This window comes from Martes martes (assembly GCF_963455335.1).
Source record: "Martes martes genome assembly, chromosome: 10".
Classification (NCBI taxonomy): domain Eukaryota; kingdom Metazoa; phylum Chordata; class Mammalia; order Carnivora; family Mustelidae; genus Martes; species Martes martes.
Window position 1 is genome coordinate 15695849 of NC_137898.1, and position 72089 is coordinate 15767937.

At 35.9% G+C, this 72089-nt stretch overlaps 3 protein-coding genes across 3 annotated transcripts; all 3 read right to left on the reverse strand.

Moving 5' to 3' along the window:
- Positions 1-5577: 5577 nt before the first annotated feature.
- LOC308350735 (olfactory receptor 4S2-like) lies at positions 5578-43325 on the reverse strand (the record flags this gene model as incomplete). The annotated part of the gene is made up of 2 exons (XM_080816242.1): positions 5578-6520; positions 42400-43325. 2 exons carry the CDS (start codon positions 43323-43325, stop codon positions 5578-5580), a joined length of 1869 nt encoding a protein of 622 aa, XP_080672368.1.
- Positions 43326-51966: 8641 nt separating this feature from the next.
- On the reverse strand, positions 51967-52893 carry LOC308350736 (olfactory receptor 4P4-like; the record flags this gene model as incomplete). The annotated part of the gene is made up of 1 exon (XM_080816243.1): positions 51967-52893. One exon carries the CDS (start codon positions 52891-52893, stop codon positions 51967-51969), a length of 927 nt encoding a protein of 308 aa, XP_080672369.1.
- A 12177-nt stretch (positions 52894-65070) lies between these two features.
- On the reverse strand, positions 65071-66006 carry LOC308351122 (olfactory receptor 4P4-like; the record flags this gene model as incomplete). Its single annotated transcript, XM_080816601.1, has 1 exon — positions 65071-66006. One exon carries the CDS (start codon positions 66004-66006, stop codon positions 65071-65073), a length of 936 nt encoding a protein of 311 aa, XP_080672727.1.
- Positions 66007-72089: the final 6083 nt, after the last annotated feature.

Sequence of the window (72089 nt, forward strand, 5' to 3'; positions counted from 1 at the left end):
TCTTTCACCTCCACTTCTTAAGAGTGCACATGTTGTATTAAACACATACATCACATAAATTTTAAGTGAAAGAATCACAGGATGTCTTAATGACCTAGAAGAGTTCAAGGTCACTTACAATGAATGTGAGACTTCTTCACCCATTCCACAATCAAGGTCAGGCTCACATTGTATATTTGTTAGTTCACAAAGTATATAGGTACAAAAATGCATAAACAAGATAATAATTGTTGAGATAATGTTATGGCCATTATTATTATTATTATTTTTAGATTTTATTTATTTATTTGACAGACAGAGATCACAAGTAGGCAGAGAGGCAGGCAGAGAGAGGGGAAAGCAGGCTCCCAACGAGCAGAGAGCCCGATGTGGGGCTCGATCCCAGGACCCTGGGATCATGACCTGAGCTGAAGGGAGAGGCTTTAACCCACTGAGCCACCCAGGTGCCCCTATGGCCATGATTTTATCAAAGCAGTCTGGGTATTGTTTCTAAGTAACTTAGCTTGGTATCTGAGAGTATGATTGGTGTTGAATAAAAAAACTATATCCTTGTTCACAGCACAAAAAAGGGAAAATAAAATATCCCACTTACCTTTTTTTTTTTTTTTTTTTGAGAGAGAGAGAGAGCAGGAGCTGGGGTAGGGGCAGAGGCAGAAGGAGAAGCAGGCTCCCCGCTGAGCAGGGAGGTGGACACAGGGCTCTATCCCAGGACCCTGGATCATGACCTGAGATAAAGGCAGTCACCCAACTGACGGATCCAGGCAGGCGTCTCCTACTTACCATTTCTTATCAGAAACTTTTCTTACAAAACTCTACTACCCACCTTTTTTGTTCTCCTCATTCAGAAGGAGTTAATTTGAATGAGTGGAGAAAAGGCAGTCCCATTAGTTCAGATTCAGCCTATGTCACGTATCAGACAAGCAACTTTAGCAAATTGTCTAATTTTATGAGCCTCAATTCTATCATGTATAAAATGATATTATACATGATATATAATGATATTATGTTAGTTCATTTAGTGTTTAGTGCGAATGCCTTAACTGAGGTCTGACTTTAAAGTATCTGGGAACAAATCCTGCACTTGGTTAAGGCATCCACAAAAACCAGCTTCTTTCCATCTTAATTGTCTAATGCTGTTAATTAATCTCCCTGAAAATAGTATGAATTTTGAGTTCTTAAATGCTTCTGCAGTGCATATTTGGAAAATAATTGTATGTCCTGGGCTCCTTTTAATTTTAGATTTTTCAGTGAATCTGGGATTCCCAATTGTGTCTATTGGTAACCCAGCAACATATAATCTTAATTTGCCTTTGCTTTCCTAATGCTGCCTGCTCTTTCTGACTCTTCTGCCGTCTATATCTGTGACCGTGGGAAAGGCAATCAAGGAAAGATGGAAAGAGAGAAATAGTCAAAGCGTACCTCCCTCTTCATTTCCACTATATTCACTATCTATTCCTCTGCATATAAGATTTCTAACTGTGCTGTCAAACTACAGTCCAATCTGTAAGATTAATTTTTGGTGACCCTCACTTAGCCTGGAATGCAACACTGTAAATATTTTCGGGGGCATTTTATACTAAATGAATCAAATTGAAACACAGCTGCCCGGATTTATTTAATATCTCCAGGCACTGTATAACTACATCCTTCTCCCACTATAATGCCACTTCATTCATTGTAAGGTTGTAAATCTTTATTGTACAAAACAAGCATTTGTGTCATCTAATCTTCCACCATTCATCCCTCTGAAATGGCGTCTTTACCCTCATTTTATATTGTGTCACCATTTCATGAGGTACCACGGAGCTCTTCCAAGAAAACTGCTAGTTAATCTGAATATTTTTCTCTTATTCTATGTTCTTTCCAATTACATCACAACAATATTTGTGCAATGCTACACACTTGCACATTTGCTACATATGTGTGTGTGTGTGTGTGTGTGTGCATCAGCTTTTTCCCTAGAGAATATCACTACTTTAGGATGACACTTATATTTAACATTTCTTCTATGATCCCCTAACATGGTTAGTTTAGCAATTGGAGACACATTTTCAAGTTTAGGACAATGGTCCTGGGGATAATGCAAGCAGAATGCAGCCAGCTGAATAGAAACATAAACCAAGTAGACATTGCTGTTACTCAGCTCACGTAGGTTGTTCTTGCCCACAATGTGCTGGATTCCAGTGTCCCTCACATCAGAATGATGTTGGTGTAAGTTGAATCAACTCACCAAAAGCCAGATTTTCCTGATGCATTTTTATTGAAGGCTTCCTTGCTTGTATGAATAAGCTGCATATACTTTATGTCTCAAAATTGAAATTTCTTTTTGAATGTTTCAGTTCTTTGATCAGAGGATTGATGATTCTTACAAAATATCATTCAATAAAGATATCAAGAAATTTCATTTTTGCTATGGTCAAGAAATTTTAGAGGGAGTATAGAGATATCCTTCAGGACTAGACAGACCTGGAAACTATACTCCATGATGGTGTTTGTTTTATTCTAAGTACTGAGCCTTGGGGACACAGACCCCAGAGAATCCTGATGACATGTGTTGTCATGAGCTACGAGTAAAATAATCAGAGGGGACTTTTCTGCAACTTGGATTATAATTTCTTCTAAATCATTGACATATTGATCTTCATATCTTAAAAAATAATTTGTGCTGGGGCCACCTGGGTGGCTCAGTCAGTTCTGTGTCCAGCTCTGGATTTCCACTCAGGGTCATGATCTCAGGATTCTAAGGTAGACCCCTAATTGGGCTCTGTGCTTTGCACAGAGCATGCTTAAGATTGTCTCTCTCCCTCTCCCTCTGCCCCTCCCTGCTTGCACTCTCTCTCAAAAGTAAAATATAATAATAATAATAATAATAATAATAATTCACCCCATAGATGTTATACTTATTAGAATCATGAAAAAATTATAGTCCTATCTATCCCAATGACCCCAGAATAATTATAGTTGCTATGATACAGTTTTTTAGTCTCTTAGTTCTGCTTATGTTCTCCTACATGGGTTTATATAGAAGCACACAGCATTATACTATGCATGTTTTTACATTCAACCATTAGGACTTATTGTTTCTGATATGCTGATATGCTTGCCTTCAGCAGAAGATTGGGAGAGTGGGGATATGTTAGTTATCCTGATCTTGGCTATTGGTCCAGCTGTATTCTTTAGTTCATCACAGAGGTCATAAGTGCTGACATTCTAAGTCCATCTATGTCATTCCTGTAGTTCCTTTTCTAAGCCACATATTAAGAAAGGAGGGAACTAGCATTGAATATTAACCTGTTCTGCTACAGACATTGGAGAAGAGAAAGTCACACTTATGCCTCCTACTGCATCCAAAATTTTAAAGAAGAATAACATATAAATCCACTGGAAGAAAAAAAAAATAGCCCATAGCCATCACTTAACACAACCATTAGTGAACTAGCATATTACCTAACATACCTTTAGCTTCATGGTTAGAATGTCAACTTTCGGGCTCAAAGTACAACCTGAGGCTTTTTGAAAAGGATTTTGCATTATATTTATGTAAATAAACTGCATACGCAAGATCGTTTACAAAATAAAAGAACATCCTGTTCTAAAAGGATTTTGCAACTCTTCCCTTTTTCTTGTTTTTGTTTTGTTTTCTACTAAAAGACAGAAAACTAATTAAAATACCAAACTCCAAGTTACAGAACCTCAAAATCAGCATTTTAAAATAATATATTCTAATTTTTAATCTTAGAGATCTTGCTGAATATACCAAATATTCCATGATACACCCTTAAGCTTCCTAACTTATTTTTGTATTCTTAAAAAGATCTTTCTTAAATCACACACACAGACACACACACAGACACACACAGGCACACACATTTTAAAAGTACCAGATGGGATTATTTACTTATGATTCCAGATTGACAGTTAAAAAGTAAAGTAAATCCTTTTTTACTGTTGTGCTAAACCATGAGTATTGATAATTTTGTTATATATCTTTGATTACATAAGATACCTGATTCAGCATAAAACATTATGGTAAAGAGCATATAATCTCCAAGTGAAAATAAAACTCTAAAAAATGGAGAGAAACAAGTAATGTTTAAATGGTTGAATGAGACCAACCGCACATGGTCATCTCCCTTCTCTTTGCTTGTAAACCTTAATCACGATTAATAAGACACAAAAGAAAAGGGAAGTTCTTTTATTTATTCTCCATCAGTTATTTGCTTAAAATAATCTAGTGACTCAACTTCTCAACTGTTAGAAAACTTGGGTGAAACATAACCCAGTCATGGGTTATCTGTTATAAGCCATCAAGTTACTGGCATTATCAAGGAAGATTGTGTCCACTGAGGTAAATGTTTTAATCAATCTTTGTAGATTTTGAGCCAGATTCTTCACTTTTCCCCATACCCTGACTGTTGACTTATCACCTAATCGTCTCACAAGAGGCAGATACGGTTCTCTCACCTTGACTTTGGGCTTAGCCATGTGATTTGTTTACCTCATAAAATTTTAACAGGTGAGACTCAAATAGGTACTTAAAATATGCTTTTCTTTTTGCATACTTTATTGTGACTCTACTTACAACATTGACCATTAGCCATATAGTCCAACAAGACTCAAGTTTGGCTGATCTGGTTAGCTCAATGTTGGTGCTCTAGTGACCCTCACTTAGTATCACTGGTCTTAGCAGAGTTACTTTACTCAAGTCACTGCTTCTAAAGGATTGCTATTGTTACAACCCTCTGGAATTTATGATTGTTTCTTTTGATCAATAACTAATTGATGCCTGGGTAGGATCTATATGTTATATCATTACTCATAACCTGGTTGTTGTTGTATATGATCATAGGGGAAGCTGGGTAAAAAAAATCTTGGGATCTCTCTATATCATTTCTTACAACTTAAAATGAATCTAAAACTATTCCATCATAATTTTGAAAAAATGAGTAAGTACAACCACAATGACATAACTAGAAAAACTAGCATGATGGGCATACATTTCCAAAATGTATATTATTTTCTTGTGCTGGTACATAGAAAATATTTTCTAACTGGTTATATTACCAGTATAATTTACATTGCATTATGTATATTTTAAGGGAGCTATAGCTCCTATTTATGTTTGTTTTCCTTGGAATCTTCCAATACCAAGATAGTTCTTGTGGAATTAAATATAACTTTTGTTTTCAGAAATTTAGATTTTTATGTTGAACAGCTTTTAATGTTCTACTTTTATAAGAAGAATTAAGTTCCATTGTGATAAGCCATAACTCTTCAAACCATCTCAAAAATTTAGACTTCACATGACTTAAACTGAACTGAAATTTGGCCTGAGCAATCATGTGGTCATGTACATTGACACAGAAACCTTTGTATTCCAATTTATGAATCAAAAGCTTGGTTTAAATAGTTTGATTTTTATCCCAAATATATGTAATTTTAAAGTTATTTTATTAACCATTAGAGTGAACAGATCGTGGACTGTCAATTGAAAGATTATCATAGACTTATATGTGATACTAGTATTGAACAACTCTTATCAGTACTCTAAAAAAGAACTAATGAACATTTCTGGCTTTACATTGTATCACAGAACAATTTAACATTGATTAACTTCTTGACTGTCTCCTTCACATCTTTGTTCCTGAGGCTGTAGATCAGTGGGTTCAGCATGGGGATGACCACAGTGTAAAACACAGAAGCCACCTTGACCATGAGCCATGAACTTTTGGAATCAGGAACACAATAGAGGAAGAGGATGGTCCCATGGAAGATTGTAATAGCAGTCAGGTGGGAGGCACAGGTGGAGAAGGCTTTGTGGCGTCCCCCTGTTGAAGTCATCTTCATGACAGTGACAAAAATGAAGACATAGGAAGTAAGAATGATCATCAAGCTGCTTATTTCATTGAATGTGGCAGAGACTAAAATGATCTTCTGGCTCATGTAGGGGTCAGAGCAGGACACAGAGACGATTGCAGCATGTTCACAGACAAAGTTATTTATGAAGTTAGTCCCACAAAAGGATAAGGTCAACAAAAAATATGTGTATGTTAAGGAGCAGGCAATACCCCAGAAGTATGATGTGCCCACCAACAAGGAACAAAGCTTCTGAGACATGACAATCATGTAGAGAAGAGGGTTACAAATGGCCACAAATCGGTCATAGGCCATCACAGCCAACATGAATGTTTCTGTCACCACAAATATGCATGCAAAGAAGAATTGCATGATGCATCCTGTGAAAGAGATGGTTCTGTCTTCCACAACCAAGTTTTCTAATAGTTTGGGTGTAACTACTGTAGAGTAACAGAAATCAACAAAGGACAAATGGCTGAGGAAGTAGTACATGGGGGTGTGAAGTTTGGGATTGATCTGGATAATCATGATCATGCCCAGATTTCCCAGCACAGTGACTGTGTAGATTGTCAGGAATATCAGGAAAAGTGGCATCTGGAGTTCTGGATATTCTGAGAAGCCCAAGAGAATGAAAGTGAGTTCAGCACTCTCATTTTCTTGGCTCCTGTGGACAAAACAAGAAACCTGATTCAGAGAAATGAGAAGTAATATCTGGATAAGACAGATTAAAATGAGGAAATGATGAGAAACTTAGTGATTATACATAAATAGTATTGTAGAAAATATTTGATTTCAACCTTTATTTTTAAAGTTAGAAATGGCATATTGGATAAAAGGTTAGTATCCAAAAAACATAAAGAACTGATAAAACTCACCACCCCCCCAAAAAAAACAAACAATCTAATTTTAAAAAAGGTAGAAGACATGGACATTTCTCCAAGGAAGACATACAGATGACCAACAGACATATGAAAATATCCTCAACATCACTCAACATCAGGGAAATACAAATCAAAACTACAGTAATATATACCAATCAGAATGGCTAAAATTAACAATGCAGGAAACAACAGAGAAAGGGGAAGCCTCTTGCATCGTTGATGGGAATGCCAACCAGGGTAGCCACTCTGGAAAACAATATGAAGGTTCCTCAAAGATTCAAAAAATAAAACTAACCTCTGATCCAGTGATTGTACTACTAGGTATTTACCTAAGGGTTTCATAAATACTAATTTGAAGGGATTCATGCCCCCTGATGTTTATATCAGTATTATTAAGAATAGCCAAATTATGAGAGAAGCCCAGAAGTCCATTGACTGATGAATGGTTAAAGAAAATGTGATCTATATACAATTAAATATTAGTTGGCTAAGGAAAGAATGAAATCTTGCCATTTACAACAACATGGATGGAGCTAAAGAGTATTATGCTAAGTGACATAAGTCAGTCAGAGAAAGACAAATGATTTCACTCATACGTGGGATTTAAGGAACAGAACAAATGATCACAGGGGAAAAAAGGAGAGGGGCAAACCAAGAAATAGACTCCCAACTATAGAGAACAAACTGATGGTTAGCAGAGGGGAGGTGGGTGGGAGGATGGGTTAGATAAACGAAGGAGATTAAGGAGAGTTGTGACGAGAACCGGTGTGGTAAGTAAGTGTTGAATCCCCTGTCTTGGAGGAAATACATATCCTAAGTTTCTATGAGCTCTTCCCTCCCTAACCTGTAAAACTGTGAAAACTTAGAACTCAAAAGAAAATTAATGACCTGGAGAAATGATAATTTTTTTTTTTTTTTACTATTGTTGCTATAATTATTTTTGAATTCCCTTTCCAGTGAATTTCTACTCAGTCACACATTTCTCTCCCCATATTTTAGCTATATCCTGCAGAGGAATAACATACTTGATCAGTCACATTTACCTAGTTATGGAAAATTGTAAAAAATCTTTTACTCTGGAAAACAATCTGAGGGTTTAGGAGGGGTGAGGGGTGGGGGGTTGGGTGACCCTGGTGGTGGGTATTATGTAGGGTACGTATTGCATGGAACACTGGGTGTGGTGCATAAACAATGAATTCTGGAACCCTGAAAAGAAATTAAAAAAAAAAAAAATGTATTACCCTTTCTTGGTGTATTACAATATCAGGTATTTAGCAAAATGTGTGAAGAAACAAACTTACTTATAATAGGTACAGACTATTTTTATTATGCTGGAGATCTTTCTATCACATTATCATCAAAGTCTACCATAAAACCTCCAAAGATGGGCCACTGTTTCCTGAAGTATACAGTGTGATTGTTATTTGGCTAGGGATTTTTTTTTTTTTCTTTTTGGCTTTGAGATGGTTTCATAAACATAAAGATAATCCTTCTAATGCCCTATTCTCTTAATTTATTGATCTTTTACAATAATTTTACCTCCATGTGATCCTTTAGCCATAGCCATAGTCATACTCTTCATGCCATTATCAAAAAGTGTAAGTCCTCCAAAATACAAATTTCATCTTCATCTGAAGCATACTTGTATTTTGCTTATTTTTAAATCATTTACCATTTTATCATTGTCTGTTTCACAGCAAAATAAATTTGTGAAAGCAAATTTGGGACATTAAAACAAAACTAAGTATTCAATAACATTTACTGAATAAATAAATTATCATGTGAATGAGTGAACTCTAGGCATATAATATACATGTATTGAGATGAAAGCTTATAATAATGCTAAATAACTTAGGCTTGCCTATTAAATCAGCATCATACACAATACACTGGGACACATCTTGAGTCCTACAAAACAAGTACAAACAGTGAAACCCCAAGGGACTGAAACTTCCTTAATTAGCATAAAATGGGGACATGGGGGAAGGAAGTGCTGAATTCTTTTCTTAAATTGTCCCATATTACTCCAAAATGACTGAACTGCCTTTTTCTGCCAATGCAATTATTCTCAAAGCCACTTTCTGACCACTTCCTGAAATCTGAAATAGCGCACGGCGTAGAAGGGTAGATCATTCCACATAGAATTCTGTGAAAATTCTACATCTTATTATGAGCTGAAATTAAAGTCTCTGTAGTTTTCACTCAGTTGTTATGATTTTATCCTCCTCTGCACTTAAAAATGTGTGGGAAAGCATATATAAAGATACCATTCCCACACCCCTGCACTTTTTTCTCCAATTGCTCTTTTAAGAGTCCTTTGATACTCGTGTCTCAATCTTCCACCACATTAAGCATCACTTCCTGGAAATATTTTTCAATTTAATATAAAACTTGTTAAGTGCAAATTCCATAACCGAACATACCTCTTCCAAAATCTGTATTAGTTCCATATGGCTGTGGCAAGAAAGTCTGAGCACTTCAGGATGGAAGGGGAAATCATCACCATCAAAGATAAGTATTAGCGGAAGTCTGTATCTCCCACTCCCCTCACCCATTCTGTCTATACCCCCAGCCTTTCACTCCAGCAACCAGCAGTGTGTTCTCTGCATTTATAGGTCTGATTCTGCTTTTTGTTTGTTTACTCATTTGCTTTGTTTTTTGGATTCCACATATGAGTGACATCATGTGGCATTTATCTTTCTCAGTCTGACTTCTTCCACTGAGCGTAATACACTTGAGCACCATTCGTGTGTGATATTCTGATATGCTCCTGGTGAGTGCAGCATAGCACAGAGGTGTTGACTGTATTATACACCTGAAACTAAGTCGATGCAACATTGTAGGTCAACTGTACTCAAATTAAAAAACATTAAAAGAGAAAGATAAATATAATTTCTGATCTATATTTAGCTAATTCTTTTTTAATTAATTAATTAATTAATTAATTAATTTTTGGCGCATCTCTTTCCTGCACATATGGCTTTCCACTCCACTTCCTCACTCTGTATTTATGCTAATAGACTTGGGGTCAAAGTTCACAGTCCCCCATTTAGCTCTAAGAAGTGTGCACCATGTTCAGCTGACTGACAGCACAACATGCTGTGCATACTCGCTCCCTCCTTTCCAGGGACATCTGTCATGCTTTCTCATGGCAAGAGAAAGCATCCACTATGTACTTAGCACCATAAGGGACAATTTAAAAACTATAAAATTACAAAATAAGGGCCTTAGCTTCAAAATTGTTTTTCTTCTGAGAATTATTCTGAGGAATGATACATATTACAAATGATATATTACAACATATGATTCTTATTGTTATTAAAATTTAACTTGTGTTTATAAAGACAGATAATATAATGATCCAGAAAAAGTGAAAAGTACTTTTTAGTGATAACAATTTGGTGAATAAAAATAAAGGTGGTTAAAGATAAAGAACTGAGTATTTCTACTTAGCTGAACTAAGTCTCAGGGATATAGTTGAATTTACACATGTGTTTGTCTCCTGCAAAGATTATTAGAACACATTATTTTCTTTCTAAAGTAAAATAAAATAAGAATGAATCAACTCACCTGAATGCAGAATAATTTGGCTTATTCATTTACTGATGCTTATTTCGCTGTGATTAAAGGACTTCCTGCTGAGAATTCAACTTAAAAATAGATAGCACCAAACATGAAAAAAATAGTAAAAAAAGTCTACAGTATATTGTAATTAATATTTCACAGAAATGTTTTTTTCCCTCTAATCTATTAAAAATAAACTCAGAAGACAGAGAGAAAGAGAGACCAAAAAGCTGAATCCTAAGACCAAACTTATCCTACATATATGCCACTAGGACCTTAGGGGTGTCAACCCTTGAGAATATCACTGATATAGCCCTGGAGGGCACAAACACAGCAATTAGATGAGGTAATGTCCCATGTGACATTTTGGTGATATATATTTGTTATGAAGACTGGAGAGTCATTTCATCGTGAACTTTTATCCATTGATCATATGGCCATGTTGATCATTTTATCCATTGATCATATGGTTGTGTTTCTTTGTTTGTTCTTGTTTTTGTTTTTTTAAGTATGTTCCCACACTCAGCATGGAACCCAACACAGGGCTTGAACTCACAATGGAGATCAAGATCCTTAATCGACTGAGTCACCCAGATGCCCCTCCATTGGTCTTTTAAAAATGTTGAACCAGGGGCACCTGGATGGCTCAGTGGGTTAAAGCCTCTGCCTTTGGCTTAGGTCATGATCCCAGGACAGTGGGATCAAGCCCCGCATCCGGCTGTCTGCTCAGCAGAGAGCCTGCTTCCTCCTCTCTCTGCCTGCCTCTCTGCCTACTTGTGATCTCTGTCTGTCAAATAAATAAATAAAATCTTAAAAAAAAAAAATTGAACCAAACAATTTATCCTGAAATATCTGTAAAATACAGAAATGTACAAAGGAAAAGTCAGCTGTTGTGCAACAATCCAGAGATAAATACTCTTAATCTTTGTTGTATTTGTGGATTTCCCTCTCCATAAGGTTATGTATATATTTATCAGTGTGTATCTGGATATAACATTTATACAGTAAGTACCATATTATATAATTATATTATTTATTATCTTTTTAAAATTTAACATTATATTTATAACATTCATTATAAAATTAATATTTCATTTTCTATGAAAACCATTGATTTTCTTTTTTTTAATTTTTTTTTTAAGATTTTATTTATTTATTTGACAGACAGAGATCACAAGTAGACAGAGAGGCAAGCAGAGAGAGTGAGGAAGGGAAGCAGGCTCCCTGCTGAGCAGAGAGCCCCATGTGGGGCTTGATCCTAGGACCCTGGGATCCTGACCTGAGCTGAAGGCAGAGGCTTTAACCCACTGAGCCACCCAGGTGCCCCAAAACCATTGATTTTCTTAAGCTAATAACAGTTTGCATCATTCTTACAGATGGGACCACGGTACTTTTCGATGTTTACATTTATTATTGAAACTGAAAAAAAGCTATTATTCTATTTTTCATTTTATAATCTGGGTTTATGGAGAGAATAATATATTATTAAGGTGTTGCCTTGTCTTAGCATATCAACATCTCAATCTCCTATGGTGAAAAAAAGTGTTTCTTTTCCTTACAAGTGAAACAAAGAGAATGTCCACTAGATGGCAGGGTGATACCATAATTTAAATCAAGACATTAATGAATTTGAGAAACAAGACCAGGATCATAGGGGAAAGGAGGGAAAAGTGAAACAAGAGGAAATGAGGGAGGGAGACAAACGGTAAGAGACTCTTAATCTCAGGAAACAAACTGAGGGCTGCTGGAGGGGACAAGGGTATGAGGGATGGGGTGGCTGGTTGATAGACATTGGGGAGGGTCTGTGCTATGGTGGGCACTGTTAACTGTGTAAGACTGATGAATCACAGACCTGTACCCCAAAACAAACAATACATTACATGTTAATTTAAAAAATAAGCAAATAAAGACAATAAAACCTCTGTATTTGCTCTAAAGACAGTAAGAGAAACAAATAGAAAACATGTTCACAGCTTGAATATACCTTGAAGATTGTTCATTCCACATACCTCACCTTAGGAGATAAGGGAACAAATGTTCAAAGATGATAAATCACTTGACCATATTCAAGTTCTGACTCACCTTTATCCTTGTTTTTACATTTATTAATTTTGAGCTAGAGGTATTGTGTGTTGGCTTTTGATCACTTACACAATCACAGAGTTTGGGGAATAAAGAATGTTATCAGTCAATTGCAATTTACTTGTAATAAGTAAATACACAAATCAAAGAAGTATTAATAATATTTAAGGATTTTAGCATAAGAGTAAAAATCCTTACAAAAATACAAACCTTCCTAAAAACAAAAAGCAAACAAAACAAACTAAATGGTGAAATAAACATTTATCTATTAATATATACACATGAGTTCATATCCACATACATATATATGCATGTATATGATGTAAAATATCAAGTCTGATGTAATACATTATGAAATGGAAACAGAACATATTGATTATATTAATAGATTTAATGACAAAGTTAAATCCAACACTGTTCTATATACCAGAGAAACTCATAAGCAGAAAGATTCAGCAAAGTTAAAATTAAGAAATAAATTAGTGATTTCTAAATTAGTTTCTTTGTTCTCACAGAAAACATTTGGACTGATTTGAGGCCTTTGAAATTTGTTGTGGTTTGCTTTATAATCCAGCAAACAATCAATTGTGATAAATTCTATATGAGCACTGAGAAATGCGTGTGTGTTTTATTTTTATTGGGAGTCATATTCTGTAAAAGTTAACTGAGTCAAATATGCAAATTATGTCATTTAGAACTTCTATATTCTTAGACATCATATTTTCTTGTTTATTCCCTAATTGAAAAAATATGTTAAAATCCCACACAATGATGAAGGGCTTTTCTATTTCTTCTTCTAGCTCTGGATTTTTTTTTCTTTACTTACTCTGAAGACCTATTCTTGAGTGCATGGACACTCAATTGTAATCTCTTCTTACTAGGTAAATCCCTATATCATTGTGAAATAATCCTCTATCTTTAGGAATTTTATTTTACTTAAAACCAATAATGTCTTATATTATTATAATTGCATGAGCTTTCCTTAGGTAGTTTACTTTGTATACATTTCTAAAACATTTAAAATATATGAACACATGCAAAATTTACCAGAAAATTTATCAAAGTATATAACCCATGGAAAAATATTTATGTTCACCAAACAATATGGCAAGATTCTTCATAATGTCATTATTAATATTACTTATAAAACTTAGCCCTCAATATTTTTACTAATAAAATTTGGGATATATTTATTCAGTGAGTATTATACAACAAAGAGAATAAAGGAATTTGCAAACAACAAGATGAATAAATGTTATATACAATGCTGAATGAAGGAAGCCAGATACAAAAAGTTAAAAAAAAAAATTAAAAAGACATGTTCTATATAGTTTCATTTATAGAAAGTTTAAAAAAGTGAAACTTGAACTCAATCACAAGAGGAAATTTGGAAGAAACTCAAACACTTGAAGGTTAAAGAGCATCCTACTGAAGAATGAATGAGTCAACCAGAAAATTAAAGAAGAATTTAAAAAATTATGGAAACAAATGAAAATGAAAACACACTATTCGAAACATTTGGGATGCATCAAAGGCAGTCCTAAGAGGGAAATACATAGCAATACAAGCCTTTCTTAAAAAATTAGAAAAGTCTCAAATATATGAGCTAAACTAACACCTAAAGGAGCTGGAGAAAGAATAGCAAATAAAGCCTAAACCAAGGAGAAGACAAGAAATAATAAAGATTACAGAAGAAATCAATGAAATAGAAACCAGAAGATCAGTAGAATAGATCAGTGAAACTAGAAGCTGGTTCTTTGAAATAATTGATAAGATCGATAAACCCCTAGCCGGACTTATCAAAGAGAAAGGAACCAAATTAATAAAATCATGAATGAAAGGGGAGAAATCATTACCAACGTAAGGAAATACAAGCAATCTTAAGAACATATTATGAACAACTATACGCCAACAAATTAGGCAATCCGAAAGAAATGGGTGAATTCCTGGAAACTTATAAACTACCAAAATGGAAACAGGAAGAAATAAAAAACCTGAACAGACATAAGATAACAGCAAAGAAATTGAAGCAGTAATCAAATATCTCCCAACAAATAAGAGTTCCGAGCCAGATGGCTTCTGAGGGGAATTCTACTGGTCATTTAAAGAAAAGCTAATATCTGTTCTTCTTTTGAAGAAGAACTAATACCTGTTCTTCTACAAAAAATATAAGTGGAATGAAAACTTCCAAACTCATCCTATGAGGCCAGCATTACCCTGAACCCCAAACCAGAAAAATATCCTATCAAAAAGGAGAATTACATGGATGAACATGGATGCCAAAATTATCACCGAGATACAATCCAATAGGATCCAACAGTATATTAAAAGGATCATTCACCATGACCAAGTGGAATTTATTCCTGGGCTGCAAGGGTGGTTCAACATTTGCAAATCAATCAATGTGATATCTCACATTAATAAAAGAAAGTACAAGAACCATATGATCCTTTCAATTAATGCAGAAAAAGCATTTGACAAAGTACAGCATCCTTTCTTGATTAAAATTGTCCACAGTATAGGGGTAGAAGTAACATACATCAATATCGTAAATGTCATTTGTGAAAAGCCCACAGTGAATATCTTTTTCAATGATATCTCAATGATATCAGTGAATATCTTTCTCAATGAATATCTTTCTCAACTGAGAGCTTTTCCCTTAATGTCAGGAACATGACAGGGATGCCTACTCTCACCATTATTGTTCAACATAGTACTAGAATTCCTAGCCTCAGCAGACAGACAACAAAGAGAATAAAAGACATACAAATTGTAAAAGAATAAGTAAAACTCTCACTCTTTGAAGATGATATGGTACTCTATGTGGAAAACCCAAAACATTCCACCCAAAAATTGCTAGAACTCATACAGAAACTCAGCAACATGGCAGGATACAAAATCAATGCACAGAAATCAGTTGCATTTCTATACACTAATATGTAGACAGAACAAAGAGAAATGAAGGAATTGTCCCCATTTTCAAGTGTACTCAAAACTGTAATATACCTAGGAATAAACCTAACCAAAGAGGTAAAGGATATGTACACTACAAACTACAGAACACTTACAGAAGAAATTGAAAAAGACACAAAAGAGTTAGGAAAGCATTCCATGCTCATGGATTGGAGGAATAAATATTGTTAAAATGTCTATGAATTTAATCCCAAGCCCTATGAAAACACCATTGACATTTTTCACAGAGCTGGGAAAAATAATCCTAAAGTTTGTATAGAAAAGAAAAGACCCCAAATAGCCAGAGGAACATTGAAAAAGAAAACCAAAGCTGGTGTCATCTCAATGTCAGACTTCAAATTATATCACAAAGCTGTAATAATCAGGACAGTATGACACTGGCACAAAAACAGACACATTGATCAATGCAACAGAATAGAGAATCTAGTAATAGACCCTCAACTCTATGGTCAACTAATCTTAGACAAAGCAGGAAAGAATATCCAATGGAAAAAGGATCGTCTCTTTAATAAATGGTGCTGGGAAAATTGGACAGCCTTATGTGGAAGAAGGGACCTAGACCATTTTCTTACACCATACACAGAGATAAACTCAAAATAGATGAAAGATCTACATGTGAGACAGGAATCTATCAAAATCCTAGAGGATAATACAGACAGCAACCCCTATGACCTTGGCCACCAAAACTTCTTGCTAGACATGTCTCCAAGGCAACAAAACAAAAGGAAAAATGAATTATTGGGACTTCATCAAAATAAGAAGATCTGGAATGCCAGGGTGGCTCAGTCGGTTAAGCAGCTGCCTTCAGCCCAGGGTCCTGGGATCGAGACCCACATCAGGCTCCTTCCTCCGCAGGAAGCCTGCTTCTCCCTCTGCCTCTGCCTGTCACTCTGCCTGCCTGTATTCTATCTCTCTGACAAATAAATAAATAAATAAATAAATCCTGCACAGCAAAGGAAAGAGTCAACAAAACTAAAAGTCAAACTATGGAATGGGAAAATATATTTGAAAATAACATATCAGATAAAGAATTAGTATCCAAATCTGTAAAGAACTTCTCAAACTCAACACCCCAAAAAAAAACAAACAATGCAGTCAAGAAATGGGCCAAAGACATAAACAGATATTTCTCCAAAGAAGACATACAAATGGCCAACAGACCCATGAAAAAATGCTCCATATCACTTGGCAACAAGGAAATACAAATCAAAACCACAATGAGATACCACCTCACATCAGTCAGAATATCAAAAATTAACAAGACAGGAAATAACAAATGTTGGCAAGGATGTAGAGAAAGGGGGACTTTGTTTCACTGTTGGTGGGAATGCAAGCTGGTACAGCCACTCTGGAAAACAGTATGAAAGTTCAAGACTTTAAAAATAGGACTACCCAGGGAGCCTGGGTGGCTCAGTGGGTTAAGCCTCTGCCTTTGGCTCAGGTCATGATCCCAGGGTCCTGGGATCGAGCTCCGCATCGAGCTCCCCATCAGGCTCTCTGCTCAGCAGGGAGCCTGCTTCCCCTCTCTCTCTGGTTGCCTCTCTGCCTACTTGTGATCTCTGTCAAATAAATAAATAAAATCTTAAAAAAAAAAAAATAGAACTACCCTATGACCCAACAATTGCACTACTAGGTATTTACCCCAAAGTTACAGATGTAGTGATCTGAAGTATCAGCGTTCATAGCAGTAATATGCACAATAGTCAAACTGTGGAAAAAGCCAAGATGTTCATTGACAGATGAATGCATAAAGAGGATGTGGTATATATAAACAATGGGATATTACTCAGTCAACAGAAAGGATGAATACTTACCATTTACACGGACATGGATGGAATAGGAGGGTGTTATGCTAAGTGAAATAAGTCAGTCAGAGAAAGATAATTATCACATGGTTTCCCTCACATGTGGACTATAAGAAAGAAAGAGGATCATAGGAGAAAAGAAGGAAAATTGATTGGGAAGTCATCAGAGAGGGAGAAAAACCATGAGAGACTTAACTATAGGAAACAAACAGGGTTCATGGAGCGGCAGTAGGTGGAGGGATGGGGTAATAGGATGATGGGCATTAAAGAGGGTATGTGATGTGATTATCACTGAGTGTTATACACAACTGATAAATTATTGAATGTTACACCTGAAACTAGTGATGTACTACATGTTGGTTCATTGAATTTAAACAAACAAATAAACGGTAGAGAAAGGTCTTGAATATTTCTCAAAAAAAAAGATGTATAAATGGGGAAAAAAAAAAACACATGAATAGGTTCACCATCATTATTCCCTAGAGCAGTGCAGATCAAAACCAAAAAAAAAAAAAAAAACATTTCACACTAAGATGGCAATAATAATAGTAATAATAATAATATAGGAGTGGACGAAGATGTCTAGAATTTTGAACACTTGCACAGTGCTAGTGGGAATTTAACTGGTGCAGCCACCATAGAGTAGGGTCTGTTGGTTTCTCAAAATGCTATAAGTAAAATTACCATATAACACTACTAGTTATATGCCTAAAATAATTAAAATTAGGGACTCAACTAGATATCTGTATATCAATGTTCATGGCAGCATTATTCACAATAGGCCAAAGGTGGAGACAATCCAAGCGTCCACCTACAGGTGATGGATAACAAAATGTGTAATATGCATACAATGGATTACTATTATTCCATAAAAAGAATGAAATTCTGACACATATGTCAACATAGATAAACCTTGAAACTATCATGTTACATGAAATAAGCCCTATGCAAATGGACAAATATTATATGGGTGCTCTTACATGAACTATCTTGATGAGGCAAATTCATGGAAACAAGGAGATCAGAGGATACCAGGACAGAGAAAAGGAGGATGGGTACATAGTGTCTGTTTGAGATGATGAAAAAGTTTTGGAAATACACTGTGAGGATCATTGCCTAACACTGTAAATGTAATCAATGCCCCTGAATTATGCACTGAAAGTCGCTGAACTGCCAGATTTCATCTGTAAACAAATTTGAGGAATATATCCTATGCCTCTTGAGAAAAATTATATCAGAGAAGATACGGTTACTGAGAAATCAATTCTAAGACAAAAATAAAGCACCAAAAAAAAAAAAAAAAAAAGAAAGAAAGAAAGAAAAGAAAAGACTTGGGAATTATCTCCCATTCCAGGGATGAGGTGTATAAGGGGATTACTTGAATGATTTTTTTTTTTTTTTGCAATTTTTATTGTGTTATGTCAGTCACCATAAAATACATCATTAGTCTTGGTGCAGTGTTCCAAGATTCATTGTTTATGTACAACACCCAGTGCTCCATGCAATACGTGCCCTCCTTAATACCCACCACCATGCTCGCCCATCCCTCTACTCCCTCCCCCCTAAAACCCTCAGTTTGTTTCTCAGAGTCCACAGTCTCTCATGGTTCATCTCCCTCTGCAATTTCCCCCAATTCACTTTTCCTTTCCTTCTCCTAATGTTCTCCATGTTATTCCTTATGTTCCAAAAGTAAGTGAAATCATATGGTAATTGACTTTCTCTGCTTGACTTATTTCACTCAGCGTAATTTCCTCCAGTCCCATCCATGTTGAACCAAAAGTTGGGTATTTATCCTTTCTGATGGCTGAGTAATATTGCATTGTATGTATGGACCACATCTTCTCTACCCATTCATCTGTTGAAGGGCATCTCAGCTCTTTCCAGTTTGGCTTTTGTGGATGTTGCTGTTGCTATGAACATTAGGGTACAGATGGTCCTTCTTTTCACTACATCTGTATCTTTCGGGTAAAGGCTCAGTAGTGCAATTGCTGAGTCATAGGGTAGCTCTACTTTTAATTTTTTGAGGAATCTCCACACTGTTTTCCAAAGTGTCTGTATCAACTTGCATTCCCACCAGCAGTGTAAGAGGGTTTCCCCTTTCTCCACATCCTCTCCAACATTTGTTGTTTCCTGCCTTGTTAATCTTTGCCATTCTAACTGGTGTAAGGTGGTATCTCAATGTGGTTTTGATTTGAATCACTTGGATGAATTTTTGACAGAAAGAGCAACAGCCACGTAAGAACCTTGAAAAGGAAAATAAAAAAAGAAAACTTTTTATCAAAAAGTTTTTTTAGGGGAGTGTGTGTGTGGCTTGGGTGGTTAAGCACCTGACTTTTGCTCAGGTCATAATCTCAGGGCCCTGGTATGGAGCTCTGCATTGGGCTCCCTGCTCAGTGGTGAGTCTTCTCCCTCTCCCTCTGACCCTCCTCCCACATGTGCTGGCTTGCTCTCTCTTTCTTTCTCTCAAGCAAATAATAATATCTTAAAAAAAAGAATAAAAAGTTTTTATTAGACAACAGGAGATGCCCACTGGAATATTCAGCCTCCTCTGCAAACTGTAAAATGAGGCAACATTAATGTTTCCTTCTACCTACAACCCAGAGTTTTCTTCTCTTTATAATTATTTCTGAAGTGCCAGGCCTTTCAGGTCACTGGAGTTTCTGTATAACTATTCCCATATTAAATGGAATATGAGCTGGTCTTAGTTTCCATATACACACAGAAAAAAATTGACTTAAGATAATTATTTTTAGGTATTGGAATAAAGTTAAAACATTATTCAACATTAAAAAAAAAAAAAAAAAAAGTTCAGCTTTACAGTGGTCAAATTATCCCAGTGGGAATTTCTAACCTCACAGATAGACTGCAATAAATTTCAGCAGGTTAGATATCTCCCAGGTAAAGCTGTTTGGGAATTAGACAAGAACCATGTATATTGTCTTTCTTTTCATTTCCCCCAGAGAATGCCATAAAATTGCTATTCAAGGATCAATAAAGAATAGCTGCCAACATAAATGCTGAAGATACCAGTTTCTTCGTCTACTGAGTATTAAAACATAACTGGGAAGACTCTTGAATTTGCTTTAGGAGAAAACTAGACATTTTATCTTGGAGAGCAGGTAAGCTGTAGCTTTAGGATTCTTTGGAATGGTCTACAAAATGAAACTGATTAAGAGATTCATTGACTTTATTGGTTGATTCTGAGTGTGGTAAATTTGAATCATTGCAAGTACCCTAGATGTAAGCCAAACACCTGGTGACTCGGACACAAGTTAAGTTTTATTTAACCAACCCATAATGATTCACTGGCCTTAGATCAGTACAAAATATTATTTTAGAATTTATTGTTAAAATATCAATTTAATGATTATTTATGTCTTGACTGATGTTTATTAGAAAACTTTGGCCATAATTTGTATATTCAAAGCTATTGAAAGTATTGCTTCCTCTACCTGGTAACATAGAACATCTCTTGGGGTTACATGTTTTTGATACACTCCATATGTGGTCATTTACCCTTTCTGTGTCAATTGCATAAAGGAATTCAAAACATCATGGCACTATTTTTTTTTTTTTTTCACGACGAGATAATTTCAGGCAAAATAAATAAAACAAAAAGTTAGTGGTTTGTATTTTGGTGAAGGTTACAGAGAAAATCTGAAAAGGAAAACTCAAGAAACAGAGTGTGTCAAATGACCATTCCTACTTCTTGTTGATCGTCTAGGTCATATTTGCAGTTTGTGTTTTTCAGTTTTGTATTTAAATACCTAGTCTGATGCTGTCAAATCTGGGCTATCTGTTAAAATAGGAAATGAATAAAAGATGATCTTCATATGCCTCCAGCATTGTCAAAAGAATGGAGAATAAAGTGCAGCCAGGTTTATATCTGTGCATTTTGGGGACCACCAAGGGAGGAGACCACCCCTTTTGGGGAAGGTGACATGAGTATTAACATATATTAACATATAAGACTCAGGAGTGTCATCTCCGCAGTAAGCCAATGGACTAAGTAAGGAATGAGGGACTATTGCCAGGAGATTTATGTGAATACCGAACAATTTTTACAACAAACAGGTACTGGTAGAATCAAAATCTAAATGGCTACCTCTCTATATCTATCATTTGGAAGTAAATTTGATTACAAACATTCTGTATTTTTATAACTTCTCAATATAAGAAAAATGATAATGATAATGATATATAATTAAAATGAGCTTCCATTTCATTCTTTTAAACATTGAAAGTAAATTTATTCATTAATTTTGTAAATGCAAACTAATTACTTAAAATGAGCAAACTATAATATACGGCTACAGAGAGGAATGAAATGGAATAAATATTTTAATACATGCTGGAATCTAGTTGATTAAATTATAAATGTATTATCTTATTCATTGAATTCGTGAGTTAATTATCCAGTCACAGTCTTAAACTATGGAAGAATCCAATAACTATCTTACTAAATAAGAACTGGAGTGAAGTAGAGATGACTTCAGGCTTTTGCCCATCAAGCACAATACCTGGCACATAGCAAGCATGAATTCATTCATTCATTCATTCATTCATTAGACTTTTTCCAAATTGACAGGAGATAAAATTTATCCAGGGAAGAATACTTACGTTTAAGCCTATAGGCACAACTGGAGATTTCTGCTTGCCACAATATGTAAAGGAAACTGTGTATTGAGAGTTTAAGAGTAACAAGTTACGAAGTATCCACAGAAAAAGATCTTGCTCCTTTCCGGGAGAAAGGCCATTTTGTTGACTATGCAATTAACTCACTTGACCTGAAGAGAGATAAGAGGGACAAAAACGTGAAGCTATACCAGTAAATTTATTCTGGTGTGTTTGGAAGAAAGGCAATGAGCCATCCACAGCCAGCTGCTAACTCCTTCTAACAGGTCAGAATCATGGGCAGGTCAGTCCCAGAAGTTTCCTTAAAGACCCTGTTTAACACCCACAGTTCACTTAGGGTTAAACTGAATCCATAAAAGGAATGCAGCATATTAATATCATCCAGTTAAGAAGTAATAGAGCCGGATGAAGGAGATAATGTTTTGTTCTATTTTATAAACAGCCCAGTGTTTTAAGGGAGATCTACTGACACAGTGATATTATTATCTATGTTTTAAAAATATGAAATGAATCTTGTCTTACATAGGAGTCATGCCTTCTTAGCTTTCTATAGAAATACTTGAAAATAGGGGAAATGATATTTTCAAGTGATTCAGGAACATAGATTATAATTTTTGAGTCATGTACTACATATACTTTGCATTTTGAAAAATAATTTAAATAGTAAGTCTTTTTCACATCTTTTTTCCCCACCTTTCTACCAAAGTGGACTGGGTGAATTCACATGATTATACTTTTTAAAAGTATAGTGTATTTTGTCTGAACTATCTGAGTATTTGCTAAAACAAAATAATCTGCATTTTAAAAAGTCTTACTTATTTTTCCTGACAATTCCTAATCATTCTATGTATTTTCCACTTTGGGTCTGAAAGCATACTTTCAACAAAATTGCACTTGCATCATATTTTTCAAATGTGATTTAATCTGTTCCCTGACAAAAAGTCCCCTGCAGATTAGAAATAGCAGAATTTTAGACTGCCATTAAGGGAAAGAATATCGAGGGAAACTTGCTATATGATCAGCTCATATAACAAATTAATCATGAATTAAAGACTAGACTGTAATTAAAACTTTAACTTGCACTTCCTTTCTCTAAATCACAAGAATAGAATTTTTGAGAGAAGTTATACTAGAGCACTGAATTCTTTTAAATTACTGGGAATATTTTTAAAAGCCCAAAATGTAATTGTTAATTGAATGAGATGGTTTATTTGACCACTATCAATATTCCTTCTTCATTTTATGGCATAAAGGATACCAAAATATCAATTTGTGGTAATTGATGTTAACTCTTACACACTGGATAGATTTATTTTTTTTCTTTTCAAAACCCTACTTTAGGAGTTGAATGGTAACTCTACTGAAAGGCAAAAGGGGAAGGGAAGTGTTATAGTTTTGAAAATCAATTGTAAATATATTGGTATTGAAGTTATGAATAATTAACACAAAATGTTTTAAATACTAAGTTTCAATGTTCTATACAGCTGAAGCAGAGAATTGATGGTGTAATTTAGTGGGAAGTTGAAAGCTTATTTCTCAAAAATTCTTCCTTAGTCTCTCAATGACGTTTGAAAGTCTACCAGTAGAAAGGTAATTCTCTGTCCTGAGAGTTAAAAGTTGTTACCAAAGAGACATTAATAGAACTGGTTGTACATTATTAGTGAGAGGGAAGTAAATTCAATGGGAGTGAAAGAAGAAAGGAAGAAAGAGATGTTAAGACTAGCAGTGTGCTAAGTGAAGGGAGCACACACTTTCAGGATGGGTGGTTAGGAAAAAGTGAACAATTTATGTAAAACAATTAAAAAGAAGTCAGTTTGTACAAGTGAGTAGGGCACTACAAAGAGACTCTAAAATCCAAACTATACCTACTACCATTATCCTCAAATTCCTTGATTAATGTCAAAGGCATTTGAGATGATAGTGTTTTGAAAAATAGAGATATTCATAATTCTTTTGTTATCCATTTATTGACTATGAAATATAATCAATCCTGCATTTGTAAATTAGGTATATTTTCAAAGTAAGCACAAGAGAAATATAACTGATTATACCCATATATAAATACCTCACAGTTGTGAATACATAGGTTGGTTTTTCTATTTATTCCCTTTCCACATGGGACATAAGGCAGGAAATTTCTCCCATATAATATTATTTACCTACTATACTAATTAAATTTGCATTTTTGTGTGTTTTTTTCTCAATGTTTCATTTGTGTCTATTTTCTCAGTAATAATGAGAACAGCAAAGATATTTTTTCTTTCTTTAAAAATACCATTTTTGTAATTTTATTGAGACATAATATCTGGTGATGTTTTATAGTACATGTTAAGAATTATTACATAATACATGATATTTTACTATGTTAGTCTTCACCTTGGGCACCTAAGATGTTTATCACTAATTAATATTTTCAAGAAAGGGACAAAAAGACCTGCAGAAAAGCCTTCATTGATAAAATTTAGACTTCTATTTTCTTCAACCTTTGAACGCTTTCCATCACAATCTGCTCCTTACCAAAGAACAATATGTCTCTTCATATTTAAATACATATCATAAGCATTCATAATTTATCTAATTTCAGGTAGCTACAAACTGGTCTGGATCATGGAAAATAGGAATAACATCACAGAATTTATTCTTTTAGGACTTTCTCCGAAAAAGGAAATAGAAGTCCTCTGCTTTTTACTGTTCTTGCTTTGTTACATTGCAATTTTGATTGGAAACCTGCTTGTCATGATTTCTATCACCTGCAGTCACCTTATTAATCACCCAATGTATTTCTTCCTGAGTTTCCTATCCCTGGCAGACCTTTGCTACACTTCCACTGTGACCCCCAAGTTAATCATTGACTTGCTGGCCCAAAAGAAGGTCATTTCCTACAATGGGTGCATGACACAGCTCTTTACCATGCACTTCTTTGGGGGCATTGAGGTCTTCATCCTCACGGGGATGGCCTATGACCGCTATGTGGCCATCTGCAAGCCCCTGCACTACACCCTGATCATGAGCAGGTGGAAGTGCGATGCCATGATTGCAGCTTCCTGTTTTGGCGGATTCCTGCATTCCTTTGGGCAGTTTCTCCTCGCTATTGTTTTACCCTACTGTGGCCCCAATGAAATAGATCACTTCTTCTGTGATGTGTATCCTTTGCTGAAGCTGGCCTGCATGGATACAAGCAGGATCGGTCTCCTAGTCGTGGCCAATTCGGGACTGATGGGTCTGGTGACTTTTGTGGTCTTGCTGGTATCGTATGCTGTGATCCTATATACCGTCCGGTCCTACTCTGCGGAGAATCGTCACAAAGCTCTTTCCACCTGCAGTTCCCACATCACCGTGGTGGTTCTCTTTTTTGCTCCTTTACTCTTTATTTATATTCGACCAGCAACTACGTTACCAGAAGACAAAGTGTTTGCGCTTTTCTATACTGTCATTGCGCCCATGCTCAACCCTCTCATATACACACTAAGAAACATGGAGATGAAGAATGCCATAAGGAGACTTTGGAGCCGTGTCACGGGGAGTAAGGACATAAATTGAAAGGCATCCCTGATTTTTGCCACCGAGTTTGTTGAATACATGATTTCTCAACTCTGAAACCTTTAAAATGCATAATGCTTGCCTCTGTGTCTTGTGTGTAGCAAGGTGTGTACTGCCAAATATGACCAAAAGATTAGAATTCCCCAGATTTACCGAGGCTCCTCTATGCTGTGCTTTCTTTTCTAGTTTTCTTATTTATATCCTCTCTGCCCCATTGCTTCTTCGTGCAACTAACTTAGATATTTATCAGCAGGCTGCCCAAAGCAGAGTGCTCCACATATTAACCCTGCAAGTCCACATAGCTCATTTTTGGGTACGGCTGCATTCAATGAAGCCAATTCTAGTCACTAAACAATGCTAAAAAACAAAAACAAAAACCTGAACTTTTTACTTGCATCTGTTAAAGAATATCCTAACATATCTAATTCAAGGGCCACAACAATATTTCTCAAAAAGTCTCCTTCTGATCCTTTTTTTTAAGAGTTTATTTATTTGACAGACAGAGAGCACAAGTAGGCAGAGAAGCAGGCAGAGAGAGAGGGGAGGAAGCAGGCTCCCTGCTGAGCTGAGAGCCCGATGTGGGGTTTGATCCCAGGACCCTGAGATCATGACCTGAGCAGAAGGCAGAGGCTTAACCCACTGAGCCACCCAGGCACCCCTCCTTCTGATCATTTTGTAGACAGTGGCATTCGGGAGCATCTCAAGTGCACAACACCAGCAGTTAATCCCAAGCCCCATATCAAAACTTTTTATTTTGCTTTAAGGCGCGTGTTCTCCTAGCTCGATCATATATAAACTAACTGCACCTCTCTCGTTAACTCTAGCACCTTTCTCTGCAGATGTGCGATGTAAGGATGGAAAAAATTGAGGAACTCTTACATGTTCATGTCACATTCTTGTTACTGGTGAACTTATATTTTTCTCAGAACTTACATTTTCTCAGCATTTCTCAGAATGCTTAAAGCATTGTAGAAGTTAAAGGCAGGTTTTTTGTTTTGTTTTGTTTTGTTTTGTTTTTGGTTTTGGTTTTAGTTTCAGAGGTAGTTGAAAGTCATCCTGAAGAAAATTAAAATTTGCACCAAATCAGAAAGGGTTAAGATTAAAATGAGGCCATTGGATAATTAATTAGAATAGAGGAGACACTCAAAAGTTGTTTAGAAAATCTTTCAGATATGAAATGCTTGCAGAAGTATTTGTTTCAGGCTGTGATGGGTTATTATTTATTGTTGAGGTTTTCCTACAATGGGTGGAGAACATGAGAAAAATAGCAGAATGCTGTGACTCAGTTTAAAATACCCAACGAATGGAAGTGAAAATACCACAAGCTAAAAATTCTTGGAAAATGCACCGACATACTTTCTTAGTTGTTCTTCACCTAATTCTTGACAGCTATACCAGAGCTCCTAAGAAGTGATGTGGAATACAAAGGCAGAAGAAAAATGATTAAATTTCCTTACTACCTACAGCCCATTGACAAGTCCTTGAAATATGCAGAGTGAAATTCCTTGAGAAACTCAGCTACTTTTATGCTAATTATCTTGCTAAGTGCAAAAGGCAATCTTAACCCAACCCTAGAACCCTGTAAGTCTACCTTAGCATGTAAGAATTCCTTTGGAAACTTCCTTTATCTCTACCCACCAAGATACATGTTGGCAATCATCCTCAGAGCATGAGACCCATTGATAAAGATCTGAAGAGTCTCCTGAATGAGGCTTTACTGAACAGTAACAAATGACCTTTCCTAACAATAGCCAGCCCCTCAGCATCCAGGAAACCTTGTTTCCAAAATACCTGGAGGGCTTATGCTATCCTTAACCCCTCCCCAACTTGAAAGTATATAATGAGCCCCTCCTCATGACCCCAGTGCAGCTCTTTCTGCTCCTGGGCCCTGTTCCTATGCTTTAATAAAACCAACTTGTTTTGGACCAAAAGGCGTCTCAAGAATTATTTTCTGCCTATTGGCTTCAGACATCACCTAAGTTCATAAACGACATCAGAAGGACTTGAACAGGTGCATGTCAGAGAATAGCAGCAGAGCTGAAATGTGAAAGATCACTTTCTGGTATAATAAGCAGAATCTCTGGCAAGAAGACCAGCAAAAACGTGAACTTTGATGTTGTTTCAGAAGCTCTGTCTTCCAGGCCAGCCAGATTGTAGTATTGAAAAGTAAATTTTCTCACCTTCTCAAGACTATGTCTTTCTCATCACTTCATTGGTTCACCTGCCCTTCTCTGCAAGAGCAATTATTCTTTCTCTAATAGGATCTCTATTAGGATCTCTAATAGGATTATTGATATCCACATAAAACTGTGGGGAAAATGCTGAGATTCTTTGAAATTTAGTGAATGTCCTTTCTAGCTCTTTCCATTCAGATTATCTACCTTTCATTGCCTCTGACTAGGATATTTTACAACGCTATAGATACAGAAATTACCTCACAGAAAATAGCACTAATGCCAATAATGCCTATTCATAGGAATGCAAATTATGTCCAATGAAATGCAGTTGATTGGAGTCTTGTGGGTATTTTGCTAGCTTTGCATCCACATGTAAATTCATCTCAGCATTCTTTACCAGACAATAAATGTGTGGAAAATATTGTTGTCTGAAGCAGTGGTAACATCTTACTGGTTTCTGCATTCAGTACAGAGCTAAATGAAACCTTTGATGTGTTTGTCCATTATTTGTATAAAAATCATGATTATATTCTCTTTTAAAATTTATTCTTTATCATATGGTTTCACTTATATGTGAAACATAATGAATAGCATGGAAGATATTAGGAGAAGGAAGGAAAAAATGAAGTGGGTTGGGGGGCAGTCAGAGGGGGTGATGAACCACGAGAGACCATGAACTCCAGGAAACAAACTGAGGGTTTCAGAGGGCAGGGCGGGTGGAGGAATGGGTTAGCCCGGTGATGTGTATTAAGGAGGGCATGTATTGCAATGAGCACTGAGTGTTATATGCAAACAAGGAATCACCGAACACTACATCAAAAACAAATGAAGTACTGTATTGTGACTAATGTAACATAATAAAAAAAAATAAAAAATAAAATTTATTCTTTAACAAAATGAGCTTTCTTTCATCTAAAATAAAACAGGGACACCTGGGTGACTCAGTCGGTTAAGCATCTGCCTTCAGCTCCGGTCATGATCTCAGGGTCCAGGAATGGAGCCCCATGTTTGGCTCCCTGCTCAGAGTGGAGTCTGTTTCTCTCTCCCTCTGTACCTAACTCCATTCTTGCTCTCTCTTTCTCAAATAAATGAAAAAAATCTTCATCAAAAAAAGAAAATTACATTTGTATGTTAATTCAAGAAATTGCTGGTTTTTGCTCCTGATCCAAATATTTGAGATATGATTCTGTCAGTGTTTATTTTATGGCTTTAATTAAGGTTATATGATTTTTTTCCTATTCACCCACAACTTCTCTTAGTAAAATGTGTTTGTAAATAAGTTATTTTTTTTTTCACTATTGTAAATAGAACCTCTTATTTCCTTTTCTATGTATGTTCATAGGTTAAATACAATCTATTTATTTAGTGTATACATATCTTAGATCTATGTTACCAATTTTCTTATCAATTCTAGATATTTTTACCATTTTTTTCCATTTCATAGAATTACAATCTACCCCATTTTGTAGATGAATAAAGCTATCTCACAGAATATTCGTGTCTTTCTCACTAAATTAATAGCAAAAAAAATATCTTTAATTCTCTGTTCAGGGGATGCTTCACCAAATCATAGCAGCCATTGGTTGATTTAAAAAAAAAAAGTCACATAGAGATAAACTTGTTTCTAGCTGGAAAGCATAATATTGTAATTTTATAAGATACATTATTTACTTCTGGAGCATACAAACATATGTAAAAAGCTCACCAGGAAAATATCAGCCTGAAGGGAAGAGACCACATGCTAAGTTGGGAAACAATGAAGGAGTTTTAACATTACAACACCTGGTAGGTAAGGCATTGAGATAAATTTAAGAGAAGGGAGAATTTAATGCTATGGTCAAGGAAATGAGGAAATTGGGTCTGGAATAATATAATTGTAAGTTTACCAGGCTCTGAATCAGATCTCTCCAACACTATTTTGAAAACAGAAAAAGATGAAAAGTGAAAACAAATGTTACTTAAAAAAGAACAAATTGTACTCATTTCTCTTTCATAAAGGATAAGGTATTGAAATTCAAAGCTTTCCCAATTATTTTGTATTCAGAATACAGTGAGCTAGAATTGATGAAACTTAATTTAGTGAGCAAAAGTAGACACAGAGGAGAGTAGGGAGTAAAAAGTTTATTGAACGAAGTAGATACTGGCATAGAGTACTGGGAGTTACACACAAACAGTGAATCATGGAAAACGACATCAAAAACTAATGAAAAAAAAAAAAACAACAACTAATGATGTACTGTATGGTGACTAACATAATAAAAAAAATTAAAAAGATGAAAATAGAACAAAATGGTAAAGGTAAGGTACTTGTAAGAGAACCTCAATATTGAAGAGTTTTAAAATACTTTACTATAATTAAAATAACTTTATTACTTTGGGCCATAGGAAAGTCTCCTAGAAACAGTAGAAGAGTTGGTGCTTGAAACCAGACATTCTGGGTTTAGAGTGTTAGGTCCCCCAATAATGGGTTCGTGATTAAAAGAGCGAGACTGATACAAAGTGAAGGTCAAGCAAAGCTTTATTTTGTGCCAAGCATTGAGAATCAAACCAACCATCAAACGGACAGGTCAGGGCTGCCTTCTACAGAGAGGGCAACCCCTCCCTGCCTTACAGACTAACTTTTATAGAGCAAAGGCCATGCGGTTGGGCCTGGCCACACACAGGTGGCCAATGAGATTGTAACACACAGAGAAAGCTGTACAGTCATGCTAGGTCACACACAGGTGGCCAATTGAATTACAATTTACCCAATAGTGGCTATTTGAACTAGCCTATCACCTTGGTCAGAATTGGCGCCCAAAAGGCGGGGCCCCCTTGGTAGCTAGGGAGACAGTATGCCCTGTCTACTGATTGGATGTCTCCACCTGACCTAACTCATCCCTGCATTAGGGCTGTTATCTCCACCTGACCTGACCCACCCTTGTATTGGGGCTTTGTTACCTGGGATCGGTTTCCCGGACTTGCTTTTATGTAAGTTCCCCCCTGGGGGGGGAAGGGGGGCGGGGGGGTGTCAGTTTAAGTTTTATTGCATAAACAACATAATGGCTGTTCAACCGAGATGGGGCCGCTCTGGCTAAACAGGCCCTTACAAGAGACCCCCACACCTCCCAACACACCTATTGCCTAGGTAGCGTACATAATAATTAATATTTCTAATAAAGAAATTGAGATATACTATAAGAATTATAAGTCTTCCAGTTATTACATTCAGAAAACAAAGGACATTTCCACTAAAGACAACTTAAGTTGAAATGAGGAATAATACCTGAAAATTAAAAATCTGAGCATGCAGATGTCTTAAAATATTGCTGAAATTTGGAAAAAAAACTATAAAAATAGATGCATTCATAGACATTTGCTATTTAAATCAATTTCAATAATAAGTAAAAAGATCTAACAAGACTGCAGGCAGACAATAAAGACAAAGTACACTTTTTAAAAGTTCCTTAAATCATGTAATTGCAGTTGTTTTTTTTTTTTAAGATTTTATTTATTTGACAGAGTTCACAAGCAGGCAGAGAGGCAAGCAGGCAGAGAGAGGGGGATGCAGGCTCCTGCTGAGCAGAGAGCCTGATGTGGGGCTCGATCCCAGGACCCTGAGATCATGACCCAAGCCGAAGGCAGAGGCTTTAACCCACTGAGCCACCCAGGCACCCCGTAATTGCAGTTTTAAAATGAATCTAAAGACAAGATTTTTTAGGTATAGAAATGGTTAGAAAATACAAGTATCTTGTAGAATTACTTAAACATTAATTTCAAGAGATAAACAAGTAACATTATCTGTATAATATAAAATAGTCAGAGACTTATTTAATAAAGTTTCCATAAATTAAAAGAAAAAATACTAACTGTACCCTGTTCTTTGTTTTTGAATATGCTGTTTATAATCATACATTTGTTTTTTTTGTCATTTATTATATGCCCCCTCCTTTAGTCTCTAGCCTCACTGAAGGCAAAGACTGTCTTTTCACCACCATATGCATCCTCTACACTAAATTTTTCCAACTAACAATTTTTGTTTTATTTTTTTAAAGATTTATTAATTGGGTGCTGGGTGGCTCAGTTGGTTAAGCTCAGGTCATGATTCCAGGGTCCTGGGATGATTCTGCTTCAGGCTCCCTACTCAGTGGGGAGTCTGCCTCTCCCTCCACCTCTCCCCTTGCTCATGATCTCTCTCTCTCTCATGTTCTCTCTCTTTCTTTCAAATAAATTAATTAAATCTTCAAACATTTATTTATTTATTTGAGAGAAAGAGAGATGGAGAGTAGGGGAGGAACAGAGGAAGACAGAAAGTCCCAAGCAGACTCCACACAGATCAGGAAGCCCCAGTCAGGGCTCAATCCGATAACCCTGAGACCACAACCTTAGCAGAAACCTAGAACTAATGGAGGCTCAACTGACTGCACCACCCAAGAACTGCAACTGACCCTTTTCAGAAAGTGAAAGTAAATACTTTTTAAATGAAGGAATTGACACCATTTTATTTATTGCAATATTTTTCTGTGTGAACATTACACACAATGTTTCCTTATAGTCCTCTCTCCCATGTCGAATCTCAATGCTTTAGATACTGATGCATTAGGGAAATATAATTATAGACTTTGGCATTGCTGTTATGGAGAGATTTAAGTGATAGCTCATATCTGTGGCAAAAAGTATACTGATGGGGAATTTCTAAACCCTCAGAGATATGAGATCTATTCTATATAACATGTTTTCTCAGAATTTGCTCTAAATACCAATTTGATATCAGAAAGTATGTATATACAATATATATAAATACATCAATATATATAAACATCAAAAATAAATATATAAATACAAAAGTATATATAATTTTTCAAAAGAAATGAATGTCAGAGAGACAATTCTTTTTTTGAAATGGAAAAATAATATGCTAAAAATCTCAAATTTGGTTCAGTTTACCAAATATATTTCCATTAATGGAATATCACACAGTTCCTTCATAATACTTTATACAATTGTTATTTATTATTGTATTGTACAGCAATGCTAATTTTTCTTTTATTCTGATTTTATCTTATGTGTGAAGCCTCAACTTACAAGAAATCTGTTTGCTGAGTTCAGCAGCTGGTAAGTTAAATCTAGTTCATAAATATACCAGTTATTTAACTTCAAAAGAATACTTGAATCTTTCTGATTATGATTGTTATATAATGTTTTTAAAAGACCTTCGGAAGTAAAAGCTTCTGCTTTTCTTCCATCTATAACAAACTGTAGCTATGGTGGACCTAAGATTTTTGTGTTGGATGTTCGAGTCATCAATACCATTTTCTCAAGTGTTATCAAAATATTAGTAGATTTATTTGTTTTGTCTTATTTAGAATGTCATAAATGTAGCCATAGCATTAGCCCTCCATATTCCATGATCGAAGACAGTTGAATATGAAGGACTTACTGGCTCAGTAGGTCACTGGACAGTTTCAGTGAAGGGGGTGAATATAAAATGATTGAACAGCAAAATACCAGTATGATCCTAAGACTGAAGAAACAAACTATTTGGAAAAATTTTCAGTCAACCTACTCAAATGTATCTATGGGTTATGTTTCTTTCTTTCTAGGTTCAATATAGATAACTTTTTTTTTTTTTTTTTAGGTGAAAGAGGGATATGAACAACCAGCTAATGTAGAGAGGGTTAATGAATCCAAAGCACAGAAAACAATATCATTAAATGACTGTCATAAGCAACACATTGACCTTCAGTTTTGTGGGTTGAAGCTCAGCTGACAAGGAGTGAAATATTTTGTTTAAATGAGAGAATGTAAATCCTGATGTGAGAGACCCAGCCCTCAGGTAAGAAAGAACCGATTGTTCATGGCAGGGAAACTATGCGGTCTCACCTACCTACCTGGATTTATTCATATTGAAATACTATGTGTTTTTAATAAGCTATTCAAAATTTGTAAAAGAATAATGATATGGCATATTATTCTTAATTTATATTTATGTCCACTGATATGGCAAAATGTATAGTATTAATGCTAAAAATATTTATTGAGTATCTAATTTTTAGATAACACGTTCTGTACTTAGCTTTTATATAAATAAAGTCACTGAATCCTTACAATAGACCTCAGAGTTACTATATTATTCATTTTATAAATGAAAATGAGGTTATATATTTTTCCCCAAGATTTTCCCATGAATTTTGGAGCCGAGTTCCTATCTTATTTAATGTAGCTCCAGAGCTTAACTTCTTAATTACTAGGATCTCCTACCACTTGAATATCTTGAGTACCTCCTGCATTTATAACACCATAGGAAGTTCCAGTGAGGAAACAGGACCAACTAGTAGTTTTTGAACATTGAGCTTCATATGCATTATTTTATTTGAGTTTCACAGTAATTCTGTAAGTTAGCCACTGCAATGTTCACTTTACAGAAGAGGGAAGGAATTGTTCAAGGAAGTAAGAGTCTTGCATTTAAGTATTAGGGCTATTTTCAGAACTAGGTTCAATCTCCAAAGTTTCTATTATTTCCAATATTGTGAAGAGAGGGATAGTTAAGTTACAATTTCTGATCTGATCTACTTATATTTTCTCTAGGGCTTTTTTTTTTTTAAGATTTTATTTATTTATGTGAAGACAGAGATCACAAGTAGGCAGAGATGCAAGCAGAGAAAGGGAGGAGGAAGCAGACTCCCCACTGAGCAGGGAGCTTGAAGCAGGGCTCGAGCCCAGGACCCCGGGATCATGACCTGAGCTGAATGCAGAGGCTTTAACCCACTGAGCCACCCAGGCGCCCCACTCTAGGGCTTTGACTCTTGCATTTAGTAATTGTAGAAGATGGTTAACAGTTATGGAATGTGTAATACTTTTCAGGTACTGTTCTAAGAAATTTCACAGGTATGAACTTCATTATTTCAAACATGACCCTATATGGATGTATTATTGATACTTCAATTTTACAGAGAAGGAAATTGAAGCACAGACATGGTAATAAACTTGCTAATATTATATTTTCTATAGTTTCAATGTATCCAAAGGAGCTTGGAAGGCATGAGGGAGGCAGACAGTTGTTTTCCCCAAACTAATGTGTAATCAGGAGTCACAGAGTCAAAACCTGGGAAGAGATCTTCAGAGATCATCTACCTCAACTCCTTTATTTTATGGATGAAAACCCAAAATCTAAGGGACTCAGCAATTAAGATCTACTGCTATAACTGATGAATTATTGAATCTTACATCTGAAACTAATGATGTAGTATATGTTGGCTAATTGAATTTAAATAAAAAATATAAGCTGCAAAAAGTAAGTTAAAAAAAAAAAAGCAAATTCTAGTTAGTTACCACAAAGTATAATTTTAGTTTTAGGAGTAGAATTTAGTGATTCATCACTTACATATTTCAAAAAAAATATCTATTGCTATAGCACATTTATCACACAATTACCTGGAATGCAGTATAACTCCTTCTACTTGATACAATACAAGAAAATTAAATTATTTTCTAGAATCGTGCCACCTATGCGGAAGGATTCCCTAAGAAGGTAAGGGAGAAAATGAAGCAAAGCAAGCTTTTTATTTTATTACATTTTGTTTGAGGGCTCTATTTTGAAATTAAAGGAGTCCCCTTTTTTGTATGATAATTCCAACTTAGGCAACCATAATTGATCACCTGATAAAATGGCCTGCAAATAATTTTTCTGAAAAATCAATTTTTTTGAAAGAATATGTAATTATAAAAAAGGAATTATTAAAAAGAAATTTACTTTTTTAATATTTTTTTAAAATTTTTTATTTATTTGTCAGAGAGAGAGAGAGAGCGGAGCAGAGGCTGAGGGAGAAGCAGGCTCCCCGCTGAGCAAGGAGCCCCATGTGGGACTCGATCCCAGGACGCTGGGATCATGACCTGATCATGACCAGGCGTCCCGAAAAAGAAATTTACTTTAATCTTTATATCACTTCTCCATTCCATGCTCAGTCACATTCTTGTGACAACAATATTCAAAATTGTGTGATGCTTTGGAATTATTTTTAAGGATTTTCTTTATATGTCAGAGAGAAAGAGTGAGAAAGCACAAGCAGGGAAGTGGCAGAGGAAGAAGCAGGCTCCCAGCTGAGCAGGCAGCCCAAGGTGGGACTTGATTCTAGGACCCTGGGATCATGACCTGAGCCAAAGGCAGACACTCAACCAACGGAGACATTCAGGCATCCCAAGATAATCTGAGCTCTTATGTGTTTGTCTGACATTGCGAGATCTATGAAATTATTGACACAGAAAATTGAAATATTCCTTTTGTTTAGCAAATTTGAACAGAATTCACAGGTTTATCAGTCATTCAACTAAAAGAAACCTGATAAGAATTAATGCACTTTTGTTTCTCAATAAATTCTCACTTAAGGATCATTTTCAGTGTGACCTCCTGGTGTTAGTTTCCTATAAAAATCTAAATGGGCTTCCAGACTCTAGTGGGCATAATTCTTCAATATATTAAACTGCATTTAAAGGATAAATGGATGGTCATATTTACAAAGATACCTCTAAATGAATTTAAATCATAAGCATTAATTATGTAAAATACATGTTTATTTACAAAATATACCTTTTCTAAAAATGAATAGAAGTTCATGGTAACTATATGTTGGCTAATTGAATTTAAAGAAAAAAAAAAGGTTTGGACAATTTAAAAAAAAAAAAAAGAGTGTAAATCCAAATTTAAATCTCCATAGTGTAATTGTCATGAAATAGCCGTTGTTAACAATTTACTTAAGTATTTAAATAAATTTCCCTTGGATATAACATAACTAGATATAAACTGAAGAACTTTTTCACTTTGGATATATACTTATAAAGAAGCAACACTGACTTTTAACTGATAATTCTAAAGTTAAAAAAAAATATTTTTCAACTACGTGACTCTTACTTAGCATTAAGTTTAATTTCACTTGTAGTGGAATATATCCAATTTTATATAAAAGCAGAAAGCATCAATGATTTATACATGTTTTAATTCATTTAAAAATTACTGAACGAAGAATAAAAATTTAAAGCTAATGTTGATTTTCCTATACTCTTTCAAGAGACAGAAATAGGAAAAGCAGAACTATAGATACATTATGCTACAAATAACTCAAGTAATATTAAAGTTTCATGGAGTAATTTCTGTAATTATTTCCTCTTACATCTAAGAATATTACAAGTCAATTTAGAAAAATAATTTCCTCTTTGGTTCTATCATGAATTACCTGATTAATGATTATTTCTAATATCGTGTTACTCCTTCAAGCCTATAACATGCACTTTACTTTCTAGTTTTTTCTTTAGATAATACTTGTTTAACATTGACTATATGACTATAACACTGACTATATAGATCACTCACATGCCCTCCAACATTTTTGTGATCTGATTAGAAACCATTTGTTCGGGTAATTCTATGGTTACACCCAGTTTATACCCTAAGATGGCATATTATGTTTCCTTAACAATAATTGAATTAATAGTTAACATTATTTGCACTAATATGTATACTTCGAACTTAGTATTTGAACAAATACTTAACACTGTAAAATATCTTTCTTCCTCTTAATGAGCATAATTTCCTTCTTCCTCATACAAGAATTTAAATTACACAAAAGCTAAGACTTTGTTTAATTCATCATTATATCCGGAGTTCTTGGAAGGGTATTGGCACTACTATATATGTGAAAGGATTTTACTAAATGAATGAATGATTTCAATGGATCTTAAAATGGCTAAGGTCTTAAAACATGCATTAGATCATGTTAATTGAATATTAGATTTTCATTTTCTTATCAATCATTTCCTTCATTATTTTTGTCATTTCAGATACCTTTCTGGAACATCAGATCATGGAAAATAGGAATAATGTTACTGAGTTTATTCTCTTGGGACTTTCTAAGAATAAGAAAGTCCAAATTCTCTGCTTTCTGTTTTTCTTACTCTGTTACCTGGCTATCTGGTTGGGGAATTTGATTATTATGACTTCCATCACATGCAGTCAGTTAATTAATCAGCCCATGTATTTCTTCCTTAATTACCTTGCCCTCTCAGACCTCCTTTACACCTCTACTGTGACACCCAAACTCATGACAGACTTACTAACAGAGAAGAAGGTCATTTCCTATAAAAACTGCATGACACAGCTGTTTACCACACACTTCTTTGGAGGTGTCGAGGTCTTCATCATCACAGGGATGGCCTATGACCGCTACGTGGCCATCTGCAAGCCACTCCATTATGCCATCCTCATGAACAGGAAAAGGTGTAACTCAATTCTCAGGGCATCCTGTGCAGGGGGCTTTCTGCATTCCCTTGGATTGTTTCTTCTTACAATTTTTTTACCGTTCTGTGGCCCCAATGAAATAGATCACTATTTTTGCGATGTATACCCTTTGTTGAAACTGGCCTGCATTGATACACACAAAATTGGTTTCTTAGTCATTGCCAATTCAGGCCTGATGGGACTGGTGATCTTTGTGGTTTTGATGGCCTCCTACTTTATGATATTATATAACGTGAGAGCATATTCTGCCGAGAACCGCCACAAAGCACTTTCCACTTGCAGCTCCCACATCACAGTTGTGATCCTGTTTTTTGCACCTGTCATCTTTGTTTACATTAGACCTGCCACAACTTTACCAGAAGACAAAGTGTTTACACTCTTCTACACAATCATTGTCCCCATGCTCAATCCTCTTATCTACACACTTAGAAACACAGAAATGAAAAATGCCATAAAGAAAGTTTGGTGCACTGGAAGGTTTTGGAAAGGGAATCCAATGATTTGAAGGCTATTCTTTGGATGTGTATGGGTGTCATCTTATCACACATTGCCTTTCTTTGATTCCTTGCCGGTGGAAAAATTAGTAGGAATATATAAAGGCCAACCCTTAAACATCAACGTGCGATCAGTGGGTTCTTCCTTCATATTTCTTTGCTGGTGGGTTTCACTTGTTTTTCATCCTTTACTAAGCTTTAAGTTCCATGAAAGTAGGGGTCATGTCATAGTTTTTTCATTGCTGATTCCCTAGTAGCCAGAAAAGTGTGTAGCACATATCTGATGCTCAAATAAATATTTATTGAATGAATCTATAAATATCTTGTCACATAGCTCGGTTTCTCATTCCTGAGAACAAAAACTTCATGAAGGAATCACCTTCATGGTTTAATGACTCACTTGGACATTTGACACCACCATTGTCCTGATAAGTATCCTTCTTCACATATCTCTATATTTCCATATAGTTTGGCTCCATAGAGCCAAGAAGAGATTCCACTCTGGATCCAATCAGACAAGACATCTCAAAAAGTGTATGGGTAGCAAAGATGAGTAGGCTGAAATCATGCTGTTTTAACTGGTTTGGCATTCAATATATATGATCAAGGAGTAAACCACAGCTACCTGTCCGTGGAAAGATAGAAAATATAAATTCTTCGAAGTTAAGGATTTTTTTCAAAGTAAAAGATTTTTATTTACTATCTAAATTCAAGTTTAAAATAATCTGAAAATAATACCTGACATGAACTATAGAACAGATTTATTGGGGTAGATAGATGATGATGATGATAGATAATAGACAGATAATAGAAAGACAGGTAGATGAGAGAGTGAGTACGTGAGAGGAGGGGGAGAGGGAATGGAACATGTAAGCAGCTCTCTGATGGCATTTAATGGAAAGAAGTACATCTTTGGAGAAGTTGGATTCACTCACCCAACTGTGGGTTTGGATGGATTTTTTTGTTTGTTTGTTTTAAAGCAGATATTTCTCAGTTGTATCTAGTCTGAAAAGCTCATCTGACTCCATCTTCTACTCTTTTTTTTATATATGTTACTATCAAGAGTGAAATCTTTGATCTGTTTTTTTTTTAACTTTATTTTATTTTTCCAGTGTTCCAAGATTCATTGTTTATGCATCACACCCAGTGCTCCATGCCGTACATGCCCTCCTTAATACCCACCGCCAGGCTCAAAGACTTCTGTCTTGCTGGAAAGCTTGAAAAAAACAAAACAAAACAAAAAACCAAAAAAAAAAACAAAAAAAAACCTTTGACATTTGTTACCAGTTTATATAAAAATTTTCTTTCTTTACAGAATGACTTAACTCCCCTTCTAGGTTCTGGTTTGATATTTAGAGACGCTAACCTCTTAATTTCAGTTTACTCATCTGTAAAATAAAGCAGATAATTAGATCATTAATTCAAAATTATAGTTTTGGAGTTTTTTTTAAGAAAAAAATCCTCACAAATACCTTGCATTGATTGAAATCATGTTTTATTATGAAGTTATTTAAACATGTATGAAGTAAAATCTTTGAAAAAAATGAAACACCTGGGTGGCTTAGTCAGTTAAGCATCTGCCATCAGCTCAGATCACAATCCCAGAGTCCTGGGATCGAGTCCCACATTGGGGTTCCTAGCTCAGCAGGAAGCCTGCTTCTCCCTCTGTCTGCCACTTCCCCTGTTTGTGCTCTCTCTCTCTGTCAAATAAATAAAATCTTAAAAAAAAATGAATTGACGTATCACAAAAATTTTATGCTTATCATTCTAAACTAAATATGTCAAAGTATAAAATGAAATATTTATGTTAAAATTTTAATTTGAATGTTTCACAGAAATTAATGTACAGATGCCAAGCATGATAACAAAAATAAAAATTTATTCTGAGCAGTTTCCTTTCCTAGAACAACACTCATTTCCTTTTTTTTTTTTTCATTTCCTTTCATTTTTACAATTACCTTATGAGGTAGTTACTATTACCTGCAATGTACAGAGGGAGAAAAAGAGGAAGAAAGTGTAGTTACCTTTCCAGGTATGATCCCTCAAGTAGGAAGATATTTTTCATCTACCTGCTTAATTATCCGCTGTTAACATCATAATTGTTTGAGCGTTAGAAGAAATCATTTGAATCTTAATTGTCATCTCTATTATTAGTTTATTTTGCAATACCAGTTATATATAATCAAAAATCATTTCATTGGACAATAAATTTAAGAGTTTAACCCAAAATCAAGTTTTAAAAATAAAGCATTTGTTAATTTTCTCACTGTTTCAAGAGTTACCTTTAGGGACACCTGGGTGGCTCAGTGGGTTAAAGCCTCTGCCTTCATCTCAGGTCATGATCCCAGAGTCCTGGGATCCAGCCCCGCAATCAATCGGGCTCTGTGCTCAGCAGGGAGCCTGCTTCCCTTCCTCTCTCTCTCTGCCTGCCTCTCTGCCTACATGTGCTCTCTCTTTCTCTGTCAAATAAATAAATAAAATCTTAAAAAAAAAAAAAAAAGAGTTACCCTTAATGAACTGGTGTGAACTGACATGTATCATGATGTAGGCTGTATAATGATTACACTAAAGATTCAGTTAGGTTATCAACTGCTCTAGTAACAATTCTCTTGAATTTTTAATACATTTACGAGCACGCCCCTTATAAAGACAATTCTCCAATCATATTTTCTATCTGAACTTCTTTAAAACTTTTCTTTACACACTGTGCCATGATCTTTTTTTGCTGCTCCAATTACATATTCCTTCACATATTGGGTCTAGGTTCATTTCCCCCCCATACCTGTGCAATATAACGCCTTGTTCTATCCCATCACATTCATTTCATGACGTCCAACGAGCCCACTGTCACTGACTTCAACTCTTTGAAAAACTTTTTCAATTCTACAGGCATCTACAGATACCCAGATGTACAGATGTATAGATGTTCTCTAGAAATTGGAAATTTATAGTTTTCATTTTGATGGCAATGGAAAAAATAAATTTAAGCATATTTTAGGGCAAGTAGTTTCAACACTGGCACTTCCATTTTCTCTTTACAATCACCTTGGCTAAAAGTACAATAAATGGAGATCCTGTAATCTAATTGCCACTAACCTTTCTACTAGGGCATCCACACTTCTCAGACATTTGGAAGTAACCAAACTTCCTACTCTTCAGACGCCATCTCGTCTTAAGTCTGTTGTGTCAGCACAATTGTCAGTAGACCCTCATTTTACACTCAGACAAGGTTCAGTTTGGAGAATGAATTATATCGGCATCCTATTTATTACCAATACAACTTTTTCATTACTATTTTATAGCAAATATTTCTATAATTTTTGAAATGGTGTGATTTTGAAATGACTATGTAAGTTATTTTAGAAAAACCTTTCCCACTTTTATTTTTTATTTTTTTTAAGATTTTATTTATTTATTTGACAGACAGAGATCACAAGTAGGCAGAGAGGCAGGCAGAGAGAGGAGGAAGCAGGCTCCCTGCTGAGCAGAGAGCCCGATGTGGGGCTTGATCCCAGGACCCCAGGATCATGACCTGAGCTGAAGGCAGAGGCTTAACCCACTGAGCCACCCAGGCGCTTTTCCTTTTTTATAAAACCACTTTTATATAACCATTATTTCACACAGTGTTTTTTTAATGCTAAGACCCTATTTAAATAATTTTTGCTTTTTAAATTGTTGCAGTGAATATGGAAACTCATGAACTGAGTGAAAAACGTGAATCTGAGTTTCTGACGCTGCTTTCTGGAAGAAAGCAGCAAGGACACTATATGTCTGGGAGGATTAATACGAATGCAGTTATGTACATATGAAGATTCATTCATGAATCTGAAGCACAGGGAGATTAAAGGGGGACCTCTAGTTAGTAACTTAAGGATAAAATCCAAAGGGAAAAAATATATCAAAGAAAAATGTAACAGAACTTCATCAAGAAAATGATAACTCAGATTACTAGGGGGAAATGTGAATAAGAAACAAATCAATAAATAAAGAAGAAAATACTTCAAGATAAATTATCATATTAATGCAGTGACACCAATTTCTATGCTTATTTTTCTTACAGCAAAAGTTCATGGTTTTCCAAGTACAGTAACTATCATTTAAGTAGGTTACATAATGATTTGCCTTCCACTCAAACACAGTTTCTGGCACCACACTTTCCTCAAGGTATTCTTCATCTCTGTGTTTCTGAATGTGTAGATCAGAGGGTTGAACATGGGGGCAATGATGGTGTAAAAAAGAGCAAACACTTTGTCTTCTGGAAAAGTCATAGCCGGTCGAATGTAAATGAAGAGAACAGGCACAAAAAACAGAACCACAACCGTGACGTGGGAACTGCAAGTGGAAAGAGCTTTGGAGCGACTCTCTGCAGGGTAAGCCCTAAGGGTGTATAATATCAATAAGTAAGACAGCACCAAAACCACAAATGTCACCAAACCCATCATGCCTGAATTGGCAACCACGAGGATCCCAACTCTATAGGTATCTGTGCAGGCCAGTTTCAGCAAAGGGTACACATCACAAAAGTAGTGATCTATCTCATTGGGGCCACAGAAAGGTAAACTGATGGTAAGGAGACATTGGACGAAAGAATGCAGAAATGCCCCAGTACAGCTAGCAATGACGATGGCATAACACCTCCGCCTGTTCATGATGGCGGCATAGTGCAGGGGCTTGCAGATGGCTACGTAGCGGTCATAGGCCATCCCTGTGAGGATGAAGACTTCAATCCCCCCAAAGAAATGCATGACAAAAAGCTGTGTCATACAGCTGGTGTAAGAAATCATGCTACTTTCTGCCAGCAAGTCGGTGACTAGCTTGGGTGTCACCGTTGAGGTATAACACAGATCTGAGAGGGCGAGTTTATTGAGGAAGAAATACATGGGTTGATCAATGAGCTGACTGCATGTGATTGAAATCATTATGAGCAAGTTTCCCATCCAAATACCTATGTAACAAAATAAGAAGAGTAGAAAGCACAAGTGTCTAATCTTCTTATTCTGGGAAAGTCCCAATAGAACAAATTCAGTGATGTTGTTAATATTTTCCATGGTCTAATGCAGTTAAGTCTCAAAGGTTTGCCTGGGTGGGGGGAAAAATGACAAGTTAGTGTGAGAAATACTGAACAAAGTGTAGTGTGAATTAGAGAGAGTGTTGTAAAAATAAATTCATTTATTTAACTGGCTTCCTATAGTATATTTTAAAGTAATTCTAAGCTTTGTATGGACAACTTACCATACAGTATAACAGATCAGGCTATTTTGTAGAGTGAAACAGAATACTATAAATAGTCACACTTCCTCAGGATCCTAAACATAGATGTGCAGTCATCTTATGCAGGGGTTGCAAAGGAGAGCTTAGGGAGGAGGCACTTATTTTCCTGGAGTAGTTCACCTGCCTGATAGGTTGAAATAGCCGGACTTGGGCGCCTGGGTGGCTCAGTCTTTAAGCATCTGCGTTTGGCTCAGGTCATGATCCCATGGTCCTGAGATCAAGTCCCACATCAGGCTCCCTGCTCAGTGGGAAGCCTGCTTCTCCCTCTCCCACTCCCCCTGCTTGTGTTCCTTCTCTCACTGTCTCGCCCTCTGTCAAAAAAAAAAAAAAAAAAAAAGCCAGACTTAAATCCAGGTAAGTGAGAGGAACTGTGAAACTGCAAGGTACCATCTTGTCTTTATTTAACATTCCATTTTTTGTTGTTGTTGAATCACTAAATTCTACACCTGAAACTAATATTACACTATATATTAACTATCTAGAATTAAAAAAAAAACTTGGAAAAATAGATAAATAAAATTCAATTTTATGGTGGAATTTGCATTTTTTAAATATTGTATAAAAATCTTATTGTCTTCATTATTGAATTGTTTACACACAAGGTGAGTAACCCATTTATCCCACTCTAGTCCTGACCCCCGCTTGAAACCACTTAATATTTACCAATATTATAGAGGGAAATACTGAAAATATGATAGCAGCTAAAACTTAAGTGGCCATGACATTTCTTTTGACTTAAATAGATGTATGAAATTAATTAATTTAATTAATTAAATACTTAATATTGAGAGTTAAAGACTTTCTGCAGGACTAAGCTAGAGCAATACATAAAGTGACAAATGGCACATGTTTGAGACACAATGGATTTCAATCACTGCTTTTTAAATAATAAAAAAATACAAGTAGCAAAGTTTCATTAATTAACAAGCAGGATAGTTTGAAACTCTTTTTGTCTCTTGCTCTTTCTCTCATGTTAACTAGATCCGATACTGGCAAGATAGGCAAATATTTCAATGACTTCCCTTATTTCCCTTAGCTGAATATTCTTCTTGGTAATTCTCCAAAGTATCATCAGATACCCCAAAAATCATAATCATGCTATTTAAATTAGAACATTTCCAACACCTTCACATTATTTACAATGTCTCCTTTGCTAATACTAAAGTTACCGAATTTGAGATTTACAAGATCCTGATTTCATGTCTGTGTTATTTAACGAGAGAAATTTTCAGAAGCTACAAGGACTAATTCCACTATTAAGGATGGCACGTATTGCTCCTTCTTCCATTTTAACATGGGCATTCCTAACATTGATATTCCATAGTTGTGTGTGTCAAATAATATGGTGCAAAATGTACAATAGGTCTTTTTCACATTGTTTTTCGTCATATCATTATGTATAAATTAGGTACCCCATATATAAAATAGAAAATAAGCAAAAGTACACTAAAATGTTAATAAATAAAAATGCAGGCTATTACATTTATATAAAATAGGTTGCTATTATCAGCAGTCTTGCACAGACATGAGAGAAATAATGATAATATCTAATACTATTTAGTACTCACCATCCTCTGCAGACAGTTCTAAATCTTCTACATGTATTAAATTGTGAATCCTAAAGGGCCCAATGATTCTTTTATTATCTCTATTTTGCAAAAAGGAAACCAAGTCTCTTTACAATTTGGATAAAATACTGATGTTCTAAACACTAATTTTAGGCATATTTTAATTATTTTTTATTACCTGATACTGATAAATTTGGTTGGCAAGTCCAGATTATTCTTAGAACTATTCTAGGGGCATATTACCTTTTCTTGTTTTTTCTTTCTGTAACCAAGTTGCTTCTCCCCAAGTCAAGGTCCAGCTAAATCTTTGCCGACAGCTTCAGAGTTTTCTCTCAGCACGGGTACCCAGGCATGACTGAACTAATTCTATTTCCTTTCTGTCTTATTGTTTATCCTTTTCTTCTTCCTTACCAGATTTGCCCCACATTGATGTGCAGGATCCTCTGGTTGATGTTTTCCAAATCACAACACATCATACTCTTAATTAATTATTCACAGTATTTACAGAGTAGCAAAGGAAGTGGGGGAGGAACGTATCTCCACTCTAGTGCATTCCTTTCATTATATTAAATTGTACCTCTTTCCTCTTTATTTTTCTTTCTCCTGCTTAAAATTCAAGTTGCTCACTTGATTTATCTACCAATTCTTTTTGAAATATACCCCATATAGGCCATGAATAATATTACTATTTCCTTCATGAATTTCCCAAAATCATGCCCAAAAAGGTCTACTTCATTTTGACATCTGCTGAGGGACATAATATTAATCAGTCATTGAATTTTACTAATGTAATGGAAAGTTATGTTATAAAATATTTGCAAACTTTGAAGAGGGAAATGCACCTATAAAATCAACATACTTATAGATAAAAATTTAATTTATATATATAAACATATATATATATACACACACACACACACAACATATATATAACTTTTTAAAATTTGAAAGTCATGTTTGTTTCTATATGTTGTTTGGATTTTTACTTACCAGGTGATAATCTCATTAGATAAATTTCGTTATCTATGAGTAAAATGTGGAATCTGGTGTTTTCAATACAGCCAAAATAAATGATTAATTTTGCTGCTGAAGATTAATGAATTTCACCATGAACATAGCCCACATAAGTCCTGGTTCTGAGACTTCCCTATTTCCCTTACAAAGAGAAGCATTCTCTTAATTTTTGATACTAAAGGGAAATAAAATTATCATTGGCATTTATTTTGAAAAATGCTTTTGTTTGTTCTCTACCCAAAAGTTGTGTAGTCATTGGTTTTAGTGTTGGAAATATATACAAGTTTTCTGTTTAATTTCCGAGTGCCATTTAAAGTAGATTACCTGAGAGAATATAACCCCAAACCTCCCTCTCAGTCTTTCTATGGGATGAGACATTTCCCAAAAGAAAAGTTGACCAATGTACAGCTGAAAATGGCTTAGTTCCTTTCCAGTCCTTAAAAAAATAGCTATGTCATGGTTAATAACTTTTTATACCCTAAGGAGTTGGAGCACAAACTGAGAGTTCACTTCTCTTCATTATTGATAGGCCATAAATCATGTGCTTTCTGTTGAAACAGATTCTGAGGAACAGTAGGGAACAATGTCTCATCAGCGGTTAAACTAGAAAATGCCAAAGACACTTAAGGCCAGGTTTCGAAGTCTGTTTTAGCACAGAATAAATTAATTGAACAGTGGGTGGCAAACTTCTTGTGTGTTACTTCACACCCCAATGGCCCTACTTCTTCCTCCAGCCCCCACACTGGCAACCAGTTTCCACAGACTTAACTCTGAGAGCTGGTGTAAATTTATAGCACTTCCTCCTACAAATACCACAATGAGGATTTTGTTCAATAACAGGTAGAAAATGTTCCCCTAAAAGAAATAAGATGTTTTTGTCATCCAGGCGATCTAATTACAAAGAGATATACAGTGGAAAACATGGTTAAAATAGCTAGAAAGGGGTGTAAAACTGAGTGAAGCTTGCATAGCACATGATAATATCATTCACCTTTGAACAGCATGGGCCTGAACTGTGAGTTGTGTTACATGTGGAGTTTTTTCAATAAATACAGTACAGTACTATATTTTCTCTTCCTTATGAGTTTCCTACTAACTATTTTGTTATAAAAATACAGTACATAACACATATATGATGTACAACATACAAATGTGTTAATCAACTGTTCATGTTATTGGTAAGACTTCCAGTCTACAGTAGATGATTAGTAGTTAAATTTGGGGCAGGGCTCAAAAGTTATACATGCCCCCAATCCCCAAATTGTTCAGGGGTCAACTGTAGATTATGAAAGGTATAACTGAGAGACTTTCTGATATGGGTGAACAATATGAACAAAGACTTGAGGCAGACAGAGAATGTCTAAAAATGATGCATCGGTTATGATCAGGACTAGATAGGGAGAGTATGCTGACTCATTTGGGAGAGAAGTGAGGAATTTGGGTGTTATGAGGGCAACCATAGTCTAAATAACATTGAAAACCATAGAGCTGGTTATTCCTCTCTGGAGGGAAAAAAAACTGTTAAGTGGAAAAACATATAAGTTAGTAATTTGAGAGAAAACTCTTCTAATGCTTGTCTATGAAAATGTTGACCTTATGTTTGAAAGAACATTTTTCCTATTTTCCACACAAAAAATTTACTAATTTTCCACAAACAACATTGGTGTGTTGGGATTTACAATGACTGTGGGGTTTGAATGGTACGTGGGCAAGACACGGCTATAAGGATTGTAAAGTGGCCTGTCTTCTGTTGGTGACGTCAGTAGGCTAATATAAAGGATAAGGTAGTTACTACTTGGTCTACACAACTTCAGGTAGACCAACAGGATGAGAGCTTTTCTGTTGCAATTCGGTCTCTAGAAGCCCAAACACAGACCCTGATGAAAATGAAGTCATGGTGGGTGCCTGGGTGGCTCAGTGGGTTAAGCCGCTGCCTTCGGCTCAGGTCATGATCTCAGGGTCCTGGGATCGAGTCCCGCATCGGACTCTCTGCTCAGCAGAGAGCCTGCTCCCCTCTCCCTCTCTCTGCCTGCTTCTCTGCCTATTTGTGATCTCTGTCTGTCAAATAAATAAATAAATAAAATCTTTAAAAAAAAAAAAAAAGAAAATGAAGTCATGGGTTTGATCATAGGCATGGGAGGGCTGTAAAGGGAACAAAAAACACAGCCTCTATGGTCTGTTATGTCAACAACAGAACCACAAAAATAAAATGAAACAAATCTAAGATGATGAGGATTGGGATTGAATCTGAGAATTTTGAGAAGCCAAGTGCCCTGAAACCTCTGCACAAACACAATCCCCTTCCTCCATATTTCTAGAGAAGAACAGATTCTCATGACCTGGGGATGATATAAATAACATCACCTGAGTTATTTCCTTGCAAAACCATGCTTATTTTCTTAAGGTCTGATAGGCTCAAGAAATTTTGATAAAATTCCTATGAAATCATCTCCTTCCTCTCAGTTGACTCCTGTTGCTTTATAGGAAGTTGACTAAAGAGGAAATATATGATTGTATCTGTTTATATTTAGTTCTTTCTTGCACCAACTGAAATGGAATGTTGTAGCATTAAAGCCCCAAATACAAAAGCACTAAAAAAGATGGGGGTTAAGGAAAATCTTGTTAACAAATCCTCAACCAGTGCATTTGATTGTCTGCTTTGTACAAACCAAGAGATAACTAGACGTCTAGATCTATTCCAATTCATGAATTGGAATAGATTTTACTTGTGTTTAGGGACTTAGTATGGGTAGAAAGTGTGGCTATATGGGTAGACCTCATGGACAAAATGTAAGTCATATGAATGCTCACTACATGTTGTACACTGTGGAGGAAATTCTCAGTGGTGGTAGATGAGATGATATGTTTCATGGGTATCAGCCATCCTCTTTTCCCAGCTACCCAAGTTCTAACTCATTGGTCTAGGGCTAAAGTAGCCATGGATGGGGCACCTGGGTGGCTCAGGAATCGAAGCATCTGACTCTTGGTTTCAACTGAGGTCATGATCTCAGGATTGTAACGTCAAACTTGGCATTTGGATCTACTGTCTGAGTGGAGTCTGCTTGAAAATCTCTTGCCCTCTCCCCCAACCCTCCCCCTGACTACTCTAAAATAATTTAATAAATAATCTTTAAAAAAAATAAAAAATAAATAAATCAAGTGTTAAGGTGGTTTAGGAAGCATCCCTATGAAGGCTATTGCTGAACATATGACTGCAAGAGATAACCCTGAATTTTGTGTGCAAAACAACTAATTTACTGTGCATTTGGGCTCTGTGGATCAGGAATTTAGACATAGTGAGGATGGCTTGTTTATGCCACATGATGTCTGAGTTCTCAACTGAAAAAACACAAAGACTAGGAATGCCCACTACCTAGAAACTGAAATTATCTGGGGTCATCTTGACTTACATGTGTGGCATTTGCCACTGGTTGTGGGTCCAGACATCAGATGAACTGTTGGCCATAAAATTCTACATCTGGCCTCTGCATATGGTACCTCCATATGGACCAGTTAGGAAATATTGCTGTGGCCATTATTGGAAGCTACTTTCTGTCACACCAACATTCGACCCCAACATATACACTCCTCAGGGAGTCCACTCACTCCTATGGTAGCAAGTTGATTACACTGAAGAGTGTTCATCATGGAAGACAAATTTGTCTTCACAGAAATAGACACTTATTCTGGGTATAGATTTGTCTTTCCAGCTTATAATACTTGTACAAGCAGCACAATGCATTGACTTATGGAATGCCTTATTCACCATTATATTCTTTCACTTAGGATTGGTTCTGATAAAGTAATGTATTTCTTCTAGTAAAGAAGCTTGGTAGTGGACATACACACTAAAATTCATTGATCCTACCACATACTCTATTCTAGGCTGAATTGAGTTCCTGAAAATTTATATATTGAATACCTAGGTCCAAGTAACTCAGAAGGTGACTATTTAGAATTAGGGCCATTAAAGGGGCAATTTAGTTAAAACAAAGCCTTTAGGGTAGGCCCTAATCCAATGTGGTAGACAACCTTATAAGAGAAAATTTGGACATACAGAAAAAACATCAGGAATGTGTGTTGACAGAGAAGACCATGTGAGGACATATGGAGGAGGCAGACTTCTGTTAAGCCAAGGAGACAGACCTTTGAAGAAACTAAAGCTGTCAGTACTTTGACCATGGTCTTTCAGACCCCAGAAGTGACAAAAAATATATTTTTTGTTGTTTAAGCCACCCTATCTATGGTATTATTTCATGGTAGCCTTAGTGAACTCATTCATACCCCATTTATCTTAGGTAACTGATTAGATACAATGACAAAATGGCTTACCAATTAGATCGCCAATCGAGAAATAGCACCCTGAAAAGCTTGAGTTATATTTTCAAGGATGTGTTGACCAAGAGATGAGTATATGTCTCCCATAGTCAACATAAACAGTTATAGATCCTATGGAATTGAAGGATGTATAAGCAAGTAACTCCTTTATTATTATACTAACGTCCTTTATAGTTCTGCTTCCTATACCAACAGTTTTCAGCTCATCTGACTTTTAGGCTTTAGTTATAGATGTTATGGTTTCATGAGGGACCACAACAACTATTTTATTGAACTGGAAATTGAAGTTGTCACCTGGACACCGTTTGGTGTCTTCATGCCTTTACTAAACCAAAAGATAAAAAGGGGCTGGAGGAATTGGTATTGATGATGAGATGAGATGAGATGAGATCTGTTTGTTTGACACAATGGGACATGAATGATCACTATTTGGAATCCAGGCCATCTCTTAAAATTTCTATAACAAATAGTTAATGTTAATTTTTAAAAAATGACAGGACCATTAAAGATTCAGAATGTCAAGAATGAAGATTTGGTACACATTAGTAGATAATGAGCCTCACTAATAAAGGTTAACCTTAAATCAAAGGGAAGAGTGAGTAGGCAGTGCAAGGAAGGAAGGTATAAATGTTAACTTAAATCTAATGACCAGTCATAGAAACAAGGACCCTTGTAGCAATGTAACAGTGTATTCAGTAATTTTAAGGCCTGTTCTTAATTTTACAGATTTTTCAGAAATGATTATATCCTGAAGTAGAAGAGAAACTAAGATAAAATTAACTTTGTCCAAATGTTGAGGATATTATCCTTCCTCTCTGGAAGGGAAACAGTGAGACTAGGTTCAAATATAATATAGAAGAGTATTTATGAATGCTGAATAGCTCACGTACCTATTACTCTCAGCTCAAAAACCTACCTTATTTACTCTCTTCTGAGATGCTGGAAATAAAATCTACCTATATTTCTAATCATACAATTTCCTATCATTTCTATGAATTGGAGTGCACACTGTAGTGATAGTGGGAGTCAAGAGGAGGAGAAAGAAGACTTCATTACATGTTCAACATAAAGTATCAAATTGAGGATTAATTAAGACTAGTATATGAGGAGATTAGAATCAATGAAATGAAAAAATAAGTGAAAATTGTCCAATCATCAATAATATTATAATAGCTGTTTATGGTGACAGATGATAATTAGACTTATTGTGAAGATAATTTCAAAGTGTATAAAATATTGAATTACTGTGATGTATACCTGAAGTGGACAGGATGTCGTATGTCAATAATAATTCAATAAAAAAGAAGAAAATAACACCTTTAAAAATAATGAATTTATCCAGTCAGGAGAGTTCTGAGGAAATGCTAAAGATTCTGATCTCCAACCTGTGGTTGGCTTTCGCAGTCATGATATACTCTCTGTATGTCATTTCTTCTTAATTCTAAGACTCAAGATTGAACCCTAAAATGAAATTCTAGAATGCTCTTAATACAAGTTACTACCCTTCCCAAAACAAATGATGATACCACATTTTCTTCATGGCATTCTTCATCTCCATGTTTCTCAGTGTGTAGATCAGAGGGTTGAACATGGGGGCAATGATGGTGTAGAAAAGAGCAAACACTTTGTCTTCTGGGAAGGTTGTGGCCGGCCGAATGTAAATGAATAGCGCAGGTGCAAAGAACAGAACCACGACTGTGACGTGGGACGTGCAGGTGGAAAGAGCTTTGGAGCGGCTCTCTGCAGGGTAAACCCTAAGGGTGTATAATATCAGAAAATAGGACACCATCAAAATCACAAAAGTCATCAGAGCTATCAGTCCTGAATTAACAACGACCAAGAGACCAATTCTGTATGTGTCTGTGCAGGCCAGCTTCAGTAAAGGATACACGTCGCAGAAGTAGTGATCTATCTCATTGGGGCCACAGAAGGGTAGGAAGATGGTGAGGAGGAACTGACTGGCAGAGTGGATTAAAGCCCCAGTACAGCAGGCTGTGATGATTGCATGACACCTCTCTCTGCTCATGATGACGGTGTAGTGCAGGGGCTTACAGATGGCCACGTAGCGGTCATAGGCCATCCCTGTGAGGATGAAGATCTCCACACCTCCAAGAAAGTGCAGGATAAAAAGCTGTGTCATGCAGTTACTGTAGGAAATGGTCTTCCTTTCTGCCAGCAAATCAGCCATTAGTTTAGGTGTCACTGTTGAGGTGTAGCAAAGGTCGGAGAGTGAGAGGCAATTAAGGAAGAAATACATGGGTTGGTTCATTAGTGGACTGCACATGACAGAAATTATTATGAGCAAGTTTCCCACCCAAATAGCAATGTAGCAAAATAAAAATAATATAAAGCAGAGGATTTCAATGTTCTTGTTTTGAGAGAGTCCCAAGAGAATAAACACAGTGACGTTATTCTTATTTTCCATGATCCAGTGCCGTAAAAATGCTTAACAGTCTCCTGAAAAGACATAATGGACAAGTTAGTGTCGGACATGTGTATGGAGAATATAGATGATGACCCTGATAACATGAAGCTCTATTTAATGGATATGACAGCAGCATTTTAGAAAATAAAATCTGATATTTAATAATTTTTTCTGATTAGTCTCGTGATGATTTCTCATAAGTCTGTTTTCTAGAACATTATGTTCGATCTTGACATGGTTTATGAATGAATTCAATCAGTAAATTTAAAAAATTAAAAATTATTATTAGTTGACAAATGTTTTTCTATTTTAAAGGACATTTATTTTAAATGTCCTCAGAAAGGACATTTTTCTGGGTCCTTCCAAACACACATTTGTTAAAGAGACAAGTATAAGTCATTAAAGTTGCTGTTAAATGATATAGAAGCAAATGTTAAGCTTGACAGTGGTCAATAGTGGACTATATGCTTCCCCAAAATAGTTTCAGGTTGAGGTAGAAAATGAACCTAGAGATTTATATGATAGAAATATATTTAAAAGTGGAAGATAAAAAAATCTCTGCAGGAGGCCTCTGAGTTGGTTTGAATAATTTTTTGATTGCTTGTTTATCTTTTTGTAGTGATTTAGGAAAGTAAGATGCTGACTGCTGACCTTTTGTATCAAATGTTTATTTTTATATAGGATATCAATACAAATCCTATACTTAAATGAATCACAGAATAAAGAGAGAGTTAAAACTAAAAAGATGGGGCACCTGGGTGGCTCAGTGGGTTAGGCCTCTGCCTTCTGCTCAAGTCATGGTGTCAGAGTCCTGGGATCTAGTCCCCTGATGAGCTCTCTGCTCAGCGGGAAGCCTGTTTCTCCCTCGCCCTCTGCCTGCCTCTCTGCCTACTTGTGATCTCTTTCTCTGTCAAATAAATAAAATGCTCATTAAAAAAATTCTAAAATTTGTATGAAATCAGAAGTGACCCCAAATTGCTAAGGAAATGTTGAAAAAGGAAAACAAAACAGGTGGCATCACGTTGCCTGATTTTAAGCTTTACTACAAAGCTGTGATCACCAAGACAGCATGGTACTGGCATAAAAACAGACACATGGGCAAGTGGAACAGAGTAGAGAGCCCAGATATGGACCCCCAACTCTATGGTCAAATAATCTTCGACAAAGCAGGAAAGAATATACAGTGGAAAAGAGACAGTCTCTTCAATAAATGGTGCTGGGAAAATTGGACAGCTATATGTAGAAAAATGAAACTCAACCATTCTCTTACACCATACACAAAGATAAACTCGAAATAGATAAAAGAACACAATGTGAGGCAGGAATCCATCAGAATCCTAGAGGAGAACATAAGCAGTAACCTTTTAGATATCAGCCACAGCAACTTCTTTCAAGATATGTCTCCAAAGGCAAAGGAAACAAAAGTGAAAATGGACTTTTGGGTCTTCAGCAAGATCAAAAGCTTCTGCACAGCACAGGAAATAGTCAACAAAACAAAGAGGCAACCCACGGAATGGGAGAAGATATTTGCAAATGATAGTACAGACAAAAGGTTGATATCCAGGATCTATAAAGAACTTCTCAAACTCAACACACAAAAAACAGATAATCACGTCAAAAAATGGGCAGAAGAACTGAACAGACACTTCTCCAATGAAGACATACAAATGACTAACAGACACATGAAAAAATGTTCATCATCACTAACCATCAGGGAATTCAAATCAAAACCTCATTGAGATACCACCTTACACCAGTTAGAATGGCCAAAATTAACAAGACAGTAAACAACATGTTTTGGAGAGGATGTGGAGAAAGGGGAACCCTCTTACACTATTGGTGGGAATGCAAGTTGGTGCAGCCACTTTGGAAAACAATGTGGAGATTCCTTAAGAAATTAAAAATAGAGCTTCCCTATTTCCCCGCAAATGCACTACTGGGTATTTACCCCAAAGATACAGATGTAGTGAAAAGAAGAGCCATCTGTACCCCAATGTTCATAGCAGCAATGGCCATGGTCGCCAAGCTGTGGAAAGAACCAGATGCCTTTTAATGGATGAATGGATAAGGAAGATGTGGTCCATATACACTATGGAGTATTATGCCTCCATCAGAAAGGATGAATACCCAACTTCTGTATCAACACAGATGGGACTGGAAGAGATCATGCTGAGTGAAATAAGTCAGGCAGAGAGAGTCAATTATCATATGGTTTCACTTATTTGTGGAGCATAAGAAATAACACGGAGGACATGGGGAGATGGAGAGGAGAAGGGAGTTGAGGGAAATTGGAGGGGGAGATGAACCATGAGAAACTATGGACTCTGAAAAACAATCTGAGGGTTTTGAGGGGGGAAAGGGTTGGGAGGTTGGGTGAGCCTGGTGGTGGTTATTATGGAGAGCATGTATTGCATGGAGCACTGGGTGTTGTGCATAAACAATGAATTCTGGTACACTGAAAAGAAATTAAAAAAAAATAAAAAATATATATAAAAAATAAAATAAAACCAATAAGAAGAACAGAAGTCAGTTTACCTTTATAGTTTTTCTCCTGACTCAGTGTACCATAATTCACAAGTCAATTTCTTCCCATACACATTATAGTACAGAGTTCTTTTCGATATTTATTCAAAGCATGTCTTTTGTCAGACCCTTAAAGAATCTTGACACTGTGTAATTCAAAGAAAAAATGTGTAGGAAAATGTTTATATGAAGACAAACAGTTGGGACCAAGCCTCCATTACTAATTATACCAGTGTGTGACTTTGGATACCAATTTTTAAACAATTTAAATTATCTCATTTGTAAAATAAAAAAAATCTGACTGAACTTTGCCACAAAATGGTTGAGAAACTCAAAAAAATCAAGAAATGGCCCTTGCTTTATTAACCATAAGAGTATAAGTGCTAGTGTTACCTAATCAGTAAAGCTGTCAATAATGAAGTCTAGTAAATATGACTCCCTGTAGAAAATGAAATTTTATTTATTTTTATTTTTTTAAAGATTTTATTTATTTATTTGACAGAGAGAGATCACAAGTAGGCAGAGAGGCAGGCAGAGAGAGAGGGGAAAGCAGGCTCCCTGCTGAGCCGAGAGCCCAATGCTGGGCTCAATCCCAGGACTCTGGGATCATGACCTGAGCAGAAGGCAGAGGCTTTAACACACTGAGCCACCCAGGCACCCCAGAAAATGAAATTTCAATGCCACAAAATTATTTTGAGCAAGAAGGTAACTTTGAGATTGGCACTAACCTAATCTCCTAGTTCTAAATAGAATTGATTTTAATTAAAAATATGTAGAAAATACAGGGACAACTGGCTGGCCTAGTGGAGCATGAAACTCTTAATCGTGATGTTGTGAGTTTGAGCCCCATGTAGGGCATAGACATTACTTAAAGAAAATCTTAAAAAAATAATAATAATAAACAGTATATAGAAAATACATAGAATGAATGAAGATAGCTTCAGTCTCTTCATCATTCACCGATTATATTAAACCTACAGGATTTGATATGTGAAGAGACAGGCAATTTAGTTGCAGTTGACCATAGCTTCTGCTAACTTAGTTAAAGTCTCAGTGCTAATGAAAAAATAACATTGAATTGGTAATCCATGATCCAATTGTTTTTCTGTAAGTTTTGACCTCAAAAGGCATCATTAATATTTACCATCTTCCTTTAGAAGTTGTGATACATCTTCTGCCCTAATCTTGTTGCTACAGTTTCTCATCAATTAATTTTTAAATTCTCCCCTCATCACCCTCTTTTAGAGATTAAGTTAACTGTATCACCCACCAAATAGAAAATTCCTTTGTAATGGGGCCTTAAAACAAATGAATTTATTTCCTTGGTACAATTTTAAGATTTAGAATTAGCTTAGAGAGAATCACTGAAAAGTTAGTTTTCATGCCTCCAATGATGCCATGGAAATTTCTTCTTACCTATATAAATAAACACACTATTTTAAAAATAATATTTGAAATACTTGTTTGGTCATTTTTTAAAATAATTGCTTGTTCCTTTGGATCGACATAAATAAAACCATTATCTCAATCATGTGCATAGAAATACACAACCACCTGAATTGTTCTTCATTTTCCCCTTCCCCAAAATTAACCAAGAAAATTTTACTACAACCTGAAATTAATCCTCTATGCAAATTAGTTGTTAGAATATGTAGGTAAAGCCCATCATTCTGTCTTCATTTGATACAAAATTAAATTTTCAACTGATGAAATGTGGTATAGCCTTATAACAAAACAGTAATGCTAAATATGTGGTGAAATTTCCTATTTTCTCCAAACATGAGTCCACAGATAATGCTTCATTTGCCTCTTTTTCTTTTTTTTTTCATTTCACTGTTCCACAATATCATGTGGTTCTTCAAATAGGAACCACCATATATATTTCTAGCTTCTCAATATTATTTCATTAAAGATTTATTTATTTATTTATTTATTTATTTAGGAAAGAGCACAGGAACGGGGAGGGGCAAAGAGAGAGGGAGTGAATCCTCAAGCTGATTCCCACTGAGCACAGAGCCTGATCCCAGAAGCTGAGATCATGACTTGAAGCCAAAACTGAGGAGTTGATGCTTACAAGTCTGAACCACCAGGTGCTACTCTGGCTTCTCAATTTTAGAGTGCAAGAGGACCTCTAATTTCTATTGTCAACTTAGTCATCAACTTCCAGTGTGAAGTCCAAACTTCATTTCCCTCAACTTTTGTTTGTCTAAAACATAAGCAAATTATTTGTTCCCTAAATAAATCAGAGAGTTATGATTTTCACATTTAAAAATAGATGTATGAGAACTTTGAAAAAATACTATCTAAATGAATATGGTATTAAGATCAGTTTGATGCACGTACAAGAGTGATAATACCTTATAGAGATAAAAATTAGTTGAAGATTTCCTGATAAAGTATACACAGATTACCTAACTAGTATTTAGCAAAACAGAATTTGAAATCAGAATTTTCTGAATCTAGGGCCTGAGTCCATACTTGGAACAGAATAAATTTAATGTTAAAGAGCCCTTTTCTCCAATTACCTAATTATTTCATACAAAACCAGATAACCTCCAAAATCGTGATCCTTAAAGCATTTCAGCCATTCTAACCTTGATATGCAGATGACAAAATGAGATAATAAATTACGACAAACTCTCTTAGTCAATAAAATGCAGAAAATATTCAAACAAAACTGCAATCTCAATCGTTCCTCTCTCCTGCATATGTAGCCCAATTACAAAGAGTAAGAATAGAGAATAAAAATCTCTGTTATTTTAGAGAATGCAATTTATTCTTAGAGAATACAATGCACTGAATCTTGTCATGTCCTTGGATATGCTTCTCCAGCCACAAATAGTCCCTCTGCAAGAGCAGTGGTTAGAAGAAAGAGGTCATCATTTACTCCCTGCTGAAGTTCTTCCCTCACTTTAGGAGCTTGTGCTCACTTGTTCTAGAGGCCCCTTCTTAAAAGGGACAAATCTAGTCTTGATGATTTATATCTTTCAGTTAAGATTTTGTTTAAACTTTGGGCTCCCTGCTATTGTCAAAGTTTTGAAAAACCTTGATCATAATGAATATAATAAATTCTGGGTTTGCTATGAATGATCATATGGCCTCATTTCATTACTTTACTACATTATCAGTAGGTTTAACAATTTGTATATAAGCTTGCAAATTGAGCATTTCACATGCATAACATAAACTTTTTAAATTCTCTCAATAATTCTGAGAAGTAAGTATTTCTAATAAGTTCACTTAAAAAAATGAAACTGAGTCATAGAGAAATTAAGTAATTATCCCAAGACCACAGACATAATTAGTAGAGTCTGACAATCTGAAACAACATGTCTCATTTAGTAATATACTTAGCAAAACATTATGTACTTAGCATAGTTACTGATACTTAGTGAATACTCAATAGGTATTGGATACTCTAACGACTGAAAAAAGTGCCTCACTGAACCCAATATTTCCATTTTTAATTTATGCCAAACTAAATCCAATATAGTCCTAAGTTTTGTGATCCTAAATTTCCGAAGGACAGAGAGATAGTCTTATATTCTGTCTTGAAATACTAAAAGGTGTTTGCACAAATTTAGCTTTCAGTTCTTGCCAGGTATCCCCAATCTGTACGATCTTTGGCATGTACTGTTTTTTTTCTCGGATCATCATATTGGCAATGGATAAATGCATCATTGGTGGGTACATCTATCTCCTGAGACTGTTGTGAGATAAAATGTGAAAGTCACCCAGTACATTGTAGGGACTTGATAAATACTTCTAATTATTTTATCTTTGTCCTATATCTTGTCAAATACAGGCTACCATTTATTTAACCAATACTCAGGAAATGTTTGTAAATAATTAAAATAAATAGCTTCAATGATTTCAAATGGTTTATAAATAAAATACTCCATAAATGAAATTATTGCCCTAAGGCTTGTTCCTGGAAACAAGGGCAGGCAACAAAATAAACAGAGATAAGATAAATAGAGACTCAAGTTTTGAGATATTTTCATTTGATTTTTTTGGTGACCTGCGTAGGGTAGGGTCATAGGTTAACTTAGTTCTTGAATGCTTGGAGTTTGTTTGTTTTGAGGAAGGAGTTATCAATAATCATGATAGGGTTAGTGCAGGGAGCTTATTTGTCCTTTCACTTTGGGCTTTATCACTTTCCTAGCAACCTGTGAATCGCATTTTCTTAATTCTTTTTCAGCTCCCCCTGGCCCCCGCAAGTTCTAAAAATGTTTTTTTTTTTTTAATTTGAAATTTGTTATCCACCTAAGCATTACTTCCCTTTTGCTGTCTGCCTGTCTCTTTAGAATGTCGTATGTCACTTTCAACGGGCAGCTCTTTGAATTTATCACCGCTTCGACCTCAAAACAAGCTAGTCTATAAAATTCAGAGAAGATGCCTGTATTCAACTTTAACTGAAAGTCAGTCAGCTAGCTATACAGTGGAGGCAAAAATATATTTAGTGGATCTCACACAGGCAGATGGATAATGGGAAGGGAAGATAAATAATTCACCTCATGTTCTTTCACTTTTTGTGGATCCATTCCTACTTCTTCCTTCTGGTGTCCCCTCTTTCTTCACTGAAATTCTGGTCATTCACCTACTGTCCAGAGCATTTCATGTCAGCTTCTTGAATTCACATTTCACTCAGTGCAACTCATCAGCCATTCACAGAAAGAAAATTGGTATTATTTTAGAGACAACTGACACCACTCAACCAACATTCCCACAATGAGTCATATATTCAGAGCGACAGTTGGAAGTCAAATGGAATAATTTTATATCTAAAGGGATCAAATCACAATCTATATGTTCATCATTAAAATTAGCCCTAGAAATGCCCAAGCTCACATGATTAATTAATGCTTTATAGAGAGTGCATTATAAATTACGTTTTTCTTATTCTAGAGCACTATTATTTCTGAGAAGTTTGGATTTACCTTCCCAAATAGAAGTTCACCAGGCTGATTTCCTTTAGATCTAAGTTGACAAAGTGCAGCTAGGATAGGATCCGGATTATAAACAGTGTGCAAGCCACAATTAATGTTGCATGCCATTTAGGAATTTGTCATTAGAAATTGCTCCTGGGCCCCAGGGACCATATTCTCCTGCACTTAAGGAATTCTGTGATGAAAACAAACTTGAGGGCCTAATCCTTTCTCTGATCTCTATAAACTGACAGAAGTTTAGACAGCCTTGGCCCTCATGGTAGCTAATGGTCTTCATCTCTCCTCAAAAACCATCTTTATTGTGGGGCACCTGAGTGGCTCAGTGGGTTAAGCCTCTGCCTTCGGCTCAGGTCATGATCCCAGGGTCCTGGGATCGAGCCCCACATTGGGCTCTCTGCTCGGCAGGGACCCTGCTTCCCCCCTCTCTCTGCCTGCTTCTCTGCCTACTCTGTTAAAAAAAAAAGATCTTTATTGTAGTCTCTAAGAGAATGACAATGAGTTATAGAGCACTTCTAAGTATATAGGTAATTTTCTGGGAAAATTATGAACTAATAAAGCTTAGTATTATTTTGTATTATTTTTGGTTTAGGGAAAAATAAAGATTTATTTTTAGAGAAAGACTGAAAAAGAGTAGGAGCAGGGATAGGGGCAGAGGGAGAGGGAGAGAAACCTCAAGCAGGCTCCCCACTGATATAGGGCTTGATCCCAGGACCCTGAGATCATGAGCTGAGTAGAAATCAAGAGTTGGATGCTTAAGGGACTAAACCACTAAAGTGTCTCTGATTTGGAACATTTTTGACAAGTTATTTGAAAATGAAAATTTGCATGTGAAGAAAATTTGCATTTGAAAATCTTTAAATGAGGGTTTGCTGTGTGTTGTACACTAAGTACTCCTGTTTAATCTTTACGAAGACTCACTGTGTTCTTATTTGACCCACAAGAAAAGTCTGTAATGGCTAAGATAAATACGTGACTGACTAAGGTTGCTAGGCAAGTAGGAGATTACAGATCAACGTGAAGAGAATAGCTAGTTCTGGGGAAGGGCAGCAGTGAAGACAGGATGGTTGACTGTGGAGATGATGGCAGTGTTCTACTTTTTGATTCATATGGGGATTAGAGGGGTATTTCCTGCCCAGTTCTCTACCCCAACTCCAGCCCTCATCTCTCTCTCTCTAAGTGTCTTTGTGTATTGTATTTCATAAATTAAATAAGAGAAGAATACATAGGGAGACAACCCTAAAACCATATCCAGGGCACTGAAGCGACCCAGGGTAGAGTGTGAAGTTGGGTTTGCCTTCAAAGAATTAACTTGAAAGCAAGTCTAGGTGTCTCATTTTGGTCCTGTCTATTCCCACTCTCCTAAGGAGATCTGGGTTTTGTTTGTTTGTTTGTTTGTTTAACCTTATTGAGGAATCATTGACAAATATATTGTATATATCTGAGGTGGACAGTGTGATTATTTTATATGCATATACATTGTGGAATTATTATGAATACATCATTACCATCACTTTATATAGTTCACTACTGTGTGTGTGTGTGGCAAGAATGCTCTACTCTCATCAGCTTTGAAGTAGACAAAACTGTTTTATTAACTGTTGTCACTATATTGTGGTTACATCCTCAGAACTGATTCTTCTCCTAACTGGAAGTTTCTACCCTTTGACCTAGGTCACCCAACTGAAACCTGATTTCAAGCATTCTAACACTTTATGTGAAGAAACCTTCCCCAGTCTATGGCATGTTTTCACCATTATTCCTATTCTCAGCCCAGAACTTCCATGGATGCCCATTGAGCTCCCAGTCACCTCCAAACCATGCCGTCATCTCTAGGCTCTGCTTGTAGCCCCTACCCCTGAATCTTTCTAGCTTTACTTCCTCACCAAGGAAGAGCATTTGCTCCCATAGACTCACTGTCCTTCAATGTGGAGGTGTCATTACAAAAATCTTAATAGTTATGGTAGCACTTAAGAAGTCAATGACCATAAAAGGGCTATGACTTAAAAATGATGAATGAGTTAATATGCACTCATAAAGCACAGCAGGAAGAAAGTTGTTGAAAGAAGACTATGCTTTTGATAAAGGCTGCTGTGATGTATTGTAAAAAGTCTAGCTGGGTTTATTCACAAAATACATCCTGGATACGTTACGTTTGGATAGAATCTGGGCAACTCCAAAGGTAATTAAATATGCATTTGCTAGATGCCTATCTTGTATAGTTAAACCTCAATTGTAGCTGTTTGGGAGAATTTATTATAAATTAAGTTTCTCTAAATAACTGAGTATCTTCTCTGTAGGTTCCTTTCTTCCAGAAGAGACCATCATGAAGACAGCACCATTGAGAAAAGAATATGGAAATAGTCATAGGACTTCTGTTGTAGATGATTAATGTATTAAGTAATAGCTATCCCATGTGCCCTAGCCACTAATCAATTTTTCAAATGCAATTTCAATTTATCATTTCATATTTAAGTGACATTAATAACTTTACTTACCAGTTTTATATTGTAAATGAAGAATACAAGATGCTAGTTGTTTGCTGATATGACAAATGGTCAGGCCATTATAAAATGGTAGACTGACATGCAAATCAAAGTGTAGGACTCCTGGTTTGATGCTCATTCTTCTCCCCAAGTGCTATTAAGGTGGCTCTTGAGGATGAAGACAAAATCTACCAATTATTTATATTCTGACTTTCCTTTAAGATTTTTATAAAGATTAATCACTTATGGCATTACAAAATTTTTTAATAAAGTAAAACATTTGCTCCAAGAGAACTTGTGGGTAGTAAATATTAGGCTGATATGAAAGTATTTTTTTTTATTTTTTGCATTAATGAAAGACAATAGGACTAAGAGTTAGACTTAGCACTCTCATTGTTTTCCTCTCAAAATCTGTAGACATTCCTATACTGTATTTTACTATGTGATACCAGTGATGTAGTTTAAGCCACCACAATATTCATTTTTCCCTAATAATTTGTCTAAGTTGTAATTTATGTGATTCTTCTTGCACATAAATGTGCTACAATTTACATTTCTTATCATTTTCTCTCCCATTCCTGTCCCTTAATTTTTAAAAAAGATTTATTGATTTATTTTAGAGAGAAAGAGAGCAGAAGTGGGAGGGACAGAGAGAAAGGCGAGAGAGTTTCAAGCAGACTCCATGCAGAGTGCGGAGCTTGAAAGCAGGGTTGATCTCATGCCCTTGAAAACACAACCTGAGCCAAAATCAAGAGTTGGATGCTTAACCCACTGTGCCACCCAAGTGCCCCACTTTCCCCTTCATTTTGTGTTGCTGTTGAAATTTTTTTTTTATTTCTATTGCATTTTGTTTTTAAATATTCTTCATGTTTTAGAAATAACTCCCCTTGATAGTTTTACACCATTACCAATCTTCTTTTGAGTGTCAATTCTTTTTCATAAAGATCCTAATTCTTTGCATTCTACTGATGATAACAAATATTTTCTTACATTGTTTTCTGGTTTTCTTGGGAAATTTTTCTCCAAAATACCTACAGACAATATGTTCTATTCATGGGTGATGGTAGTATATCTTTTAATATCCCAAAAAACTGTGTTTTCTTTTATAACTTCCTTTCTCACTTTAAGATGAAAAAAATATATATATATAGAAGAATTATATTGAAGGAAAATTTCTATCTTGAAAAAGTTCAGTTGACCCTATTCCTTGTCCATCAGGATGGAAATGGAATGCATTTCTCAGGTCTACACTTCAAGGCACACTGATATGTGCAGTTTCTCCCAAATACACCGTTTTGAGGTCACTTGACTAACCCAGCTCCACTGGAAGGGGATATGCTCTACTACTTTTCTCATCTTGTCTTTCCACATTGTATCTGTGATGTAATAAACATGACAACAGAAATGAAAATTTCCCCCTCTCCCTTTCTCCCTATCTGTGACACTTTACAGCTTTAAGGGAGATGGAGTGGGAAGGGTTTCAGCACCTCCCCCAGGGTAAGTATGATCATCCCATTTTCTTTGCTTTTTCTTTGGTTTAGAACCAAATTATCTGCATGGATTTTTTTCATCACATAATTTATTTCACATAAGACTTAGATGGATATTTTCTACAGAAAATAAAGTTCAATAACAAAAAAAAATTTTTTAAATTTCTGAAAACCGCTTTTAATCTCCATCTCTACAGAATGCTAAAATATTGTCAAATCTTCATGTATAAATTTCATATGCAAATAAATATTAAAGTTCACAAGCAGCCTCACAGCTTCAGAAATGCTTACTGTATGTGACATAGCCACCATTATTCCTTTAGCCCAGATTTTTATTTTTTTAAGATTTTATTTATTTATTTGACAGAGAGATCACAAGTAGGCAGAGAGGCAGGCAGAGAGAGGAGGAAGCAGGTTCCCTGCTGAACAGAGAGCCCAATGTGGGGCTCGATCCCAGAACCCTGAGATCATTACCTGAGCCGAAGGCAGAGGCTTTAACCCACTAAGCCACCCAGGTGCCCCTAGCCTAGAATATTTTTAATATACTCATGTTCCTACCCAATCTCAGTTCCACTAATAAAATTGTCACCTTACTCATAATTCCCCAGCTTATCATCTCTGATATTCATTAAGTGAAAGGTTTGGTTTCAATGATCTAAATGATCAGGGCGCTCTGAATTCAAGTTCATTTTTGCTCCTGCATGAAGTTTTTAGCATTCATTGAGTAGGAAGTCAATTGTGTTTTTCTTCTGAAAATATCCCTTGACACCAAACCCTCCTCATGGCTTTTTTCATCTCTGTGTTTCTCAGAGTGTAGATTAGGGGATTGAACATAGGAGCAATGATGGTGTAAAATAGTGCAAATATTTTGTCCTCAGGGAAAGTGGTAGGAGGTCGAAGGTAGGCAAAGATTGAAGGCCCAAAAAATAGGATCACCACAGTGATATGAGACCCACAGGTAGAGAGAGCTTTGCGTCTTCCCTCAGCTGAGCATTTTCCTAAACTGAATAATATAACAACATAAGACCCAAACAAGAGAACAAAGGTTACTAAAGCGACCATTCCTGAATTGGTAACCACAAGGACCCCAGTGATGTAGGTATCAGTGCAGGCAACTTTCAGCAAAGGGAAGATATCACAATAGTAGTGATTGATTTCATTGGGGCCACAGAAGGGCAACCCGATTATCAGAGAAAACTGAGAAAAAGAATGGAGAGCCCCACCAGCCCATGCAGCCAAGACTAGGAGATGGCACCTTGTCCTGTTCATGATAAGCAGGTAGTGGAGAGGTTTGCAGATGGCAGCATAGCGATCAAAGGCCATGACTGTAAGGATGAGGATTTCAATCATTCCCAGGAAGTGTAAGGCGAAGACCTGTAACATGCAGTTATCATAGGAGATGGTTTTTCTGGCCAGTAGCAGGTCACCAATCAGTTTGGGTGTCACACAGGAGGTGTAGCAAATGTCCATAAAGGATAAGTGGCTGAGGAAATAGTACATCGGTTGGTAAAAAAGGTCACTGCATCGAACAGAGACAAGAATTAGGAGATTTCCCACCAAGACGGAAACATAGCAAAATAAGAAGAAAACAAAGCAAAATTTTTGTATGTTCTGGTTATAGGAAAGTCCCAAAAGGATGAATTCTGAGATGTTTCTCTGACTTTCCATAAATTGTGTGCTACGTACAAATAACTGAGTATCTGAAAAAGAAAAAAAAAATGGATGAAAACATTGACAATATAAACACAATCATATAAAATCTACTAACAAAATATGAACCTAATTAAACAAATCACAATGGCTTATTTATAAATCAATATTATTACATTTTTCCCATTAGGAATCATAACTGAATTTGTTATGATTTTTTAATTTTTTCAAATATTCTCTTATTTTGAAATACTAAAAATACTTTTGATTAAATTTTGAAAATATAATGATTTAAAAGTTACTATTTTCTAACAAGAAATTGTGCCACTGTTATTTCTAACATTTAGATAGTAGTGGCATTAATTTAATGCAGGGAATTCATTTTACATGTAATTTTCCATTGTGTTCTTTAGTCACAGCAGGCTTTTGTTCTAGGTAATGTTCCATTTCCCCACATGATATGGAACTTCCTCCTAAATTGGCTGGAGACAGAGGATCAAGGATGGTGGATTGCATTTAAAAAAAGAGACACAAAAACACATCTGCTTAAATTGTGAGTTGGGTGATTAGGATTGCAAATAATATTCTTTGAACTATAAGGGTGGGTGTGGGGTGTGTACTATCGATTGAGTTTGAGAAACCTATCGTGCTAGCTATGTTATAAGGTAAAAATAGTTGAAAATATTAAAAAAAGGTAGATTTCTCTTGTCAGTGAAATTTTGAAAAATAATTTAAAAAATATGTATATTTCTAACTTGAATTTTAGTGTGAAAGAATGTTTGAAGGTAAACTCCATAGCCATTAAACTTCATGATGTAAATAAAGGAAGAAAAAGACACTAATGGAAATTGAAAACATTCTGGTCTCCTTTTTTTTTTTTTAAGATTATATTTATTTATTAGACAGAGACACAGTGAGAGGGAACACAAGTAGGGAGGGGGAAAGGGAGGAGTAGACTTTCCACCAAGCAGGGAGACTGATGCGGGGCTCCATCCCAGGACCCTGGCATTTTTTTTGTTTTAAGATTTTATTTATTTATTAGACAGAGACACAGTGAGAGGGAACACAAGTAGGGAGGGGGACAGGGAGGAGTAGACTTCCTGCCAAGCAGCTAGCCTGATGTGGGGCTTAATCCCAGGACCCTGAGATCATGAAGTGAGTCAAAAACAGGCACTTAATGACTGAGCTACCCCAGTGCCCCACTAGTCTCCCTTTTTAACATGAAACATCAAGTCATATTCTCAAAGTTGTATACAAGTTGTAGTTCTCCCATAATTTTTTAAAGATTTATTTATTTATTTATTTATTTGGCACAGAGGGAAATCACAAGCAGGCAGATTGGCCAGCAGAGGGATGGAAGCAGGCAGAGCAGAGCAGGCAATGCGGGGCTCCATCCCAGGACCCCCAGATCACGACCCAAGCCAAAGGCAGAGCCTTAACCCACTGAGTCACCCAGGTGCTCTAGTTCTCCCATAATGTTTTTCTTTGATCTTCATGTATATTGTCACTATTACAGTTGCAAATAATAACGAATTTATGAAAATACTATATTTTATTCCTTTAAATAAGTATGCATAAAAACTGAAACAGATAAATTTGAAAATACTTATCAAATAATAAGTCTAATTATGAGACTGATTTAAATACTAAAATACTCATCTACTACCACCGTATTCTTTTCAGTGTAGAAGGAACAGATTAAGAGAAACTAAACAAATTTTCCAAATGAAAGAGCAGAAGGCTGACACCTTGCAATCTCCTCCTCACCCCCATTCCTGGGTGGGACTAATGGGACATTCTTTAAGAATGTCTCAAATATTTTAATGTTAATGGCTTGCTAAAAGGGAAAGGCAACCTTGTTGCTGGCAAGACCTCAGGTATCAGGTACCTGGTGGATCCTCTTTAGCATATGAAAGTTCTATTGAAACCTCCCTTTCCCTTACCTTCCCCCAACCCCATGGTACATAATCTGCCATCCCTCACAACCCAGGGCAGCATCTCCTCCTGCCCAGGGATCCTGTCCCTGTGCTTTAATAAACCGCCTTTTTGCACCAGAGACATCTTAAGAATTCCTTCTTAGCCTTTGGCTACGGACCTTGCCCCACCAAAACTCACCTAGATTCTAGAACTTCATCACTACCACTAAATTTTTAAGGCTGTTGGTCACTTGGGAGGCTGTCAACATTCAGCTGTTTGTTATCAAGTGAAATAACGTGAACTGAAATGGGGTGAATTTTGGGCTTCAATCTTAATATTTAAGATTTATTTAGCATGAATTATTAGCATGAATTATTAGCATGAATTTAGATAATTGCCACACCTCATTCCCAAAGTTTTCTACATTTTACGTTCTGTTACCATTTATAATGAAATTTTACCCAAAATAAGGAAGACTGCTTTGGATTTCTCCATTCACACAAGCAGTTCTCACTGGTACAAGACCCTGAACCTTTCTCATCTTGAGCTTCAACCTCTGTAAACTCTGATCTAGACCCACCACCCAAGGAAACAATTAGGAGTTTATGAAACAAAATGGCCAGAGAAAATTGAGACTATGTAACAATGATAGATTTTTTCCTTAAAATGTACAATCTCTCTCTTTGAATGACAAGATTAAGAAGTAAATTGTCCTCCAAGCAGACGTATATCCTGAATCAAATCTCTGGAAATAAACAAACACAAAACTGCAACAGAGATTTTGGGAGGACAACAGAAGCAAACGTCAAATGGATAATGTTCTGGTGGCAAGATAAAATGGAACTGGTGAAATCGTTGGCTACCTGGGGGAGTTTCTTAACACTTATTTTTATTTTTATTTTTTAAAAGATTTTATTTATTTATTTGACAAAGATCACAAATAGGCAGAGAGGCAGGCACAGAGACAGGGAAGCATGCTCCCCGCTGAGCAGAGAGCTCAATGTGGGGCTGGATCCCAGGACCCTGAGACCATGACCTGAGCCAAAGGCAGAGGTTTTAACCCACTGAAACACCCAGGTGCCCCTTAACACTTAATTTTAAATAAATGGTCTTTTTCCATGCTACGAAAATTAAATGAAAAAGCCAGTTTGTAATTTTGTAGTACTGCCTAACAGTCTTGGTCTCTCCTTATGAGTTACCACCAGCTTTGTAAAACCACATTCTCCTATAGGTCAACCAGGGTAAGTATATACTAAATACATAAATTTCTATTGATGTAGTCAACATGTGCCTTACTACAAACTTACTTTACCTGATTCGGATGAATCTAAAAAAAACATAAGAGATGCTTATTTGAAAGATGGGATTTTCTTCAAAGATTGGAGGCTGGAAAGTCACTGCCAGCCTAAAGATTTTATTATTTTTACATGTATTTTTCAAAAACATAAATTCTGTTTGTAATATACAATATAAAATAAATACTGCCTTTCTTTTTTTACTCTTGCTTAAATTTTGATACACCACACCAGAAAGTATAATCCTTAAGATAACCGAATAAGTGTCAAATAGATCTAGTGAGCCTAAAATAGGGGGTTAAAAGTGCGATTACCTGAGTATCAGTTGTGGATGGTCTTCAAGTTTTCAGTTAGTCAGGAAAATGTTTTGGTCACACATATGTCCTCTTTAGTTACATTTTTTACTAACCATTCACTGGCATTTCCATCTGAAAATGTGAGACTGGAAAGGACTGATTCAAACAAATCCCAGTAAATTCTCTAAAATTATCTATTATTATCACATTCTTTGAATTTCCGGGAAGGAAAGTCCTATCCTTTTGCAAAGTGGGTGAAAATATAAATACCACTGAAAACTATCCTGATTCACAGAGTAATGTGTCCACTTCACAAGAAAGACATCTAGGATTTTAAATGTAGATATAATTCCCTGACCCCTGCTCATATTTAGAAGTAAACAAGAGCATTTTGGGTTGTCTGCTAAAGCATCCTACATATATATGACTTAGAAGTCAGGTCTTTCAGGTGTATGCCTGCAGGAAATTTATTCTCCAAGAGCCAAATACAGAGAAGAGATCATAAGAACTTTTTGATTTTGAAATTTATAGACATTGTTTTCCCCGAAGTAGTTCTTAAAAATCCTCAGCAAATAACACTAATCAATTGTCCAAGCTTATATTCCCTAGTCTCCTGGGAATTTTCAGGCTTTAAATTTATTTTCCATGTTTGCATTATTAGCCATGCTCTGGGCACTGTGTCTCTAGAGGTCACTATTGTTATTCAGATCCAGAGTAGTTAAAGAAATTCTGCCTGTTCTGGCTAATTTTTTCCTCTGAAAAGTAGGAGGGAAACCTTTGTAACCCTATGAGAGTATTGGTTTGCTTTGGAGAAACTCTCTATTTCGACAGTGGAGAAGGTAAAAGAAAATCAGAGTGAGAAATTTCCAGGGTCCCAACAAGATTCATTAACAGAAGAAACATGAGATGAATAACAGTGAACAAGTCAATGACCTGTCACACCACTATTCTCCTGAACCACTAGCCACACCCAATAGTAGTTAACTCTCATCGCTGCAAAGAAGGGTTGGATTGTTAAGAAGGAAAAAATAATAGCAAAACATATTAAAAAATTAAAATAAATCCCCACCCTTTTATTTGTAGGTTGGACAAGGATTCACAGGTTTTGTTGAAAAATATTGGAGAGGATAAACAACAAAATAGGTACAGCTCTATTCTCATTACTACCAGGCACTTTTCCTTTGTGTGGTTGCAGTTGACGAAGTTCTAGAACCTAGGTGAGGTTCGGTGGGCTGAGGTCCAGAGCTGATGACCAAGAAAGAATTCTTGAGACATCTTTGGTGCAAAATGGTGGTTTATTAAAGCACGGGGACAGGACCCGTGGGCAGGAAGAGCTGCTGCCCCAGGTTGTGAGGGATGGCAGGTTATGTACCCTGCGGTTGGGGGAAGGTGAGGGAAAGGGAGGTTTCAACGGAGCTTTCATATGCTAAAGGAGGTCTACAAGGTTGGGGGAAAGTGAGGGAAACGGAGGTTTGAACAGAGCTTTCATATGTTAAAGGAGGCCTACAAGGTGCTGGATCGGGATACCGGAGGTCTCCCAGCTTCATCAATGTTGTCTTTCAGCAAGCCATTAACATCAAGATAGTTGGGAGATTCCTGTCTTGCAGGATTGTGATCTCTGCAAGTTAACTCTTTGTTTCTCATCTCTGGCGGCCACGGGTGCCTGAAGAATGCCACACACATCACCGAGGGGAGCGGATGGAGAGGGGGTGCAAGGTGCCAGCTTTTGCTTTGTCCTCAGCCAGCCTCCTGCTCCCTCATCAGTTGCAGTGCTGCAAGGTACACAGACTCAGAATCCTGTCCCCTGAAATTCAGGTGGCCTCCCTTCTTGGAAGACAGCTATGCTCACCACTATTTGACCAACAAAGGTGGCCTCCTTTCTTGAACAGAAAATTCATGTATGTGTGTACTCATATGACTTCAGAAAATAAGTGTTTTATGGCATCCCATCTAGAACAACTCACATAGTAAACTAATCATAATATTTACAAGCATTTTTAAATTCCTATATGTTAATCACTGTATTAGTTATTTCAAGTGGATTATCTGATTTATTTATTAAAAAAAAAAAACTTTCATGGGAATTATTGCCCTTATTTCAAAGGGCCAAAAAAAAAAAAAAAAAGGAATCTTCTAGAGATTAAATAGCTTGCTCAAGATAACAGGGCTGGTTTCCAAAATAATAACAGTATATCTGGTCTTCATAACTTCTGTAGAACTAAAAGGTATGGCAACATTACATAAAGGTTGACAGTAAAGAAATGGAAAGATATTCTTGTAACGCTATTACACTATGCATTAAGTGGTATCATAAGAATGGTCAATTGATTCAAGGGCAGAAGAAGAAAAAAGAAAAGAACAAATAGAATTAATAGAAATTTATTACAAGATGATAGACTTACACTCCAACTTACCAATAATCACATTACATGGAAATGGTGTAAGCAGTAAAGTTAAAAGGTCAGATAGGATACACAAACAAAACAAAGCAAAACAAAAACAAACAAAAAAAGCCACGCAATCTAACTATACTCTGGAAGCAGAAAATTATGTATTTTACGTACGAAGATACAAATAATAGATTAGGGGTAAA